At 39.7% G+C, this 72,089-nt stretch overlaps 3 protein-coding genes and 2 long non-coding RNA genes across 5 annotated transcripts; 1 reads left to right on the top strand and 4 right to left on the bottom strand.

Annotated features, from left to right (window-relative positions):
• Window positions 1-23,049: 23,049 nt before the first annotated feature.
• On the bottom strand, window positions 23,050-26,239 carry gcnt4a (glucosaminyl (N-acetyl) transferase 4a). Its single transcript, XM_030059156.1, has 3 exons — window positions 26,168-26,239; window positions 25,538-25,610; window positions 23,050-25,183 (listed from the first exon to the last, which is right to left on the bottom strand). The coding sequence occupies exon 3, from the start codon at window positions 25,180-25,182 to the stop codon at window positions 23,884-23,886; it is 1,299 nt and encodes a 432-aa protein (XP_029915016.1). The 5' UTR covers window position 25,183; window positions 25,538-25,610; window positions 26,168-26,239; the 3' UTR covers window positions 23,050-23,883.
• Window positions 26,240-26,849: 610 nt separating this feature from the next.
• LOC115364641 (uncharacterized) lies at window positions 26,850-28,701 on the bottom strand. The gene is made up of 3 exons (XR_003928705.1): window positions 28,571-28,701; window positions 27,428-27,545; window positions 26,850-27,147 (listed from the first exon to the last, which is right to left on the bottom strand). It is a non-coding gene; the product is annotated as an uncharacterized LOC115364641 (long non-coding RNA).
• Window positions 28,702-38,183: 9,482 nt separating this feature from the next.
• On the bottom strand, window positions 38,184-45,207 carry LOC115365905 (ankyrin repeat domain-containing protein 31-like). The gene is made up of 11 exons (XM_030061118.1): window positions 45,127-45,207; window positions 43,845-43,978; window positions 43,527-43,551; window positions 42,497-42,579; window positions 42,287-42,349; window positions 39,839-40,030; window positions 39,588-39,730; window positions 39,294-39,462; window positions 38,851-39,198; window positions 38,502-38,644; window positions 38,184-38,399 (listed from the first exon to the last, which is right to left on the bottom strand). Coding segments are annotated over exons 3-11 (1,359 nt in total). The 5' UTR covers window positions 43,529-43,551; window positions 43,845-43,978; window positions 45,127-45,207.
• Window positions 45,208-45,522: 315 nt separating this feature from the next.
• On the bottom strand, window positions 45,523-46,065 carry LOC115365205 (uncharacterized). The gene is made up of 4 exons (XR_003928754.1): window positions 46,016-46,065; window positions 45,802-45,836; window positions 45,659-45,684; window positions 45,523-45,569 (listed from the first exon to the last, which is right to left on the bottom strand). It is a non-coding gene; the product is annotated as an uncharacterized LOC115365205 (long non-coding RNA).
• A 4,530-nt stretch (window positions 46,066-50,595) lies between these two features.
• hmgcra (3-hydroxy-3-methylglutaryl-CoA reductase a) lies at window positions 50,596-65,347 on the top strand. Its single transcript, XM_030060075.1, has 19 exons — window positions 50,596-50,760; window positions 51,388-51,499; window positions 51,940-52,027; window positions 52,108-52,192; window positions 52,273-52,378; window positions 53,337-53,443; window positions 53,543-53,662; window positions 53,778-53,938; window positions 54,886-55,139; window positions 55,301-55,467; window positions 57,199-57,393; window positions 57,573-57,731; window positions 58,111-58,268; window positions 58,371-58,476; window positions 59,084-59,254; window positions 60,001-60,141; window positions 60,744-60,902; window positions 61,641-61,795; window positions 63,381-65,347. Exons 1-19 carry the CDS (start codon window positions 50,596-50,598, stop codon window positions 63,433-63,435), a joined length of 2,664 nt encoding a protein of 887 aa, XP_029915935.1. The 3' UTR covers window positions 63,436-65,347.
• The last annotated feature ends 6,742 nt before the right edge of the window (window positions 65,348-72,089 follow it).

Genomic DNA, 72,089 nt, shown 5'->3' with positions numbered 1-72,089 from the left:
TGGGCAAGATCCGGCCATTTGGTTAAGGTCAGACTTCTGATTGGGTGAGGCCTGTTTTAGTAAACGGGCAACAGGCCAACCAATTTTATGACTAAACACAGCGCCAGTGGGTGAGTCTTGCCCAGAAGTCCAGTGAGATCCATAAAAATCCTTTTAAAACATGCTATTGAAAAGTAATTTTTAACCCTTAATGCACGTACATACACACATAAACATATGCATATACACATCTGTTTATTACAGCACTGAACTATATATTGTTATCATATTGTTATCCAGATATGAACATGTGTGATATTTATATCTCAAAAGGCACCAATATGGATGATATCATGTTCAGGGTCAGGGTTAGTCTCAGACAGTGACTGCTCTGCTCTGATCAATAAAATACTTTAGGACGTAACTGCGTATTCTACATCCAGTTGGTGAAGCATTATCTCAAATTTCAATTTTTAATTTCAATCAATTTTTAATAGTTTATTTTAAGGCAGCCTAAGTCTGATTGGTCTGTTCTGATCAATCAAGTACCTCGTGAAGTAACTGCATTTTCTACATCCATTGAAGAACACTTACTTTTCAACATAGCTACATGTAAAATTTCAAATAAGTGAGTCCATAGTTATATTGTATATTGTATTGCTATCGAGATATTTGGCATAAATATTGAGGACAAATTTTGTCCATATGGTGCAGCCCTAGTTTATCATAGGATCCCCACAGCATCCGGCTAGTGCTCCTGCGGCTCATTGTTTCATTAAAATCAATTCCATACAGAATATTGCCTACTATAACCTTTCATGTCACATAATACAAACAAAATTACAACATATTGTATTACAAACAATAAAAAATCACAAGCACATGACACACCTTTATTAGTTATTATGTATACTCTTTTCACCAAGGAAAGGATCACATTTAGTGGTAGAATGATAGATAGATAGATAGATAGATAGATAGACAGACAGAGAGACAGACAGACAGACAGACAGATAGATACAGTAGATAGTGTTCAGGTCAATAAGATTTAGATAATACTCATGTCTTTTTCCACTTTGTGTCTTCCAAAATGTAACCCAGAGGGGTGCTGTTTCATTTCCTCCAGCAGGGGGCGATAAAACACTTTGACTATTATAGGGTAGCAATGACACGGTTTTCCCTTTGCTCAGCCAGTGCTGCTGTTGTGGCACCATTTGGAAAAGCAGTTATGACAATGTTATAATAACAAATACTCATAAATTCATCATATGTTAGAGACACTGAGTGACAGTTTCATAAGATCTTTGCAAAATCAACTATTCAAATTAAGTTATTAACCCTTTGAATACGATTAAGATTCATGTGAAAGACCTGAAAATAAGAAACATTTTCAAAACATTCAAAGAGCTGAAATTCAGTTTTGTTCTTGTATCAAGTGTGTATGTTGTTTCATGAATGCAGCTGTGCAGGGAGAAATTCTGCTTGTTTAAAGACAAAATGAAACTGGCCAGTCTCAGTATGATTTCACATCAAAGTTACTTCACAGGAAATTTAGGGTCCCAATCAAAAGCACAGTCAACTTTAAGCACAGTTAAACTCAGTCAAACACTGAGTTTGATAAAAGAAGTGAAGTCCAACAAGTCTTGGCCACTGCATCACTTTAGAAAATACCCTTTAAAAACTAAAGCTTGAGGAATAGTGCATTTAAATGTCCCTTTTTTGTTGCACTGAGACAGCATAATGCAAGGAGCAAGCAACTATTATTAGGAAATGTACAAAGTTTAGCTGCTATAATTTGTACTCAAGAGCCATAAGAAGGGCCCCGGCTGTTGAATGTAAACTCCATCCAGACAGCACCATCTCTTTTCTTCCTCTCAGTTTCCTTGGTGAATAAAAATCAGATACTTCTGATATTCTTGCATGTTCTTCTCCATCACTTTGCACCCTTAAGATCAAAGCAGTGAAATGCCACATAAGCGCTATTCATGCACCGCAAACCCACCGCTCCCAGCGATTTTGTACGTCCTCACATCAACTCCAGTGACTTGAGATCATCAGAGAACATCAGTGTCTCTTTTCTACCACTAGGTGGCATTATCCATTCAATAGACAAAGATCCTTTTGAAATGCATGTCTGAGTAGTGACTTACTGACATCCTGGAACACCAACTGTATTTGTACTATGTTTGTCCACATCTAATATAATTTTCGGTCAGACTTTCTTTGGACAGTCCCCCATAGATTAGTCCACTTCTCAAGGCCCTACACTGGCTCCCAGTAAGGCCAAGACTTGGTTTTAAAATGCTTTCTCTGTTGGCTATAAATCAATCAGTGGGTTAGGACTGGAATATATTTCTGAACTCTCCTGGAATGAGTTTGCTGACTGTTTCCAGGGTCAGAGCTAAACACGGAGAGACAGCATTCAATTATTTCTCTCCACAAAAATGGAATAAACTCTCAGGCAATACTTAGCATACCTTACACAATCAGAATTAGAAGCAGAAATACTTTATTCATCCCTGAGGGGAAACTGGAAAGTTACTCTGACCACTTTTACGGCTAGGCTTCCAACTCACCTACAACTGAGCCATTTCTCTCTCCCTGCATCCCCTTTTTTAAAATATTTTTATGTTGTCATGTTTTATGACTTTTGTTTGTGTTTTTTTTACTGCATTGAAAGCTGTTAAACCAGTAAACTTGCTTGCTTACTTGGTTTTCAACAGACTGTCAGTTAATAATTAAATTGATTATCAACAAAAGGTATAACAAAAAGGTTAAGGGTTAAAAATTACTTTTCAATAGCATGTTTTAAAAGGATTTTTATGGATCTCACTGGAGTTCTGGGCAAGACTCACCCACTGGCGCTGTGATTGGTCATAAAATTTGTTGGCCTGTTGCCCGTTTACTAAAACAGGCCTCACCCAATCAGAAGTCTGACCTTAACCCAATGGCCGGATCTTGCCCGTGACCTCTTTTTCAGTTCACGTTTCCGTCATTGTCCCACGTGTGTGTGTGTGTGTGTAAGATACTGTGTCATAACGAGCTGTGCTGCGATCACACTGCTGCACTAACCATGCACTTCACATGTGCATGTCATGCTTTGTCCCTCAACCCCGTTTTTCAACATTTCCTGTCACTTTCTCAAACATCAGCGTTTTTTTTTTTTTTTTGGTTGTAAAAGCAGAACAGTCACCTTGTCTTGTGTGTCAGTGTTGCAGAAGAATAGAGTTGGTGTCCAGTGGGAGAAGGTATGAGGATGGAAAGTGAACACGCACGCTGCGATCTCAGTGCAGGCTGCAGCTGCAGATCTACAAATGTTTCTCCGAGGCCGAGCTGCTCTGGAGGCAGAGATAATGTAATTGGTTGAGTTAAACCTTAATGGGCTCAGTCAAAGAGCCACAGTTCTTCTGGTGTTACACTGAAGCCCTGGGAAAATGGCACGAGGTCAGAGAGGAGGAACCTATTATGAAGTCTAGTGCTGTTGCTAAGAACTGAAAAATGCAATCTAGCCATGGTAACATATCCAGATATAGCTGGGTAGCCTAACTGAGCCTCTGAATTCCAGCTAGTCATGTTGGCTTGAGGCTGGGTTAACCAACTGTTTCCTGCTTGGCCCTACATGTAGAGGTACTGCAGCCCATTACATATTGTGAAATAAAGTTGTCAAAATGTAGTTTTAAATAGTTTTAATTGCTCAAAAAGCCCTCATTGGGTTGGATTATGTAGCTTATATGCTCCATTTTTAGCTGTAAAACATTGTCTTCCATCCAAGATGAAATGTAAGTGTATTATTATTCGTTAGACGTTGCATGTCATTTGTGGGAAATCCAGTCTGACCACATGCCATTCTTTCTAATCAAAGACTACATGTAGGCTCTTGCTCAACATCAGGTCTGTGACAAAACTCTTATGAGAACACAATTCATTCTACTTTCTGTGTGATGCTTTTTGTTTTTTGGTTGTTTGTTTTGGCATTTCATCAGCTGCTCCTGGTTTTAAAAAATTGTCTCTGTTGTCTGGTAGTAAAGGTTGCTGCTCCTGTTCTCCAGTTTCTGTCACTTTGACAGGGCATCATAGGCAATGGTGCTTTAGCAGGCCTGATGGATGTAGACATTGCACCCACATGGCATGATTTTAATTCAATTTCTGCCCTCGGTTACGGAGAAAAGGCTGCATTGATGTAGCCCTCTCACCTGCCTGCACGCTGGGACCCCACGGCGAGTCACAATTTGAAAACACCTGAGTCTAATGAGCTCGCCTGCTGACCGTCCACCATCATGAATGCTGTGGTCATGAATGACTGAAAAAAGAAGTCATTGCTATTTGTGTTTTATTTATAGTTTGACCAGTTCCTCCTTTGAGTTTCGTTTGAGAAACTGTGGTTTGCCAGAGAAGCTGTGGGTTTTTTTTTTTTTTTTTTTGTTTTGTTTTTGGCACAGCCTTTTGAGGTTTAACTGAGCTATTTTCTTTCCATAGAGCAGCTCTGGCCTGGTTTTACACCTAAAACTGTGAGCTACAATACCATGAGACATGAAGTGGGGGTGGTGAACATACCCAAACCCAGTTCTCCACATTTATCTCTGCAGAATATTGCGCACAACTTTTCTTTAGTCAGATAAAAAAAAAAAATGCTATAGCACAAATGAATTGTATATGTCATTATTCGAAACATGAAAGAGGTGAAAATTGTATCAGGATAGAGTTTTCTATGGGAAAAAAGCGATTAGTACATGGAGGTCACAGTTGGGGGTCCTGACTGCACTGAGAGAAGTTGGCCTGTCTTGTGCTCATGTGGGCGTGCTCTGCACCAATTTAGTTCGGTCTCATCTGCAGCCTGCAGATAGACCCACTTGTGAAAATCTGCAAACTCAAGGAAGTCGCAAATGTCCCGTGGTCCACAAACCTAACATGAGGCCATCCACAAATATGTAAATACTATTTTACATGCTTTTTGCTTGCTCTGAAACTGTTTACATTTCAAAAGACGGACCGCTGAAACGTCCGTGCAGAAAGTCTCAAGGGGCTTTAACGGCCCACAAGTTTACAGCAAACCAAACAGGATGACAATGCCTGACTAAATCTTCATAGCGGAGGAATAAACCCACCCCGAAACCCACAGATGGACCGGGGAGAGAACATGGAGGACATCTTGAGTGGGACAACAGAGACAGGACACATCACACAAACACTAGCTGCCTAAATCAAGATAACAAAAGCAACAACAGGCCTGTATCATGTTTATGATCAAATGAAATACATATCATCAGAGTGAAAATGCAATTTAAAAAAACACTCCAAGCATCAGGCTGTGCACAGTGTGTGGCCCAAGACTGAGCCCACTGCTAGGGCCCTCCAGACCCCTCGTTGCTTACAATGTGAGGGCCCCTACACTCCTTGCAGTTTAAAACATAAACTTGTCTTTAGTGTATATATTTTGCATATTTAGTCTGTATTAATTTTAATTTTTTAATTTTTATTTTTTTGTCTTTATTGATGATGCTGCTGTAACATGTGAATTTCCCAGTCTGGGATCGATAAAGTATACCTATCTATCTATCTATCTAGGTGGTGGAGAGTCCAAAAGAAAGTAACAGAGGCACAGTCACATTAACAACATTGCATTTAAGTAATACCTCTCACAAGCAACATTCTTTATCACTTGTTGCTGCCTGCCATGTGTGTCTTTCTGTCCAAGTGTTGTAAGCGGCAAATGACAAGCTTAAAGGGATAGATAAGGAAAGAAGAAGCTGGCCACTACATGACCTGCCAGCTGTCTTTTAGTACTCTGGAGAAAGTCGTTATTTTGTCCTCCAGCATGTGAACAAACGATAGCAAACTCAAGCAATCTACCGCTACTGCTCTTCTGGTGCAGAGTGATGGAGGAAGTGCAGAAGTTATCAGATCTTGATGAGGATAGGATGTTAATAACAGGATGTTGATGTCAGAAAACAAACTCTACTCTATGTATTAAAAATGCAGGGACTATGCACTTCTTCTTCTTCTGCTTCCTCCAAACAAAAAGGAAACATGAAGCGTATGTCTTCCTGCATGCCAGAGGAGTTTTCACAGGAAAGACCTGCCAGTGAAGAGTGTCTCCAACGGCAAAGTGAAACGCTCTCAGGAGCTGGAGGCCGCCAGCAGCGAGGAGCAGAAAACATGTTTGTGATGAAGAGATGATTTCTGTACATGTCACACACCGATGAAGGAACTGTTAACTGATGATCAGGATTTGGGTTCAGACTGGAATGAGGGTTAGGTTTTTCAGAATAAGGGTAAGCCATGAGAGGGCGCGGGTTTTGGTTAATCGATGGAAAGTCGTCACAGGTACTGTGCAGGCATGTGTGTTTATCTTTAACCCTTTGCATCCCAGCAGACCATGGGCAAGCTCAAACCCTGAAAGGGCCTGTTTACCATATGAACAAAATTCACTTCATGTCTTTTTTTTTGAATTTTTGAGGGGATTTTTTTTTTTTTTTGTACATTTTGCTATTTATTTGTTATTCTGTGGTCATTTTTAAGTAACTTTTTGCAAATTTCTAGTTAATTTTCAGGTAATTTCTAGCAAAGTTCCTCATGCCTCTTTCCCCATGTTTTGGAACCAGATCGATTGGATTTACTCAGGTTTCAAAGGGTTAAGGGCCCAAGAGGCAGTGTGATGGCGTGTTGCATCATGAACTTGTTTACAGCCTTTATCGCAACAATGTTTGATTCCCACCCTGAGAGATTTCCTCTCTCCGCCACAGCCTTCCCCGGCTCTATGAATCATATCCACATGTCAGAGTCAAAGTGATGCTGCTAGACAGGAAATACAGGAGAGCTGCCATTATATTAATGCCATAATGAAACTAGTTTTGGCAGCAAGTGTATCGTGTGTGTGTGTGTGCGTGTGTGTTTGTGTGTGCGTAGAGAGCATGCGGTTAGTCACTTCACTGCCTATCTTGAAGACCTGCGGGGAATGAGGAAATAACATCCGAGATGACTAGAAGTGAGAGAGAGGAGGGGACCAACTCCCAAACGTTACTTACAAAGCTGTCAGAGAAAAAGCCACACATGAGCATCTTTGAAGGACAACAATTTCTCCACATTTTACATTGCAGCAAACAATTCAAACTTTCCTCTCTCCAGTATTCCATCACTGTAATAAAGTCGCCCACATTAGCTTTCTAAAAGCAGCAGCACTGTTGTGCTTTGATGACTTGAGGCTGGGTGGAGAGAAATGTTCTCTCCGCCAGGGGAAATAGTCCCCGGGGTCATGTTTCTTTTACACAGCCAATTATCAGCTCTGTGGTTTATGAATGGCGACGACTAGCCACGGCAGTAGAACATTATAAGGTGGCTGTTTCAACCACACATTCACATTTGAAAATGAAGGGATATTGACTGATTGATTGATTATATGTTGTGAAATCTTTAGTATCCCTGCATGATTTGCAGAATGGTTTGTTGCGGTGTAAAATAAGCATAAACCGCAGTAAATGGGCCAAACATTTCGAATCACTGATCTAGTCCTTTAAACATGAAATGTTGCCTGTAATTCAGAATGATGCCTTTCACTGGAACTCTTGCTCTGACCTGACCAAGACGCCCAGCAGGATCAAAATATTGTTAATCCTATAAAGCCATTCATATCATATATGATACACATTTTCAATTCCATTTTTCGTTTTCAGTTTAATCAATACTTGACCAAAATACTGTTGTATACCTTTGAACACTTCCCCTGTTCACCCTGGACCATACCATTGGCACTTCAAGTACATATCATATATCATACACCAGAAAGGTCATGTAATAACATATTTTTTGATTTACTTTTTTATATATATATTTTGTTATAGGACTAAATAAAGGGTTCAATTTAAAAAAATTGGAATTTTCTGCCAATTCTTTCATAGTTCAGGCTTTATAGGTTTAAATTTGTATTCATGAAGCAAGTTGGGAGTTATCCTCTTCATGTTTTGAACCAAATGCTGCTGAAATGTCATTTTGATTTTGCACAGTTTCCTGTTAGATGGAGCACCCTGATTTTACTAGCCCATTATGAGCAGAGCCGCTGATCTGGGAGTTTCTCGTCGCTGAGCGGTCATATGACTCGGCTGGCTGATGCCGACTGTGCTGGACAGCGAGGAGCTGTCACCTCCAGTCCCCACAGTCTGGTTTTAGCCAGGCTGCCATAAGACAGGGCTTTTTCATAAATAAATACTGCACTCTGACAAGGTGGTCACTGCCTGTCAGCTGCCTGCCAAGTCACATCAAATCAGATTTATTTATAATGCCCTTTTAAGACACTGGCCTGTCACAAAGTGCTGATAACAAATTAAGGAAGTGGAGCTATAAGCAACACTTTGGAAAATGCAAAGCCGGCATGTTTTTAAGGAGTCTTCCACCTTGTGACTACAGAATTGATCTACTGTCAGCTTGTAGTGAGTGAACACATTAGTGACACATTGTGTGTTGAAGGCATGTAATGCTTTATGAATCAGTGTGTGAAGCATGTGAAGACGGGGGCATTTTGATTGCTGAGTTTTGAAGGAAGTTGGATTTTTGTAGTTTTCATGTTGAACATGTTTGGGCCTAGCAGTTAATGTTCCACTGGGTTAGAGCACTATGTCACTCTGTAGCTCATTGGCTGAAATAGCCTTTGCTTATCTTATATCTTATCTTTATTATCATTTTTCTGTGCTGTTGGCCCATGATCACACTTTCACCTGAGATAGGCTAAAAGTGGCACAACCCAGACTTTCCCCAGCTGTCTCCCTTTTAAAACAACTGGTGGTGTTTACCAGTATTTTAACCCTGAGTAAATTCAGTTCTTTCAAAAACAGAAGACAAGAAAAAAAAAGAGGAAAAAAGGGTTTAAAATTAGCAGGAAATTGGTTAACAGTTACAAGAAAATTAACAGAAATTACCAAGAAATTAAAAAAAAAAAAAAAAAAAAACACAACAGAAAATTTGCCAAATAACACCATAAAATTTGTAAAACCTATTAAAATCTAATAATTAATAAAAATTAAAAATAAAAATAAAAACGAGTACAACTATTTACAATTATTATGATTATTGTATACATATGTAATTAAAAGAAATTACAAGAAAATTCCGGCAAAAGAACTTAACAAAAGCTTTAAAATCACAAGTCCACCCATCCCTTGCAAAAATAAATAAATAAATAAATAAATAAAAATTTAAAAATAAAGATAAATAAAAATAATTTTAAAATATCAACTTGAAGTTTGTCAGGAGAATGAAATAAAAAAAACTTTCAAAATAAAATGTCGCCCACTGGCTACGGGGTTTCAACAGTTTCCAGTGTTCTGAACCTTTATAACGAAGTTGGGCATTAACATTGTGGAACATTGTAAGTGCTGGGTAGGCTAGTATGCTAACTAGCTAGCGGCACACATTGATCCTGCCTGATCAAAACGGTCAGTGTCACTGCATGGAGAGTGGCTCTCACCATGGCACTATGGACAGCTGGCACAGCTGGCACAAGTCCACAATCACAACCCACATGAATAAAATAGACATTTAGTACTGGAAAAAAGTGCCAGATTAGCAGTAATGGCTTTTCCCAGGAAACAGGATGTGGTGCGACAGGCCGTTGAGACATAATGGAAAAGCCCAAAAGAGTGACACACTAATCCACTGATGGTGAGCACAAATCAGCAGGACCATCCCACAGCACCATCCACCAGCCAGCCAGGCGAAATGCTACTTTGACTCTCCATCTAATATTACATTCACTCTAATCAAGTTCCAGTTCTCATGCCACATTCACTTGCACTCGGACACTGGATTTTCAGTCTTGTAAATTTCTGACCAGTGACAGCATTTACACTTTTTTTCTATGAGATTGCCCAAACTGGGGTGGCAAGGCTTATTTTTAGGTTGGCAGCTGCCACCCAAAGCTATCATGGTGGATCCGCCCCTGGCTGATGTGGAATGTGGAATTTTGTCTTGTAAAGATGGAAAGTGTGTTACGTGCCACCTTCCTCCTGTCCCTGTCTATGTGTGTTTTTCCTCTGTTTTGCCCTCCCCTTTGTGTTGTCTTTCTGCTTTGTAGGCTGGACGTGGCGGGCTCATCTCCCTCACCTGTCTCATCACATACCTGGTCTGCATCTTCCAGTTATTTCCACCACTCGACAGTGTATATAACCCCGGTTCAGACCTCCATTCTTCGCCAGTTTGTCGTTTGCCATGTGTGGTAACTACTCGGCTCTTGTGTTAGCATTAGCTATTTCTCCTGTTTCACATTTTTGTGACTTTTGGATTTCCCTGTTCCCTCAGATCCTGCTCCTCCTTGCCCTGCCTGCCACGTCCAGCCTCGCTGGTGGATCTCCAGTGTTTTTTGTTCCTGTTTTTTGTACCACCTAGTCCTATATTAAAGTGTGTTCTTTTCTAACCGCATTCCGCTTTGTGGGTCCAGTTTCTCCAGAGCGTCAAGCTTAACAAAGTGGAGCGTTTTCTTTGGGAGGTAAATGGCAAACTTCTGTACTGTATATTTGTTGTTCATCCAGATTAGATAGTTGGTTGGCATAAAAGATTAGCCGAGTGGTGAATGTCATGTGTCACTTACAAGGATACAAGGATACAAGGAAGTTTATTTGTCATTATACAACAGGTTGAATAATGAAATTTAAGTGTGGTTCCCTCTTGATTGATTAATTGATTGATTACTGTCACTTAGGTGTTGTGTGAATGTTACAAACTATAGGCAGTACCTGAATGCAACACAGTACATGGTGGATTTTACATTGAGATTAGATTGTAGTGAATGTAACCTGTGGTCTTGGTGGATAGTTCATGTAACATCTCACTCAGGCGCTGTGTTTGTGGATATAAAATCTTGATTAGAAGACCAGTGAATAGAGTCTGTGTGGTCCTCCCTGTCGCTCACTGGGTCGACACCTATGGCCCACCCGTCTGGCCAGGAGTGGGCTCTCCTCTCTATGTGCTCCTTCTCAAGATTTCTTCCATGTTTCCCCAGTCAGCTGGATTTTTGTTTGCCTGCTGCGAGGATGAAGTCAGGGGGCGTCGTCCTGTTTGTTGTAAACATGTGGGCATGTAAAGCCCTTTCACACTGTAAACAGTCATACTGAGCTCTAAATAAACATGAACATGAGGTCCCATTCCTCTCATTTTTTAAAATGATTTCATCAGCGATTGAAAGAGAACGACTGATCCAACCAGAATAAGCAAATTTTGACCTTTCAGCTCGGAAGAAATTTGAATAATCAGAAGTGAGTCGAGCTGGAGGCTCTGGATACAAACACTTTGTGCTGTTTGCTTGTTAGCAAAGGTTTCTATCTATCTATCTATCTATCTATCTATCTATCTATCTATCTATCACATCCAATGTTAAAACTATCAATCTAAAAACAAGCGGTGAGCACAACAAATAAATGCTCAGATCAACAAATAACATAATATTCATAAATATTCATGTCAAACAGTGTCAACGATCAAGTCAACAAAACAAGTCCACTTAAAACCTTTCACGTGTGAATTCTAGGGACTGGAAACACTAAAACATTTTTGGAGCAGCAAGTAATTTGACCTTTGATGAATGTAACCTGCCAAGAACATGTCATCTGCAAGGGCACATGGTCAGCATCAGGGAAAGCAAAGTGAATTTGACTGTCAGTGAGGAATAAAAAAACAGATTTAACCTACGTACAAAACTAAACTGGACAAAGGAGATACGTACAAACTGCATAACTACTTTGCAGCCCAAAGACAGGCAACAGTATTGTAATAAATATATCCGTACCATATTCACTTGGAGGTGCCCCATTTAGTTTGGGTTTGGTTTACATTCATTTGACATTTCTCACCAAAACACATTAAATGTGTCCTTGCAGCCTAATAAACATGTTGAATGCATTTCCAACCTCAAAATAAATTTGCAAAGCCTTATTTTGAAAGGTTTATTGTTTATCTTGTATGTAAAACCTTGCCCTCATGCTAAAGGCTGCAGGAAGAACATGTGATGTAAGGACCGTGGGGATCCCAGCATTAAACACACAATTTTGTGTTTACAGTAACAACCACAGTTTTGCACAGCAGTTTTCTGATCTGACTGCAATACCGGCACAGGCCACTGTGGCGCTACACCGTGGCACTGTTGTTGACTATCTGACCGTCCACGGCAGGCATTAAAAACTCTGATGACTTCCTGTGTGCGGCTCTGTGAGAGTGCCACTGTCAACTGAAGCTGTAAAAATAGCACACAACACCTGCGCCTGCAGTCAGAGGTATGGTGTGGGGAGGCGGAGGTGCGTGCATGTTTTTAGCACCAAAATTGCACTGTGCCACCAGATCTGAACTGACACTCTCCTGTATTGTCCTCCCCATGTAATTTGGCACAGGCAATGCCACTCCAGGCACTAATGGGCGTAGGCGGGGAAAAAAAAAAAATCTATTTGCACCCAAGGAAACGACCACTTAGCCTCCATAAAATCACTGATCCTCCAGACTGCTTTGTAAAGACTCAGTCAACACTTGCAGCTGTCAAACACCACATCTCACATCATGGCTCTGTTACAGCATATTAAAAACTTGTTGATACATTATGTGCACATTTTTTTCCCCCTATTTGCCTGCCTTTTACATAAGCCAAGCACATGCTAACAGCACGCTATGCTCATGAGTTAGTGCTGATTTGACCAAAAAAGCGCTTCCCTGCAGGACGGCCTCTTAACGAGAGGCACTGGGTGCTAAATCAAATCTCCTGAAGTCGCTGCAACTACACAAGACTACATTTAATGCAATAATGTAACAGTGAAAACACAATAGATAAAGAAATACAATAAATACACATAAAAAGCGATAATAAATGTGGAAATGTAGCGAGATCTGCAAATGTATGTTACTTATAAATACTTAATCACATTTGCAAATGTCTGCAGAGATCATGTATGATTCATTTCACTCCAAGTCAACATGCATTTGCAAATTAGCAGCAAGCTATTTGCTTTGGTGAGTCCAGACTTGTACTGAAACACATCAAAGGACCACATCACTCCTGTTTCAGCCTAAAAACCACAGGGTTTAAAGGGAAATGCTTTGCCATGGTTCTTTAATTACCCTATAAATAACCCTGACTTGACATTATCTACTTTTTACGATACCTGTATTGAGGAAGGAAAACACATCCTGTGTGTGTGTGTGTGTGTGTGTGTGTGTGTGTGTGTGTGTGTGTGTGTGTGTGACATGTGGAACGGTCTTTATGACATGCTGAATGGTCGCAGCTGTGATGTTGCACATGGACTTTGACCTAATGTAACCCAGCATCTTGGGTAGATGATTTGCTCCATTGAGTTACTATAAGCAAAGCATTGCATGTGATCTGTCCATCATGATTCAATAGGGCACCGCTCCTAAAGAAATCCTTGTGAGGACACCGATGTGATGGAGAGATTATACACCAGGTTCTAAGCACCATAATCAAGAGCATACAAATGAGTCATGTGATTTACTATTTTGCTTTCCATAAAGTTGTATGTGCAAGCTGTGCTCAGTGAAGCACTCCAGAACTCAGGTTTCAGAGAAAGCTAGTTTTATTGACTAAGCGGGTGTTGCAATACTCAAGAAAAAAAAAAAGAGCAATACACAACACTCCCAAGTAGAGTTTCCGAGAGAGCTTTCTTTGTTTGACTAAGTGGCTTTCGCAATACTAAAGAAAAAATATGTCCAATCATTTGATAGTCATCCACAGGTTTCCGGGTGGTTTACTGTACATGTCATACATGAGACTCACGCAATGCCACATCCAAGCTCAACTGCTAGTTTACACTGACTTAAGTACAGTGTCATGATATTGTTGTAAGTGTTTAACAGCAGATAAAACTGCATTTTTTATAGATAATGTTGTAAAAGCAACTCTTGTGTAGGTTTCTGAAGTTCAGCTGCCAAAGCTGACTAGGAAGCCAGGCAGCCAGGCAGCCAGGCAGCCAGGCAGCCAGGCATGACTGTATCACTGACGAGACGCGAGCAGCCTATCAACTAGAGAGCCGCAGATCTGAAAGCACGTCCTCATGAGCTACTTAATGAAAGTCACGTGTAATTGTAATGCTTCGTGCTCTTTAAAAGCACCAACTTCTCATACATAGTGACCGCAGGTCCGGCATCTAGTCTGCTAGTAAAGTCAGGCGGTTGCAATTTAATTCTCCCTCCATCATTTAATTACGTAAAACACACAGCAGTGACTTTCCTGCCTGGTAGCACAGAACGAAATTGTCAAAAATAAAATCACATTTGCAGTTCATTTTACAGATGTTGCAATTACTAGTCATGATTGTAGGCCAGACTGTAGGAATTATCCATTTTAAAGTGTAACTTTCATTTTCACTGAAAAAGCTGATAAAGTGATGAAGGCGTGATTTTTTTTCTGGGATCTGTACCAAACAAACATGTTTTCTGTCATGTATAAAATACAATTTATAGGCCAGGGCATCTCTGTAGTACCATAGTATTTTTTTTTTTTTTTTTTTTTTTTTTTTTGGAATGATATTTTATCACATATTTCACCATGATCAAAAAATTACAGCTCTTGTGATTTGGATATTGCACTTGGCCATATTGTGATTTTGATAATATTTCGATGAAGTGTTCAGTCCTACTGCCTGCCAGTCATCTTACATTGAGTTTTGCAGTGCCCACAGCGCTCACTTGTTTTGATTGGAGGTGTTTACGTCGCAGAGGGAGAGGGCAGCCTTAAGAATAACTGTTCTGCTGCCCCTATCAACTCTAACAGGGGTGCAGCCTCCAAATTAGCACCTGAGTGCTAAACGGCTGCGAGGACGGGCGTGCACAGGCTGAGGACCTGCTCTCAGCTCCCTGTGGCTGCAGCTCAACCAGGCAGACTGAGCAGACCGAGCGATGAGGGAATACACTTATGCATTTAAGTAATACTGTATGGCATTATTATATGCACAAATATCTGTTTTACTACTCTCTATCATTGAGTAATGTAACACTAAAGAAAAATCAAAATGTAAACTAAATGACAACTAAATTATATTTAAATTAGAACACAATAAAATATCACTACTGCTACTGCTACTAATAATAATAATTTAAAAATAACAATAATTTAAAAATAATAATAAATAAAATCAATAAATGATAAATTATTAATAAAACTCTTTAAATAAAATAACATACAATTTAAAAAAAAAAAAAAAAATATTATTTATGTACTATTTCTTCATATAACTGTAAAAATTTACCTGAAAATAACTTAAATTTAAGATAAGTCATCTAACTCAAAAATGATATAGAGCTAAATTATAATGTAAACTAATCACAGAAATGTGAATTAACTTATGGTCACATATGTACAGAAACTCAACTTTATTAGCAGAAAATCCAAGGAAAAATATGTGACAGTGGCGCCGACATGGTTTGATTGACAGGTGATCTCTGGGAGGTGCAGTGCAGGAACAGCACAGCAGTAAGTGCTTTGCACCAGAGTCGAAGACAAAAAATAAAAACAAGTGAACAAAGCAAGTATCGTGAGGGTTTCCACTTCAAATAAGAGTGGAAAACCTACACTGTGCTAAATTTGTGTGTGCGCAATGCACGCCACCTGAAAAGATACATATCTCAGAATAAATCAGTGACTAAAAACAAAACTTGAGAAGGAAGCTGGTCAACATCCTGTCAGTGGGCTCCTTCAAATATAGGAACAAAAGTGCTGACCGTCCTAGTGACATAATGAAAGTATTTCATTTGCTTCCTGCACGCTGCTGTATGAGTGTAGAGCAGCTAAACTCGAGCAAGAAGTGTGAGGAAAGTCTGCACACACTCCCTGTTATTCTAAGCACTTACCTCATGGTGTGAGGTGTTGGTTGGAACTAGCGGCCGTCTACACAGACAAGGCTTCCATTATGCCAAGAGGCCTCCACTCCACAGCCAGTTTGTTTTCAATAGTTATTCATTATAAAGCTGGCTTTTCATGCTAATAAAAACATGAGATCTGCATCACTTAGGCCTGAGCAACAAGCGATTGCCTTGCACTGAGTAAGCGAAAGAAACAGAGGCAAAAGCAAAGTCATGCCGTCCTTGGCTGCACTAGTCATTTTCTCTACCATAACACAGGGCTTACTGCTGCTGGACAAGGCCTCATATTTAAATGAAGCAGATGGAGCAGGATGCTGCTTAGTATTCATTTTGGTAAGCTAACAGTTGCCTGTATTGTTCTATCATGCTTTCCCGAAAGGTTGTTTGTTCAACTGGTGAAATGCAAATATCTGTACAAGTATGTATTTGCATTAAGGTGAGAGCAGCGCAGCGATGGGAAATGCAAGGCAGAGAACGACAGAGACAGAGATCGAGCAAGTGAGATTAGTGAGAATAGACATGTTGCCCTGGCACGCCTTATCACAAACTAATCCTTGCTAACCTTTGACCATTTGCTCACAGGTGCAGAGTGTGAGTTATTTACCATCTTCCCAGCCCCACCCATCCTTGTTTTCTCGATCCTGCAGGTGTCCAAGTCCGGGAAGAGAAACATTAATCCAGCCTGTTCGCCAAACACTGCTCCTGGTCGGTCAGGATATGAGGCTTCATCAGCGAAGGGTTGGTGACAGCAGGCAGGACTTTTTCAGAACATGAGGGAGACCCTTGACTGGGCTTCACCTCCACCACTGATGGTTAAGTTCATAGATACAACAGCGCACTAAGGCCACTGTAGGGAGGAAAAACATGACGGAGCCAGGCAAGCTGGTTATATATACTGTTACAATATATATTAGTCCAGTAATTTTAGGCCAAAATTGGGGTCAACCGAGGACAAATTGCAAGAGAAGCAAACTCAACTGATTTTGGATCCTCAGTTTGTCCTGAGTGAGGGAAAAAAGTCCCAAGAAATCCCATTGGTGGAAAGTTTTGAAAATCACCTATTTATGACCACATATTACCAAAAAACACTTTTAACACACAGGGGAAAGGGGTTCAAAATTTTACTTTCAGATATCACTATAAAAATTCACAAGATGATTACACACACAAAGACAAGAAAAAAAGTCAATTACAAGTTCTTTGAATTATTCTGTTTACACATGCATATCACACATTATCTGATTTGATATGCGCTAATAAGGAATATAAGGAATAAATGCCAGAAGAGACATTTAAACAGTGAATTAAAAAGTTACTATATATAAAGTAACCTTGAATTAAAAGGTTACTATATAACAGTAAATTAAAAAGTTACTATATATATAGTAACCTTTTAATTCACTGTGATCTCTTGGGACTTTTTTCCCCTCACTCAGGACAAACTGAGGATACAAAATCAGTTGAGTTTGTTTCTCTTGCAATTTGTCCTAGGTTTTTTCATAAAATGACTGGACTATATAGCCAGCTTGTGTTCTTAAGACTGACCATATGTACGTTCAGTGAGAAATCTTCAAATTGAAAACATCAGTTGGCTGTTGTTTGGATGTTGTAGCTCCACGTCATGCCTCCCTCATTACACGTTCTTTGCAGGATTAATGTGCCAGGCCGTTTCATCTAACTGCATCCTGCTCAGAAATACGGACAAATGTTGACTGTTTATTACACATCGGTCCAATCATAGTCTACATACACACCGATAGCACACAATAGCCAAGATATCTTCAACTTGAAGTCAACAAGAACTGCCGCAAATAACAATAATAAGGAACTGGACTGAATAAAACACGTATTCATTCTTTAGACATATTGAAGCCTTTAGCAATACCAAAGCACACGAGCTGACTCCCTCCTTACCACTGCATGATACTGAAACCCATGTGATAGCAATCAAATGACAGGAATGCGCCAATTAAAGATATCTGAAAAGTTTCATCTGTAGCAATTACAGTATAGGTTCCAAAGGAGTGGTATCTTAAAGGACCATGCATGCCATTTGAAAAGTGGTTTGTTACATCGCAACAAACCACTTTTAGGAAAACGAATGTGGACGACTTTATTATGGTGATGGAAAACCGGTGCGAATAAAGTTTGAAGTCTCTGAAAGTTCATTTTCATATCACAGTGGGATGAATGGAAACCAGTGGCTGGATAAAAGGGAGGAAGATGACATCAGAGTTACTGCGACTGCTTGCTTTGGGAAAAGATGAACAGAAACATCAAGTATATGCATTTTCTAGATATTATGTTAAACATGCAGAATCACTGCTATGGTCCTGTAGGTACATGTGTCAAAGGGCAGAGAGGTTCCTATTAACACTGTACACCCGCATGTGAAGAGCTCTGTCACAGCTCTTCCATACAGCATGGGTTCACTGCTCCTTTCAAAAAGCACAAAAAACGGACGCAACTCTGCATTTTGGGACAGACTTTAATTAAGGGATGGTGCTGGAAAGACTCGAAGGCCCAAGTCCAGCAGGGATGTTTGCCCACCGGTGCCATACCCACTAGCGACTCTGGCAAGCACGAATAACACCAGCTATGCACTAGTTTACAAGTAAATAGTTGTTTTGAATAGGCTTTAAAACTAATTTGTGGAGAGCTTAGGGTAAATTAGCCATACACGACATAAACATATAGGTTAAGTAGGTACATCTGAAAATAAGATGAGTGAGAGGTAATGAACAGTGCCTCTCTTGCGTTGTAGGCACCGTCACGAGGAAGATTTCAGGTTTGTGTTCCCAGGTCTGTGTTGCTATGCTGAAGAACCTCTTAGGAAAATGAATGCTTTCCAGAAAGACAGACCCAGCATGCCTGCTTGTGGTAAGTCAGGGTTCGGCAAAGGGAAGGCAGGCCGTGGCTTTGTTTGGTATCTGAATCATGTTACTGTCCAAAGCTGACCAGCAGGCCAGGTTGGGCCCACTGGGATTTCATCCACTGTTTCCATCTGTCATTAACAATCTTGGGAAGGGTAAAGAATAATGAATGCATTTCTAGGGCAAGGAGCCTCTTTCATTTCATCTCTTTCATTTTTTTTTTTTTTTTTTTAAGTGCACAAAGCGCAATGCTGGCAAACAAATTCTCTAATATGTCCAGGGGGATCAACGGGACTTGGACAGTCAAGTTTCTTTAAAGAATCATAAATCCACAGACCCAGGAGATGACACAGCACCTCTGCTGAGGAAGCGGTCCTAATGAGTCAGGGAGAGAGAGAGAGAGAGAGAGCGAGAGAGAGAGAGAGAGAAAGAACCAGCTCAGCTTGGGGCCTGTCCAAAATACCAAGCCAGAGAGAAAGAATGATGCTTATTGTTCATTGTATACCTGCAGATAGACAGACATGCAGGAGGGAGCAGAGGTTCCGTATTCAAATTTCACCTGTCCTCGACAACCCCTCTGCACTGTAGAACAGCCATGAATTGAGGTTATTGTCAGGAGCAAACTAATATATAAAAGGAGGACAGACAGTGAGGCCACTGGTGGCTACCCACTCCTCTTGTCCACTTCAGTGATATCTGATAGAGGACAAAAAAATCAAAATAAAAACTTTTAATTTTGTGCCATGAATCATTTGCTAGTCATAACTTCAAGCTCATAATGCAGTAACACATGTCCACCATCAGCGGGTACAAAACTGTGCCAGGCGCCTCACCCGGGGTGAGACAGCATGAGGGACCCGCTGCACACTGTGGACACGGAGCTTCTTGAGCTTTTCAGGGAAATATTCCATGTGCAGTGAATCTTCTTTGAAGATGTGTTAGGGCCACTGTAGGGGAAAGGAAAAAAAAAAAAAAAAAACAGAGCCGGCAGAGGGGGGATAATATTCCAAGAAAAAATTCTGAGTTTCTGAGATTTAAGTTGTAAATTTGCAAGAAAAAAACAAACAAACAAACCTATAATCTATAAGATTAAAGTGATAAATTAATGAGAAAAAAGTCACAAATTTTTGAGGAAAAAGAACTTGAAAATTCTGAGTTCATAAAGTCACAAATTTATGAGAAATAAAACTGGGAAAATAGTTTTCTTATGCTATGGGATTCAGTAAGAAGGAAATCCTGGTGGTTTGAGCCCAGAATCACAATCTTCTCATCAGCATCTGGACTTTAAAGAGACGTTGCTGTGACTTGGGCTGATTCAGAAGAAAACAATGTTGTGATTCTGGGCTCAAATCAGCAGGATTTCCTTGTCACTGAACCCCATGGCTATCCAAACACCAACCTTGCAAAGCCAAGCCATGTGCTGCCTATATAGTGTAAGACATATAGTTTCTTCTTATGCTTATATAAGAAATAGAAGAAAAAACATTTTTCCGAGCTTCTGCAAATTTGTTACTTAATAGTGAGTTAGTGTTAGTGAGTTAGTGAGTTTTTTCTTGTGAATTTACGACTTTAATATTGGAAACGCTGAGTTTTTTTCTCAGAATATTACCCTCCTCTCCCCCGGCTCTGTAATCTATTCCCTCCCTGCTGAGGCACTTATACGCCGTCATACTGAAGCTCTGACTGGCATGTTTAACATTTCACATCACACCAGCCCAAAAACAAGTAGGACTTAGCTAGTTCACCCAACACTGCAGCTAATATTTTAGTTAAATGGATCCTGAATAATGTTTTATATTTTTATTTGTTCTTGTACATCTTGTTGTACACTGCAAAAACGCAAAATCTTACCAAGATTATTTGTCTTATTTCAAGTCAAAAATGTCTTATTTCTAGTCAAAATATCTCATTACACTTAAAATAAGACATGATCACCTCAGAAGTAAATTGTTTTTAGACAGTTTTCACTTGTTTCAAGTGAAAATTTACTTGAAACAAGAGACAATTGACTAGTAATAAGACATTTTTGACTTGAAATAAGACAAATAATCTTGGTAAGATTTTGAGTTTTTGCAGTGTAAACATGCACCAGATTGCTTTAGGATGCATTTGTTCTAAAAACCAGTGGGAAACCAGTAATCAGGGTGTACGCAAAGACATGCACATGAATCAACATGATGCAATTACATCAAATATTGATATTATTTTCCTCACTGAAATGAGAAGCAAGCAGACTGGACTTTAAATTACATCCATACTTAACATAATTGCATCACTGTTCACTCTCTGGCCATTCCAGCCTTAATGAATGCAGCTTCAAGCCCTGTTGCTTCCTGCTGCTGACACTCCACCGAGCGTGAACAACAGGTGACAGAGCTGAGCATTTAAGTCAACTGAATGTGTCAGGGTTGTCAGGATATGGCAGGGTTTAATTAACTGACAGTAAAGCTAACACAGCTTATCTGAACAGTACTTCTGCAATTCCAGGCTGCAAATAAACGTTATAGCACCAAAACTCAAAACCTGATCAGATATTAGATGCTTTATTATTAATAGAAGTGAAAGGGGAATTCAGGGAGCAGTCTGATCAGAGGGAAAAGTTCATCTTAGTTATAGCAGCGGAACTGCGAGGCTCAGCTGGGATAATTCACATGAGCAGTTTATCTAGCTTGACTCCAATTTGTCATACCCGGCTTTCAGTCCAGTGCAATGTCAGTGGCAGCTGGAATCTAAGATGAGAAGCTGGTGATCTGAAAGTTTAACATAGAGCTTATCTGAGGGTTTTCAAGCAAATAAGCCAATTGTGTTGTTGATTATTCATTTTGTATTTTACTGCTGTGCCATATGTGCAGCTGCACAGCGATGAGGTGTGCTTTCACCACAGAATGTTTTTTTTTTTTTGGGGTATCCCACTTTTTTTTTGCATCTTTTACTGTCACAACATTTAAATTTTAAACTGAATTCCCTCTGCCTTGTGCTTCTGACAGTTTGAACATTTTACCTTTTCTCTTACTGTACCTGGTATGGTCGATCTTGGTTGATGTAAAGCATGCACTCATTTCCAACCCAAACTTATCAAACAGCGGTGAAAAATAGCAACCACTGCTGATTAATTTATTCATTATTCAATTATTATTTAACTAAGAAGGCCACACTGAGATACAACATGTCTTTTACAATTCCAAGTTCACCAAGAAAAGCAGCATCAATGATGGACACACAACTAGCGTAAAATATAACACAACTAAAAGTCAGGTGAAACAGCAGTGATCATTTAAGAATTATTTGACCCACTTGCATGGAGGTGTTTAAATAAGTGCTGTTTGATTCTCAATTTCAATTTTCAGTTGGATCTCAGTTTCACATCAGAGATCCCAATTCCCACTGATATTGCATTGGACTGATAAGGTGGTGTACCAAATTAGCTTCCAAGTTGCTTAAGCTGTTCATGTAGACTTACTCACCTAGACGTTGCAATTGCAGCTCTAGTGTTGATTCAAACTTTTCTCCCCCTTTGATTTCAGTACCCCCTGAGGAGTTGTGATGAGAGATATTTTACCACTTAAATATGGCTGTTATTTCTGTTTTAAGCACACACACTTCATCTTGGGGTTGGTTGGACAGTTAGCCATTTGACACTTTTAACATCACCCTACTTAAAGTTGGAAAGGTAACACCTGATTTAAGGTTTTTACTGAGTGCCTGCCAGTCAAGCAGCCAGAAACCCAAGCTGTTGCAATGCAATGTTCCCGCACCTGCCACAGCAATTATTTATTTGTTATGTCTTACTTTTGCATGGATAACCCGATCAGATTTCAGCCGGTGTCAGCCTTGCTCAGTTCCAGGCTTTAGGCTGTATGTAGTGGACATTAAGGGCAGTCAGAGGCTGGTTAGTCCTGCTCTCTGGTGTGCCATAATGGATCCAGAGCTGAGAGTCAGCACAGAGGCAACCTGAGTTATAGTGGCTCGTCAGTTTCCACCTCCCCACAACCATTTGATATATATTAGTCCTGCCGAGTCATCAGCATTAGGAGCCAAGCCTGCAGTCAGCCATAGAGGGGATTAAAATGTCACTTTGTATCACAAAAGTGCAGTTAGAAGCAGCAGAGGACTGTAGAAAACTAGAGAGTTGCACCTGCTCTGAAAAACATTATGGCTCACTTTTACATGACTAAGCAGAGCTGCCAGTCCTGCCTACTCAATTATCATTTGTATATGATCTATTACACTTTATTGTGCTTTAAAGAAGTAGCATCTCATGTTCAAAGGGGATCCTGATACCTCTATTAAGTCTAATTGCTGGGTTAATGGACTGGGCAGACTACAAGAAGTCAGCTGTTAGTGTGATAAAGTGTATTTGGCTGATACTGACAGGTAACACCTGATGTCATACCAGTGGGTCAAGCAACGTATGAGAAACACTTTGGATGATCCTTTTATTAAGAAATAAATAAAGCATGAAAAATCACAACCTTCCATATTAACTCGCTCTTCCTCACATTAAGGGTTTTCTTCACCACCAAAATGACAACCTACATTGGGAGAGCCCTCCAGTCACAGAACAGGAGTCTTTGGTACTTCATATCTCCATAGCAGAATAGCTGTCTCTAACTCTCTGCCTCTTGAATAGTATTCAAGGACTATAACAACATATACACAGTATATGGGTGAGAATTCAAGTGTCACTTCTCTGTAGGATGACATTTCCTGAAACCAGTTGGTATCAAACCACTAGTTTGATAGGACTGCAGCACACAACATTGCATATGGTATGTTTTCTACCGCAATTATTATTACTGTTGTTTTTGTTGTTGTTTGTAGTAGTAGTAGCAGTTGCAGTAGTATGAATTTGTTTTTGTATTGATCTTCCTGGAGTACCGAGGACAACCTTTGTCCCTAAGCCACAATTAGACAAATACACCAGGCTATTTTATAGAGTTTAACCTGTTATTATTAATAATTATAATTATCATTATAATTATAGAGAGAAACACTATTTTCATTTTTTTCTGGTATTTGTCAAATGCGCTCTGAATTTCAGAAAGGCAATGATTTGGGTAGGTGGATCAATGCAGAAAGGCCATTTGTCTGTAGAACAAGTGCAGCATCCTGGTGCAGCAACTTCTCAACTTTGTCTAACAACAAAATAAGTGCAGAAACTACTCCCTGTCTCAGTCACATCCCCTCTTCATTTCAGCAGCTTGTCTGCTCTGTGCAGACGTTTTTCCCTCAGCTTCTCCTCCAAGCACTTAATCAGGATTGGGTCCACTTTCGGGTCAAATTTGTTAGCAAACCAGTGGCCATAGTTCAGGAGCCAGCGGAGCTCAGCACTTCCATAGATACAGACACTGCGCATGTGTGTGCCTGTGCAGGCTGGGTAGAGGGATCCCTCTAGATAGTTCCATTTGACCAGTCGTGTCTTACTCTTCAGATCTGTCACATCAGGGTCTGACCTGGGAATGTGGCCTGGCACCCCAGGGACTCGGACCAGGGTGGCCCAGAAGTGTTCATCTGGTGAGTATGTGTCAGCAGACCATGCTAGAAAGTCCCTGGCCACCTGGCTAGTGGTTACATAACTCACAAAGTCCCATGACAGGACAAAGTAAGCACTCCCAATGAACATCTCAATTCCATGAGGAGCCACATCCTTGGCCCGTGTGGTTTTGACAGGCAGCCTGTGATACTCATAAGGCACGTTCTTCAGCTCATGCTGGAAACTGAAGCGCTGTTTCTTTAGTTCACTGGGGCGGCTGGACTCCAGCATGTTACTGCCATTCAGCTGCTTAAGCTCTAACACCAGCTCATAGTTTGACCTGAGGGGGAAATCCTGGCCACACAGATTGATGACATACTTCCACTTGACCTCTGACTTCATTAGGTCAGAGAGGCAGTTGAGGTCCGCATTGAGCCTGGTGATATGGGCATACTCCACAGACTCCAGTTTGGACGCAATGAACAGATTTGGGATACACTGAGCCAAGTTCTTTATGGCCGTTATAAATGCTGGAGAAGACTTCTGGTCATAGTGAACGCAATAGATGTTGTGAGGTGCGTAGATAGCGTGAAGAATACGCTCCACCATGGGCGCATTCTTATGCACCACCAGGGAGTAAGCCAGCGGGAAGTGTCGCTCCTCCTCTGACACGGGAACGTCATTGTATGCCCTTGTTTTGATATACCTCTGACAGTCCGAAGTCAAAGAAACAATGCTATCATCATCCAAGTCCACAATGACTTTCCGTCGGATCTCAAGAGCCTTCCCTATCTCCACAGGGTCAAGCTGGTAAACAGCAGTACAGTTAATGTCATAGCTGTTGCTCTGGATTCTGTAAGAGCTGGCAGTGATCCCATAGGGCTCGATGTAGAAAGTGTTCCTCACTGTCACTTTAATGTAGACCAATTTGAGCAGACACACCACCAGCAGTGACAGAGAAAACAGGAAGCACCTGTGTCTCAACCTATGTAAGGGGGCGCATCTTATTTTCATTCTGCAGAGGATGAAAATAGGAAAAAATGACAGTGAGCATTCAAGTTACATCATAAAGCTACAAAGGGTAACTATAACTCTGATAATTAGTTGAAGCCTATGCTACCAAAATTTGCACATAAAGTTTTTAGGTGGTAATTATCAAACACTATGGGTTTTGTTTGTTTGTTTGTTTGTTTAAGATTGACAAGACACTGATAATGTGTTAGTGGAAATTGCACAATATACAAAATATTTATTAATAACTTGGCAAATGATCTTTTTTTTTTATAATGACCAGAAAACTTTGATATTTCTTTTTGTTATTATTGTGTTTATGGTTAAATCATGTAAAACTGTTGACTAGTTCACTCACCTTGCTCTCTAAAGTTGTGTTTGAGCGTCTCTCATATGCTACCCAAACCGTCTCCGCTGTTCCATTAGGGAGCCTTGAAAAGAGAAATACTTTTCAGAGAGGGAGAAAAACAAATTTCTCTGATCCCAGACTATATCGGCCTGCCAAACACGCTGGAATGCGCATAATACAGCAAAATATACAGGTTAGTGTGTAGGCTACTATATTTCTTCAGCCCCACCTGACTAAAACCGCTGAACACGAGGAGCCAACGGTGATTACTTACAGGAGTTGTTTCACTTGGGAAAAGAAACTCCACAGCGGATCCTACACTGCATTACACACACACACACACACACACACACACACACACACACACACACACACACACACACACACACACACACACACACACACACACACACACACACACACACTCGTGAAGCCTTAATTCTAATAAGTCGTCCAAGTGACCAATCCCTGTTTCGCCTCGCCAAAACTTTGCTCCAGAACGATCACAAGACTCAGGCATAAAGCTATAATAAAGCAGTTTTCCAGGAAATACCAACTGTAAAACCGCTCGCTGTAATGTCATGTACACTCTAGTTTCGGTAACGGTCAGGAAAGAAGGCGAATGAAAAAAAAACTTACCACATGCGTAAAGAAAGAGTGCTGAGGCAGTGAGGAGCAGTCATGAGTCAGTCCGCTGTGTCCGGAGCGTCTCCGTGGACTGGAGCGACCAGCGGCCGTGGCAAAGGAGTGGCAGGGCGGACACAGGCAGCGCAGCAGTCCGCCCACTGCCCGCTCACCAATACACATCCACATCCTGCAGCCTGCTTACAAGTCACTAACCATTAACTAAGTCCAAGACAAGGGGAAGGTTCAAGGCAAAGCTGCACACAACTTTTAAGAAGGAATAATATCTATTGATCTATCGGTCTGACTGTCAATTAAGTGTGTTTGTGTTCCATGAGAACTATTTTTATTAGTAGTGTTAACACTGGAACAACAAATGAAAAGGAAACAAACACTGAAATATGAGCACACTGAATTCATGTAGGATGTAGTGGTGGGTAAACCCACTCACACAAACTCATTTCACACACCTTTGTATTTACAGAATAGAGTTTGCCCTCCTTGTTTTTAGGCTGATGTAAGTTCTTGCAATATGAAATCTGTTGTGCACATTGGAGGAAAGAAACAGAGGTATCTTATATGAGAACACTTTTAAGTGGTGTCTTTTAACCTTATGATGCAGACGCCCTGGAGGGGAATGTTTAGCTACCACCAGGAGTAATTTTAACATTTCAGCAACAACAACAATCGTGGAATGTTCAGAACAAATGAAAAAACAAACAAACAAACAAACAAACAAAAAAAAAAAAACAGAATGAGAATACATTGTTTAAATGATGCTCGTCCATGAAGATTCTGACATGAGACAAACAGTAGCAGAAACATGCAAGCTCATTATAATATGCTTTTTCAATGTCCCCAGTCTTCAGACTCCCAAGAGTCACTCTGCAAGAACATCTCCCAATAGAAGTCCATTATATCATTTGGCAGGAACTCCTCATCACCAGTCAAATGGATTGTCTTGATTTGCATTAGATGATTAAGGCTTGCTGACACTGTAATAACAGAAAAGAATAGATATACTTCACATATAAAGTTACATTTCTCTCTGTAAATGTAAAGGCTATTTTATTGTAACTGTTTGCAACAGTGTTCACAGCAACTCCAGGTGGGAGACATATGAGGAAGATGATTAATTATTGACATAGAAAAAGCCACGCTCCAGTGCCTGCACTCTTTATCTTCTGCAGTTGCTCAGAAGGCAGTGACAAAGCCAGCATTTGGAGAGAGCTGAGACGGTAGGGTTAGGCATGTCAGTAGATGTTAATAACAGACCTTTGCTAGGAGGTTCCTGAAAAGAGCTGGTGCTGCAGGGTTGGAGCGGCTCCTCAACACCCGCTTCAGCCTCCACGTTCAATAAGTAATAAGACAAAGGCTTTTGTCTGAACATCACCTGGTAATATAATGGGAGGAGTTGATTGAAAACAACATCTAACAATAACACCAAAACAAGTCTGTTATCATGATTTCTTGCTGATAGAGCATGAGAATGACTGATGGAATTGGCACACATGCGATCATACTGTTTCTGTACAGCAACCTGGCAAAAGGATGCCTTCATTGACACCAGTGAGAGTGGAAATACAAACTGGTTTTGATGAGTGGGATATCCGACACCTGAGAGCCTACCATGTGCCTGTTAGCGGTGCTTTAAGCTCATCAGCCACATGTCAGGCTGTGGGAGTCGCCTCTCCAGCACTTAGCTATTTTTAATTTTCTCAATGAGATGTAGGAGGGTCTCTGTGCTGGTCCATGGCTCTACAGTGCACACTCAATAATTCATGGGCCATTGCTGTGCCTTGCCCTGCCTGTGCTGACTCCCACTGGCAGGCAGGAAACAGCATGGACTCTTTTTTTAAACTTCTTCTGCATCAACACATAACTATACTCTCAGTTCAGGAAGTTCTCTGTACAACAGTCAGTGAAAGACTGCTCTGCCACAGTTATTCATCCTGGATGAAAAACTACTGTCAAAATAGAGGGCCTGGACAGTGGACAGATGTTTCTTTTCTTTTCTTTTCTTTTCTGTGTTCAATCTGTGTCCAAGCAAATGACAGCCCTAAATAATGGGCTACACCATAGCAAAAGCTCTCATTCCATGGCAGAGCTTGTGGGTGGGTGGTTTCTTTCCTACTAACCTGCCAACAATGAACTAAGATTGCAGAGGCAGCTTTCAGTATCACTGTATTACATCACATATTATACTGTGCTGTTTGCCTTGGTGGGCTGGGTTGAGCTATGTAACCAAAACACTGTAGTATGAACCAATGCTTAAGTCCCAGACACCAGAGTTTAATTTAGTGAGGTACTGAGTCAGTGAGCAAGAAAGGCAGAAAAAAAAATTGCCCAGACTTCCATATTTCCACATAATGGATTGAGTGTTTTCAATAAAGAGGCTCAGACAGAGCAGGGTCCAACCTTGTCCCAGGCGTAAGATGAGCTGACAGGGATGTTGTTCCCAACAATAGACTCCAGCCAGTGCTCCAGGGCCAGGTACAATTTGCCTTTACTGTCCTTTACTGACCCATTGGCAAGCACATTAGCCTGGTGCCAATAACCCTGTAGGTGTAAAACAAACACTTAACCTTCAAAATTCAGTTGTTACATTTTCTTTGCTTGACAGCACTGCTGCCAAGTACCTACATGTGACTGTCTATGTTGAAATGTGCATTTTTGGATAAACTGTGGTTCTATGGTTAAATGGCAAGCTCTGAAATCTGCAGCAGTAACCCCTGGTGGCCTGCACTGAGATAGCACACTATGATGCTACAATCAATAAACATGTACAAACATCATGTATATTTCTTTGTATAGAGAAGTCTTTTTTATAGTTATTTTCAAAGGTAATGTATTACTGCAATAATGGATTGTGCTTTTTGTGATTTTTTTCCATTAATTTTTGCATGAAAAATGGAGTCATCTTTGTATCATATACCTGATAGGTTCAAGATCAGATTTATTTAGAGCCCAAATAACAAAAGGGCTTTACGGGCCCACACGTTTCCAACAAATAAAACAGGATGACACCCCCTGACTTAACCCACATAATGGGAAAAAATCCCCCCAAACCCCACAGATGAAATAAGGAAAATAGAAGAAATCTTGATAAAGACCACAGAAAGGAGACCCCTTTCTGTCCAGACAGGTACACACTGGGTGCTGACCCAGTGGGCAAATGAAACATGCTAAGTGTCACAAAAAGAAAACCCTTTGGACTGGCTTCTTGTGTTCCTGTTCCTTGCAATAACTGTAGTCAAGGCAGTGCAAATGTGTTTGGGATTTTGTGTATTGTGTGCATATTTGGTCAAGTATCTCAAAATCAATTAAATGTTTTTTTCTTTTCCTGCAATAAATACATGGTATCACTTGCCATGTGGTTGGATTTACACGACTGCAAACCCTTTTTTCTCTTAAAAAAAAAAAAAAAGGTTTCTGAATATCTATCTATATGTATGTATATCTATATCTATCTATCTATCTATCTATATCTATATATATATATATGTGTGTGTGTGTGTGTGTGTGTGTGTGTGTGTGTATATATATACCCCATGACACTTTGTCATTATGGGGTACTGAATGTAGATTAATGAGAAAAAAAAACATGAATTTAAAAGATTGTAGCATCAGGCTGCAACACAACAAAAGTAAAAATGTGAAGGGGGTCTGAATACTTTCTGAATGCACTGTGTGTGTGTGTGTGTGTGTGTGAGTGTGTGAGTGTGTGTGTGTGTGAGCTAAAGGTCCATTGCATTGGCCCACTACAGCTCTGGCTCACCTTCCAAAGCAGCTGGAGAACACTTCCAGGTGATATGATTCCTTTATGTATTAGCTTAGCCAGATCTCTGGTCTTCTCCACAGCTGATGTCTGCATCACTGCATTATTTCCTTTCACCTTTCTGCCTTTCATAGTGTTTTGTGGTTGTTGCACACTGCTGCCCCTGCTATCTCTCTGGTTTATCACAGCAGTTTGTGTGGGAACCTTGTTGCGCTGCTTTGGTAAAGAAGCTCGACTCTTGGGCACCATGAGGACCCTGGTGTTAGTTTGAGGTATTGGTTTTAGCAGGCTGGCCTGAATGACTGGCCTGCAGCTTTCCATCCTGTCCTGTGTGCTTTGAGTACCTTGCTTGTTGCCATCTGGAAAACTCTTGTGGTCTTGTCTATCTTGAGAGGAAGCTGGGGTGGAGAATGTAGTGGTACAGGAGTTTGGCTGCTGTCCCCTCAGTGAGCTACAGTGAGAGCTGGGAGGCAAAGTGGAGGCTTTGGCCTTTGTATTTAGGCACAGTTCTGCCAAGTCAGTTTGCCTCTGGAGAGCTACCAGTAGCTTCCTCTGATGTGAAGCAAGGGAGATGACTTGATATTTCAACACACCTTGCTGGAATGAGTCAGACATAACCCTGGGCCAAGAATCAAACAATATTGCTGTAATTTGGATAAGTGGAGTGCTGGGAAAAAAAGACTGCCCCAGAACAGGGGTGTCTGTCAGAAACAGGCACATCTTCATTGAGGTTGTAAGGTTGGTACGAAGACAACAACTCCTTAAATGCACAACGCTCACTTTATTTTAAAAAACTGGCACTATTTGTCTTTTTCAAAGTTTACAGAAGGCGTCCAGTATTTTAGTCTCCTATGGCAACAGTCTTAACTATGTCATCTTTTCATAGGTTGAGAATTGTGGTTGCCACCTATTCTTGGCAGTTGCTGTCTTATTAACAAGTTGGAACATTTATGCAGTGTTGCAGGGCAATCTTTTTAGGTACACTGCAACAACTTTCAACACAACATAAATAAATTAACTTAAACTTTTCCATTTGACACTTCAAATGAGAACCAGCCCTGGGAAGTCCCTAGGTAAATCAATCAATTGCCTCAGCAACTGTAATAGTGTAATCAGTAATTGTGAGGGCAACACTTTGCTCAAGAAACATAATCAGCTATGACATTTACAAAAATCAGATGGAAATCTTTGAAAACGTTCAATTGTTTGTTTAAAGATGTATTATTTCTAATCATTTGCTGCATTACCAAACAAGACACAAGTGTAATACTATGTTTTGAAAACAAAACCAGTGTCTTTTGCACACCGACTCACAAAGCCTGGCTCACTTGTAAATAAGCATGTTAGAAGAGCAAGAGGAAAACTTCCTGGACTGACCGGTGTTTGCAGGTAAGACTATCCTTTTCTGCCCGTTGCTTGGCAAGCACCTTGTTCAGCACACTCTGGATTTGTACTAGTGCCACCTTAAACTTTCCTATGAAATAAAAGCAATCACTACTGTGAATCATGGAAAATTAAATCTGATTAACTGTTATATAAATCATATCAATCATATTTCATATTTCTGCAGTCAAAAAGGCAGCAATAGTCTTATCAGCTAATTCTCAGGTATTCTCAAGTGTGCCTCCCATGTTAAAAAGCATGCATTATGATTCCCTGGTAAAAATTTGAGCATTTATTGCATCTATCAGTGAGAGAGGACTGCCTGGAACTGCCCTACCTGCATCCTCTAAGTTTGTCAGTGGCCAGGCTGACATTTCTGCCTGCTTCCTCCCTATGTCCTCCAAAGCCACAATTGTGGCCCCTAAGGGATTTGGCTACAAGAAGAAAATTGACCAGAGTATTAGTGATTAAAAACAAGTGATTAGCTTGCTAAATTAAAAAAAAAAAAAAAATTAAACAATACTCCACTGCTTAAAATGATTACTGTATTGGATATTACACAAATTGTCAATTCAACTGTCAACATGCTGCTGTAATAAGCAAGAAAAGGACTCTGGCTGCATAAGATGTTCAGACTTGTGCCATAAATAGTTAAAATGAGATGTTTTCTGGCTGTGTAAATCCAGCCTGAGTTTACACTAATGCACACGGGAGTCTTGAGATATTCTAAGTCTAAAGGGCTCTCACAGTATCAGTGGTGTTTTTCAGCCTAGGCTGAATGTCACTAGGCTTTCTGGCTCTCGCTCTGTCACTTGATTCTCCAGGTTGCCCCTTCACCCTGTCATTGTGGCTGGGACTGAAGCTGGCCTTACAGGAGAGGCGGTCGTGGCAGCGGGGCTCTGACGAGGTGTCACCTGGAAGAATCCTGCACTTAGATCTGAGCTACAAACACAACTGTGTCTTAAAACTGCTGTGTAAGTTTTCATTTCCCTCCAAATCAATATGGTCTCAAAGTGTCAGCTGCTCTTCAAACGTTAGCCTGAGACTTAAGCTTTCATCTGTTTTAAAATCATCACCTTTTCTGATTGTCAGAATATGAGACATACTGTAACATTCACTCTAAAGCTCAGAACAGACCTGTTTCTAAATTTCAGTATGACTATACAGCAAATATCTCTAAAAGCAAATGTCAAACAGATAATCACTGAAAAAATCATGAGGGTGGAGGTCAGTTGTAGTCACTGCTGCTCACGTTTATCAAAAACTCCCTGGAAAGTTAAGAGAAGCTCTTTGATGTTTCCCTCTTCTGCCATGTCAATCACGCTGAGACCAGCATTCCTCTCTTTGGGGTATGCACCATGTTGGAGAAGGAGCTTCACTAGCTGTACCACACAAGTACAAATTTCAGTACAATCATGTAAAATCTGACATTTTGTTAGGAGTGTGTATTGTTGAGGAAATTTTCAAAAAAAGTTTCATTCTCCAAACTGTTTTTGGAGCACCTCATAGTGGCCAGCAGAAATGGCATCATGTAGAGGTGTGCGGCCCCCAATGCCTCTGGGATTAACATCAGCTCCATTCTGTAGCAGCTCCTCAACCACAGCCTTATTACCAACCGCACAAGCCTCATGGAGAGCTGTCCAGCCTGACAATTACAGTCAACTGTCGTTTGTAATGAACTTGTACAAAAGGACATAAATGAAACAGTGACAGTTCATAACTGAAAGTTTGTAATTGTTGGTAATAACTACTATAAGTAAAAAGTTGCATGGCTTTCAATAGTTCAGGGATGAATTGCAAATGGATGAAACTGCCTAAACCAGTGGTTCTCAAACTTTTGGTGCCAAGGACCCCAAATTGATACACAACAAGCCCAGGACCTGAATTTGATAACATGTAGTCTCAGGAATCCCAATCTGGTAAGAGTTAGTTATTCTGTCTATAACTGTCTGTTCTGTAGATGGCAGATTAATAGTGAAGAGAGTGAAACCTATGAACAGAATAGTCATTCTTACACATTCTCTCATTGGGCTTATGGTGGGCTAATGTCTAGATGATGAAATTGTCTTGACCCCCACCCCCAGAATGCCCTCAAGCTGCTACAAACCTGCATTATCTTCAAGGTTGACATTCAACCCAGCCTGAATAAGGGCTTTGACTACCTCCACATCTCCTTTTCTGCATGCGAAATGAAGACGAGTCTCTCCCACTGCATTTCTCTTGTGAAGATATCTCTTGTTGAGGAGTTTTATATCTTGTGGGACACTTACTGTTTCAAAGATTGATAAAAGTAAGATAAGTAAACGGAACCAGATAAATGAATATAACATATAAGCAATGAATTGCATGAAATGAAATGAATTGAAAAGCACCCACAAATACACAGTATGTCATGTTCCTTATCATTACCTGAGTTAGATGCAATATCTGCACACCTTGTCGAAGACTGGGGACGACTTGATATCCGTGAATTGAGTGGTTTCTGTGGCTGTTTCCTTAAGTTGATTTTATTCTTCTGCTCTAAACTTCTAAGTTGTGAATCCAAATCTTTTACGTTCATCTCCTCATTTACCCGTCTACTTTGGCAGTCATGCACCTTGCCATTCCTCTCATGTTTTTCATTACAGCCCTCAGTCACATCCAAAACTGTATCTCGGTCCCCTTGGATGTGGGTGTCTAAACCTTCAGAAAATATGATCTGTTTTTGCCCCTGATCTCCCACAGAACAAAAGGTGGTCTCGGAGAGTGTCTCAGCTGTTTTAGACAAATGATGACTTTCTAAAGGGCATAGGTCTAAAATCATGGTACAGTCTGAGTCAGCTGAGCAAAGAGTCTCCTCAGCTTTATCTTCTTTCACATTAGAGGTTACTGAAGTTGCTGTATCTATGCACATCAGTGAGTCTTCCTCATGCTCAGTCTCAACTCCTGGGCTAATGGTTACTGAAGGATGCATGATGGGGACAATCCCCTGTGTTTCTGTACATAGTGATCCAGCGGTTAATGTGTCACTGTTGGTTCCAGAATAATTCCCCAAAGTCCCCTGCAGTGCATGAGGATCTTCATAGACATTGCTACCATGCAAAGATGTCTGTTCATTTGAACTGTCATAAAGACCAGGCATGGCTGATTTTGATGTGCCATTCACTGCCTTGGTAACCTCTGAGTGACTGGATTTTGCAGCTGTGATGTCGTTTCTCACAAGGGCAATGTGCAGGCCGGGCTCTCCAACAAGCAGAGAGGGTGAGGGTGAGGGTGAGGTTGATGCTGCTTCCAATGATTGAGGCAACTTTGTCTTAACAAAAGCATTACAGTGTGTAGCTGGATCTGCATGGGTTTTAAGTAATGAAACACTGCAGTCCTCTATATTCTCTGTAAGAGTGCTGTTTGTGTTGTGATCAGTCAGGGGAAGGAAGCAAATTTCACATTCATTCCTATGATCAGCACCATATATAGGGACAGATTTTTTTTGATGTTCAGCAATACGGCAGCCATCAATGGGGGTGTCATTTTTGGCTGTTAATTCAGTTCCAGTCTTAGGTTGACACACTGTGTTTTGAAGAGTCTTGCCTCTCTCTGGTACTACAAAACAGAAAGGAATCACATGTTTGGAGAATTTCCACAACACGGTTTTGATAATAATCATTTTCTGCTGGATTTAAATCTTAATTTATTATGAACTTTTTTAATTTGTGTGTACGTAGAGCTGTCTACCGCATCTGTACCTTCTTGATCTTTGCAGTGTGAGGATTTCAGATGTTCCTCTTCTTCTCTCCAATCTACCGATGGGATATAGTTTCTCTGACATTCCGATGCTGACTCTTGACAGTTTGAAGCCACAGTTGTTGGCTGGACTCGTGCAAGAGCTGCATCCAAGTCAAATGACTCACTCTGCAAAAGCAGCTCAATAATACCTGTTGTCTTTCTGCTGCTGCTTTTCAGAACTTTAGTGGGAATAGACTTTTCTGTCATCGGCGTTTGATGAGGCCTTTTCAAAGCTGATGTTAACCCCGAGCCATCCACCTGTAGTGATGCATCTGTTGTTTTGTCATCTGTGACTTTGACAGACAATGTTGGCTGAGAGCTCTGGCTTACACTAGAATTACAACTTAGGTGGCACCCATGCTACAAAACAATAAATAATGTGAAAATGATGTCAGATGCAGTGCATTATTATATTAGTCTCTTCACCTGCTGCAACTGCTGACACTGGAGCCACTAGACCTACCTTATGGTCTACGAGAGAATGCTGGGAGGAAGGTAAATCCTTGGAATGGGTGAACTGGCTGTATGTATGATCAATTTGCACTTTTTCTCTCATCACCTTCATACCTGAAAAAAATGAAAACAAAAAAGAAATAACATGACTAAAGGTTTGTTATGATATGCAGTGGGGGAATTATTGAAATATATTGAGACAAGTAATTTTTAGTATTCTGCTTTATAAAATGTACAACATAACTGACAGCACGTTGACTTGGGGTCAATTTCTATGTCCACAGTTACTGAATAAATGTATTGTAAACACAAAAAGCCACTTGCAAAATGTGGGAACTCTTTATTAAAGCTCTTTGTTATAATGTAAATTTTTAAATTCATCAGTCCAAACTGGACATCAGTGTTAATACTAGAGATAATGTACAACAGTTTCATAAACTAAAGTTAAGATTTATTTTAACAAATAATAATAAAAATGACATTTTTTTTTTTTTAAACAAATGTGGAAATTAGATACTTCTCAAATATATGTTGGAAATAATGGATGAACTGTGAATATGAGTAGCCAATCTTAACAGCAGAACATCAAACAAACAAACAAACAAACAAACAAATAAATAAATAAATCCAAGCAAACATGCCATAAATTCAGAATTATTAAGCATGTGCCAACATGTAGTAAAATCTTAAAAACAGCAAAAATAAGAAAGTTCTAACAGAGAGTTTTTTCATTACTGTGCATCACATGTTCATATTTTTACTTGGAGTGAAACTTTACATCTTCCTTTATGTGCTCAATAAGCACAATACTATTTGTAACCTATTTCAAACTCATTAAATCTTTTCAAACACACATGAATGTCAGAAAATGAAAGAAAATCTGAAATTCTTCTTAACAATTATTGATAAGTTAATTTTCTTAAGGATATGAATATCTGGCAGCACCAGTGTCTGCAAACAAAGGTCACAAGTATGTAAACAGCTTTAAACTAGTTCAGTAGGGAAGGTATACATAAAGGTTTCTTCCATATGGAATGCCGTGCTGCCTGAGGTTGGGTTAAAGTCCTGTGTGGGTTTACAAGCCCAGTTCAGCGCATCATCTGAAATGTCATCGGAACTGTCCACAGTTTGGTCGTTGCCAATGTCTTCTCCTTTAGAAATATGTTGAAAATGGTGGGAATACAGTGGCGTTGAACACAAGTGAATGTCCAGGCTTGGATGTGGAGAAGGAAGCTGGTAGTCAGGTGGAGTACACTGACCAGAGATAATGGGATGCAGAGGTGATGGCAGCAGAGGATGGGGAGAGGGAGGAAAAGGAGGATTGATCCTCACTGGGGAATAGGGAAAGGTGAAAGCAACATTCAGTCTTATATCTTCCTTGGTTCTGATTTTGAATAGTCCAGTACATAACAAGGTATATCTATGCTCTTTATAACTTAAACAATGAAATTTGAAAAAAAAAAAAAAAAAAAAAGGAAAAGAAAGAAAAAAGCAGAACATAGCATCACAGCTTGGAAAGCAAACAGCAGACAAATTATATGTGCATCAAATACCAAGAATTTTACAGTCCATATAAGAAAATGATTTGTACAGGGCTTTTGAATTCCAATGACTTAATGATTACTTGTCCAGCTACTGAGATATATGGCTTTAAAAACTCACTTTCTGGCTCATTCTCAAACAAATCCTACCTGAAGTCACTGGCATTTTCAACTTCTCAATGATGCTACAAGCAAGTAACTCAGAATCACAACACATTTTTTGCTCTGAACCAAAAACAGCAATAAAAAAGCCATATTATTATGCCAGTGTCATTTCTGTGGGATCGCTGCTCTAATTAGCATGCTTACTCATTTTATTATGAAAATGTGACATTTTTGTCAATTACAGGACACTGTAAAATGTGTGAGAAACCTGTCCATATTGCTGCAACTCTGTGGTTGTCAAAAGAGAGTAATGTCATAAATGACTTAATAACTTTTTAAAAAAGCTGATCATACTAAAACACTACACTCAGTGTGGATTTTAAGACTACAAAAATTACAAGGATACAAGGAAGTTTATTGGTCATTATACAACAGGTTGTGTAATGAAATTATAATGTGCAATTACACTTGTTTATTATATTTTTTCAATCATACTCTTAATTTTTATAAAACCAACAGTATTGAAGTTGTAAATACCTTTAGGTGATGTATTTGATTTCTTCTGGGTCACCTGGACAATCATATCACTTGAGCAGATGGTTTTAGATGCAGGGCTTATAGGACCTGCGTCGGTGTCATCAGATCCAGGTTCTCCCCTTAGGTTACTCCCAGCACCGTTTGGCGGGTTTATCAAGAGGTCTTCTGCCTAAGATGGAAATCACTCCATGAGATCGATTAGACAAGACCACACAACTACAAAGTGTTGAATTAGAGCTAGTTTGCCTTATTGCTGCATTGTCAAACATTTAATTGAAAATGCTAAAGTATGAAAAGAGGTTGTTCTTTATTGAATAAGTAAAGTTTCAATTCATATGTACAATTTGAAGTCTGATATGGTTATTAATATGCACTCACTCTTTCTTGTACTGTGACACAAGGCGGCATATCACTGTCTCGGGACTTCAAATCTGTAAATCCCCCCGCCCCCCAAAAAACAGGAAAATTAGCTTTATTGTAAACATGTTGTCTCTAAGGTCAAAAGGCCAATACAAGCATTAAAACACTGGGAAATGTTGAGACCTAGTAGTTCCTCTCTTTTGTTTATAGGAATATTTTCCTCCATTAGTTTTTGTAAAAATGGTTCTGTGGTAATACTGAAGGCTGTTTTTCCATCTACATCCTTTAAGAGGGGGTCTGCACCATGCTTCAGGAGTACCTCAGCAATCTGAAACAAAAAAAGGCATCATTGTCCTGACCCAAAGAATCTTCTGATTTAGCATACACATATAGTTCGAAACTGGAATATATCAGGAGCAGTGACACCAACCATCATATGGCCATGTCTGATGGCATCATGTAGAGGTGTGACACCATTATGTGCTGTGGCATTGACCAGTGCTCCAGTCTTTATCAGATCCACACTGACTTCGCAGAAACCATGGACTACAGCTTCATGGAGAGGCGTCCATCCTGAACGGCAAAACCTGTCACTGCCCATTCTCATTATGATTAAACTCACTAAAAGCAACACATCAATATGTGCTGCCAACTAGCATTCATATATGTTCTCCAAGTAGGCTTTTATTATTCACACAGAACTGATAAATTAATTATTTTTAACCATTCCTGTAATAATTGACATGATATACTTCAAAAGTCAGTTTTCCAAGCATTACCTGCATTGTCAGCAATGTTGACCTCAGCCCCAACTTTCAAAATTTGGCGGACCATGTGAGTGTTTCCTTCTTTAGCAGCCATGTGGAGCAAAGTCTGTCCGAAGCAATTTTTTCTAAAGACATTGGTCACAGATAAAATCCTGCCTTTATAAGTCTCTCTACTATTGATTGATTCTTTCATCCCTGGCTGGTTTTGACTGTTGTCTTCCAGGGCATTGCTTTGGTAGCTTTGGTAGTTTGCTTGGTAGCTTGACTGTGCAGCCCTGGTCCTCTTGGCAATGCAAACCAGGCTCTGGGATTGACTGCTTTGTAACATTTCAGCGTTGGAGAAACGCTGTGGTCTTGGTGCTATAACAGATAAAACAAATGTGATATATATTATACCTGACTCCAGAAAAATAGTCAAGGGTTCAAAAGTACCAAACAAATAGTTAGAGTCTGACCTGATAGTTCTTCCCCTTTGTTGCCTGATACTGCCATCCTGTTGCTTTCAGTAATATTTTTCAACATTAGTCGTTGTAGAGAGGGCTCTTTGTTGATGTTATAAGGTGTTTCTCCATTTTTGTTCCCCAGCAGTGGATTTGCACCATGTTTCAAGAGTACTTCAGCAATCTGAGGGTCACATAAAACTTACATATGGTTTATCCATAATTAACAAAATCCAAATGAGGATTTCAGGGTGAAAGTAGAAATGACTGAGCCATTCATTCTGCCGGCTGATACTGTAAATTGCCGACCTTCATATGACCATTTGCGATAGCATCATGTAGAGGTGTGTCTCCATTGTTTGCTGTGGCATTGACCTGAGCTCCAGACTTAATCAGATCCACAATGACTTCATAGAAACCATGAATTACAGCTTCATGGAGAGCAGTCAATCCTGAAAGCAAAATATACTAATCCACTCTCAATTTAATGTATATAAATTATTATAAATTGTTTCAACAATACAGACATCAGTTATGACTGGCCCGCTCTCATGCCTTACCTGCATTGTCAGCCATCTTGACATTAGGTTTCAGTTTGAGGATGTCCCGGACCATCTGAGTATCTCCCGCTATCACAGTCCTATGGAGCATATTCTCTCCAAAACGATTCCTTCGATGGACTTGACTCAGTGATAGAGTCTTGCCATTGTAGGCCACCACTGTAAGGGGCTTTCTAATTTCTTTGCCTCCTACTGATAACCAAATCAGAGGATCATATCGGAGACAAGAACACAGCAAAAAAATATCTATTTACTTACTGGTAGGTAAATGAGCAATGACACCTTGGGCCCTATCTTACACAAGGATACAAGGATACAAGGAAGTTTATTGGTCATTATACAACAGGTTGTATAACTGTACACCTGGCACAAAGCAGCACCAAACATGACGCAAGTGTCTTTGCTAGTTTCCAACCAGTGCAGTTGTCATTTTCCTGTCCAGTGCCCATGTTGTGTCAATAGCAAATGTACATATGCCCATCTGAACACCCATGGGTGTGTTGGTCTTGAAATGAGGTGTGGTCAGGCATGAGTATTGCTATCTTGGGCCAGTTGAAAGTGATTGCACAACTGACCAACAAAAACCAGGTCTGAAGTCATTGGTGCAGTTTTCTCTGTTTTTTTAAGGCACATTATCAAAATAAGATAGTAATGCGTGTCCACTCTGCTTGTTCAACACACAGGGATGCCTGCTTCACCTCAGGGATCTTTGATAGAATCCTTCTATTGCCGTAGATGATGACAGATCTGCTTGTGCATAAAGTGACAGTGCACAAACAGATTTGTTGCCTCTGCAGAGAACCAGGCAAAGGCACCATGATAATCCACAAAGGTGCAAGCACACATGACTTTTAAAGGGAATGGGACATGGCACTCCCAGTCGGTATACTGCATGTTATGCCCAAAACACACCCATGATCAATTAAGAGACTAAGTACAGCCCTTTTGAACCATGCGCCTGGTGGAATGACCCTTTTTTCACTGTTAAAATAGCAAAAGAGGACTTGGACACCCTCAATGCACTTGCACCATGCTCTTCACATTGTCTGCTTAGATTGTTGAACAAATGGGTACAAATGGTTTGGCCAAGATAAGGGACTCTATCCCTTATCCCAAACCATTTTAGTGGGGCGGCTTAGCTCAATATATCACAACAATCGTTCATTTCGTGATAAAAGCATAAACTTTGGTAGATGTATTGGTGGATATATTTCAAACAAATCTGGATATTGGGCCATCACAAAATCGCCCCCTAGTGGCCATATCAGGCATTTGATTTATTAAAATGAATAAAAATATTAAAATGATTCATTAAAATATTTGAAAAATGTAAATACCCATTAAAATAAGAAAAAAATACAGTTATACACACTCAGTTTCTCAAACACTTTCTGCCCCAACACCACAACCACCACTGCAAGCCAGCTAGCCAACGAGCTAGCATATGCTTCCTGCGACAAGCAGTGCAGTGGACAGTCCATCAAGGTAGGCCTAAACATTTTATTTCAACTGTAATAATTATGAATAAAATATGTTAATTTTTGGATGTATACATTTTGAACATCATAGATAACGGCTAAAGAGAAAAAGAATTATTGTGGGGAACAGTGGAGAGGTAAATTTTCAAGCTAGCAAAACTAGGTAGTTAAGCTAGGTAGTTAGCTTGGAACATGTAGCTAGCTTGGAATGTAACAAGTATGTAGCAAAGCTGAGTGTGGGAGAGTAAGACACGGTAAAATGATGCATTGTAAAATATAGACATTTCAACAAAATTACATTTTGATGAATAGTAGGGGTGTAAGAAAATATTAATATTCTTTGAAATGCTGTACTGATAATGCTAAAAAAAAAAAAAAAAGCCATGTCGTTAGTGACAGCAAACAAGCCATATTTATTATACTGTAGTTTTGTGACTGTTTTAGCTAAAAACAAAAAAAACACTTCCTGAAAGCAAGAAACTTAATTTACTTTCATTATGCTATTTTAGAACTTAAATGTCTCCTTTACCCATGTGGTTCTTTTTTATTTATTTATTTTATCACTCCATCACTGGTACACACCCCAGGACAAGGATTTTGCCCTTGCAGAATTTTTAAATGCAAGATTCGTAGACTGTGAAGGGGAATGTGAGAGCTTATTAAAGTTTGTTCTGTTCTGTTACATTGTAATAAAGCTTTTTCCCACTTTAAAATGTCTCTAAATTATATTTGTGTGCTGAAAACATGAAACAGCAGCCGTAGGGTAGGCAAAGCATTCCATGCCAGTAACCACTGGCAGCCAGTTTTGAAAATGGCTGCCACAGTCATGAGAATAAAAATTTCCAGTGGCCCAATATCCAGATTCATTCACTATTTGTATCAAGGGAATGAAAAATAATAATAAAAAAAAAAAAAAAAGAAAATGATGCCAACTGCAACCAGTATACTCCATCTTTTGGAGAAGACTTACGTTTGCTGGACTTAGCAGGTTGTTTCTGATGTTTCTCTGTGTGTGTTATCCTGTTACAAGCAACTGCTTACAAACAAAAAATAAACACCATCACTCTGATAATCTTTGCTCTCTTGAGTGTGATTTTAGTTAAACTGGTATACTGTGTTTAAAGACTAAATTTTACAGTGCAAAGAAAAGTTGCATGAAATAAAAGAAGACTATGCAAACCTTTGTTAGAATTCTTCTGTGCTTGGGGTAGAGTCATTTTCCAAGTATGACTGCAGCTGGGCTTCATATCATCTTGAATGCTCCTGTAATACATGTATATTTATCTACAGTACTCCTAATATAACATACTTACAAACCCTTGGAAATCGAGTTTGTTCAAATGGATAAAATTTGTGAGCACTGACATGTATTAGTTATGATGGCCCTGAAGTTCAAAACACAACATTTTCTGAAATGTTTTTAGTTTTGTTTCTTTGTGTCTCAAATAACTCATTTTCAGTTTTTTTCCTGAAATGTTGCGTTATGCACTTCAGGTGCACTGGTAGTTCTACCCTACATCCTGTAGTGCTGTAGTGTTTTATTATTCAGTCTATTTACTCTTGCTTACAGGCCCACTCAAGAGCCAGACAAAACCTGAACCACTCCGACATAGTGCAAATCACTATCTGTGTAGAGAAAGGATTTCTCCTCGGAAAGGTCTACAGCACTGGATGTTAAGAAAAGCAAATGCAAAACCCTCCATGAGGTGACTCTAGGTTAAAACACTACACCATAAAGACAAGTAAAGAGGACAATTATTTCTATCATCCTTGTGTTCAGACCCCCCTCTTACCCCCTGCTCAAAACTTCTAAATTCAGGAGGACCAGCTGCTACAAAAATGTAATGCAACAGTACTGATGAACTTTTCATCAGACTCATCGTTTTCTTGTTTAACTCACTCAATAAATCTAAAAACATCAGAAAAAATGGTGTTGTTTTTAAGAGGAGATTCATTGGTACCCATAAATCTGCCTTACACTACCTGTGACCTTGTCCACCCACCGTGGTTTACATATCATAAGGTGGACTGCTAGAGAAATGTTTTCATGGCAAAAGTAATAGAAACAGGAAAACTGAACATGCTGTGAGTACAATGGACATTTGTAATATACTGAAACTATGTTAATGTTGGTCAGGATGCCACTTGCTTATGTACTTTAGCCAATCATGTACATGGAACCTTTCAGTCATTTCCCTCAATATACTTACATGGGTCCTGTGTGCTTGCAGCTTCCTGTAACAGACAAATAATATATAGGATTTTAAACCTAACAAATTCTTTATCACCAGCAGTAATTTGACAAGTCTCAGCGCAACATTACATAAGCACTTGATGGTTAATGTTGTGCTCCATCCAGTCCTATATGTTACAGAGATTGGTTACAGGTCTCTCACTTCCCACTTGAGTTTGAACATATTGGTCTACTGTTTCTTAGTAAATATAGCTTGTGATGGTCTGATAGGCAGAGCGTTAGGGTAAGGGTCTGTCGCCTCTGTATTGACCATAGTTCAGTTTGTTGCTCCTACCTTTCAGTGTATCTGCTCTGTTGCTGGTGATACAGGTTTCCTTCCTGTACTGTGTCTGACTGCTGTATCTCAGTGTCACTGCTGATCCAGTCTCCTCTACATCAGCTTTCACTTTTCCCAATGTGCTTGTGGAACTGTGAAGTATAAACGCAGGGTTTTATCTTTTCACTGTAGGCTTAACATGAGACAGTGAAACACTAGGTTTAAGGATCATACCAGTGATTCTGAATGTTTAGTGTAATATTTACAAAATGTATGTACCTCTAGTTGGTCCTAATCTTTTCCCAAAACAAGCAGTCATGTTTTAAAACTCCAATATAAATGTATCCTCCCTTTTACCCAGCCACTGGTCTCTATTCACTCAACTATGATATGAAAATGAACTTTCAGAGTCTTCACATTTTTTTCACACCAGTATTCCATCACCATAATAAAGTCATCCACATTCATTTTCCTAAAACGCAAAAGCACTGTTGTGTTTCGATGAACTGAAATGGGGAGGAGTGAAATGGTCTCTCTGTCAGAAAATAGTTCCTGGGGAAACGTTGCTTTACATAGCCAATTATAGATTCTGCACTTTATGAATGTTGATGATTTTGGTCTCTGCAAAAGCAGAACATGTGGGTGAAGGTTGGTGTTTCAACCAAAAATTCAAATCTGAAAATTGAGGGACTGGAGGGATTTTGATTTTGATACTCAATTTTCCCTCGGGGATCAATCAAGTATTCTGATTCTGACTGTATGCTGTGAAATCTTTAGCATCCTTGCATGATTTACAAAATGATTTGCTGAAATTTTAATTGTGGGTAAAATACAGAAAATGGGCCAAACATTCAAAATTACTGGTATGGTTTTTAAGGACCTGTTTCTTGTTGTTCCTAGTTAGGTTGCTCATATTGGCTTTATATGTATTTTATTCTTTATATGTATTTTATTTTACATATACAGTGCATTCAGAAAGCATTCAGATCCCCTTCAGTTTTTTTTCATTTTTGTTATGTTGCATTCTGATGCTACAATTGTTTAAATTCATTTTTTCTCTCATTAATCTACCCTCAGTACCCTATCATGACAAAGTGAAAAGAGAATTTTAGAATTTTTTGCAAATTTATTAAAAAGGAAAGGCTGCAACATAACAAAAGTGAAGGTCTAAGTACTTTCTGAATGCACTGTGCTAGCCTATATCTTTTTCCTAACAACTATTGCCTTCAAATTTCTTTAGTCATTGAAAGCAACTCCTAAATACAGATATTTTTTCAGGGCAACCATTACAACCACACACCTAGCCTCACTGGTCACTGTCCCTTTCTTGGTATTCTCATGCACCCCTGTTGTGTTGCTTGGTAGCAATCCCTGCGATTTATAGCTGCTTCTTATCTGTAACTGCTCCTGGGCTCTGGCTCGTTTCACTCGAATCTCCTCCCCAGCATCACGCTGACATGGGCTTTCTGAGTTCATAGGAAGTGAACATTTAAATTTACATGCAAAGCAGAGGAAATACTACCAATTGATTATATCTATATTACTGATGGGTCTTTTTATACTTGAAAAGTAGAATAGTTGAGCTAAGTGGTGTTTTTAAACAATACCCACTAGATGGCAGCACATACTCAAAAAAGTTTGCAATCAACCCTCACACTTTAGGTGGGCACATGAAATGAAACAAAACTCAGCATACCATCATCCTCTCCTGGGGAACAAGTGACAGCTTCATGTGTGATTGATCTGTGATAAAATAAAAAGGATGTCATACTGCAAATGTGGTACATTCTGCTGGATATTATGTTATGGTACATGTTGTTACGATGATGTACCTTGATGAAACCCCAGGTTCTCTGTTCTGCAGACAAAAGTATATAGTTCCTTAATGCTTTGTAAATTACAGTTGATAATAATTTCAACAGTTCATAATCATTTTAAACCAGGGAGCTGTGCGAGAAATTGATAAAATAATTACCTTGTTTGGTGTGAGAGCTATTAATGGAGAAAGCACTGGAAAAGAGAATAATTTTGTTAGTTCCCTCTCTTCTCCCTCTGTTAAGGGCCTTCACTTCAAAGCAACTGTACTATAGTGTTTGTAACATATGCTACCACCATACTGCAGTCGCTCACTGATTTTGACTGAACAGGCGCTGTGTAAAAGCAGACAGGCAATGCTTGAACAAATTTACCATCCTCACTGGGGTCAGTTGGCCATTTGCATGTCTCAAGAGGGAATGGGGACTCCAAAACATTGGCAAGCATTAATCTAGATGAAACACAAAGAGAGCAAAAAACAAACAAACAAACAAACTTTTATGTCATTGCAAATCTGAACCAAGGAAAGCCTAGTCTCCTAATTAATTTATGTCCAAAGATAGTACAGTAATTATAGGGTAATACCTTGTTCCATATGATATTTACAAAACAACTAATTATAAAATACCTACATGGCTTGCTGGATGACCTCGAGCATTTGGCTTTTCTGAGGGCTGTATGGCTATGACACACTACACAGGCCTATACTCTTAAGATAAATTTATTCAAACGATGAATTCAGTGCTAACAAGCTATTTTGGAAAACATGAAAAAGTAAAACATGAAAAATGTAAAGGGCATAAAAACACTATTAAAATGACACTTTATCTTTCTATGCAAACTGAAAATCATTGGATCTAACAGTCACAGTTGCTCCAAACGTCATTTTTTTTTTTTTTTTTTTTTTTAAAGGTAAATAGGGGTTGGCTGGTAGTTAGTGCCACCAGAAAGTATTTACACCCCTTCACTTTTTCTACATTTTGTTCCGTTACAGACTTCTTCTAAAACAAATTTAAGTATAGTTTTCTTGAAAAAAAAAAAAAAATCGAAATATGACAAGCCCATAATGACAAAGTGACAACATGCTTACATTTTTGTAAATTTATTAAAAATGTAAACATTTAAACATAATATGTGCATAAGTATTCACACCATTTGCTATGACGCTCAAATTTGAGCTCAGGTGCCTCTAATTTCCCCTGATAATCCTTGAGAAGCTTTTTCGTGTAGATTTTTTTAAAAAGAAAACTATTCTCAAATCGGTTTTAGAATAAGTAACAAAATGTGAAAAAAAAAACAAAGGGGTGTGAATACTTTCTGGTAGCACTGTACCAAATAACGTCCGGATAGCAATTTAGCTAGCTTGGCGATATCGTCAAACCGCAACTAAAGACAAGTCTAACTTCACTGTGGAGCTGGGTTGCACATAAAGGTAATATTAATCTCCACCAACAACTTTCCTAGTTTAAATTGTTGTTGTCTATATTTTATATTTTTGCGTGAAAACAGCCTGACATCTCCTGACTTGCTGTTAAACACAACTGACATAACATTTTCAGTACGTTACCTTGAGCTGCTCTCCAAATGTTAAGAAAGCAGAACTGTATATTAAAAAGGTTCATTTGGCCTACAAATTAATGTTAACCACAGCTTTTCTTTTATAAAGGCCAATTCACCTTACAGGCCTTTATAAAAGAAAAGCTGTGGAAAGCAGAACTGGTCGTTAAATAAATCACAGCAGCCTGGCAACTAACGTAACACCAGTAAAACTGTAGGCTTTACTCAACAGGTTAGCTACACTGGGGCTGAATTAACACATTGGTAATCTAAAATTGATAAATGCTCCGCTGAAATAGGAAACTTGATTAAATCAGCTTCTTGTTCTCTGATATTACGATATTACCTGTCAAAATATAGCCGAGCATTGTCACTTTGTCCACCCTGTCCCTCTTCCTCCGAGTCGACGACCAGTGAGTCCATGTCAGGCTCTCGAGGCAGACATGACCAGAAAAGCCGCGCGCTATTGTTTAATAACGATTAATATCAGTGTCATGCAAAAATGGCGCCAAGCATAACTGCATTTCACTTTTCTCCGCTAAAGACCCAACATGAATTCCCCAGTGATTCTGGATTTGAATAACATTATGAAACATGATAGTTACTAGCTTCTCTTCATATACTGACACCTGTTGTGGGTCTATAAAGTACAGGTATTATGAAGCAGCGTCCCTGTCCTATTCCTGTCCTGTTCTCAGTCTTAGCAGCAAGGTTTTCTCTGAGATTAGGTCAATCACCATAGAGCAGCTCATTCCCTGAGCTTTATGATCAGGCTGAGAGATGTAATGTACATCCAAAAAAAAAAAAAAAAAAAAAAAAAAGTTATTAATAAATTTCCATTACGTTTGTATGACTTACTAATTAAATTGTGTTTCTAAAATATTAAGGCCTATATTTGTTACCCTCCCACACACGCTCATACACAAATTAAGAAAAAAAAAAAAAAAGATTTTTCATCTTAGTATGTTTGCTAGAACAAGCGCACTAATTTTCACCTTTAAGGTCCGTTATTGCACCCCACCCTTTTCACTGTTTACATTTTTACTACCTATATTTTTTTAAATCACTCTTTGTGAAAAACTGTAGGATATCTATCTATCTATCTATCTATCTATCTATCCACACAATTATATATACGCATAGATATATATGTATGTGTGGGGGGGTATTAGGGTTAGATAGATAGAACTATCGACGTTTGAACGTGGCTGAGCCAATACCAAGCTCCTGCAAAATGCCTCATGGCTCGTCAGAGACTACCCCCTTATGCTTTTATTTAGAGCACCATGGACCTAAGTAGGCTTTCAACCATAGTGGTGAGATAACGCGTCCTCACTCTGGCCCCGCCCCCTCACCACTGTCGCCTAGGAAACGAGGCATGGCGACAGCGCTCGCAGAGCAGGTGAGCGCCGTGATTGGCTGAAGTGTCGGATCATGTAGTAGCGTGCTATCGCTCCACTAGGTTGCAGTCTGACAAGCCGCTGTCAGTCAGACCGTGTGCGCTGTGCCGCAGGCTGCTGGGTCCCAGACCAAGGCGAAACCTCAGTCGTGCTCCCTGTTCCTGTCACCGGCTCTGGGTTAGTGAATTCATTCCGTTTGGCATGCTTTTAATCGAGACGCGTGCGGCTGTTGTGTGTGTGTGTGTGTGTGTGTGTGTGTGTGTGTGTGTGTGTGTGTGTGTGTGTGTGTGTGTGTGTGTGTGTGTGTGTGAAAGATTCTGCAAGGTGTGTCATGTTTGGTAGATATCACATCGGATGGGAAATGATCATTATGAGGCGTACAGTATTATGCTTTAGAAAAAATCAGTTAGATTTTCAGGAATGACTTATCAGAAGATCCTAATCCCTTACAAATTAGTCTGATGCTGCCTATTCTAATATAGGCAATGCTGTTATCTCATTTAGACTTATTTCTGATCAAATGTGTTACCTGTTATGCAATAAAGTGTTTATTTAGACTCATTATTTATTTTATACAGTGTAAAGTTACAGGGGCAGTGTTAATAAACCTTGCTCTAAATGTGCCTGTTTGGCCATCTTGACTAATTTTCATTTGCAGTCTCCGGGCAGGTGTAGTGACAGGGCACATCAAATACATTAAAACTGGAACAACAATATAGCAGAGCACACTAGATCCCTGGGCCCCTCCCAGGATTGGTTTGCTCATCCTTCTCTTGTCTCTAAATTACATCAGAGGCAGGCAAATAGACAAACCTGTTCACGAAGTTTAGTCTGTCCTAAGACTTAGAAAAAAAGCAACTGTAAATGCTCAGAGAGGCTGCAGCCTTCACATCCTACAGGCTAAAATTTGCTTAACTAGGCCTGTATCTTTGCCAGTCCTAGAGGCTGTCTGCCTGTATTATGCTCCTGTTATCTTCAATCTGATTTTATTGATTTGGGTTGATGCTTGGCTTGTCTACTGCAAGACTATGTGATTCATTTAAGCATATTTGCTACATGTGACAAATATGTTAGAAAGCCCTGTGGTTATCTCACATGATGACAAAAGTGTGCATTGATAGGTCAAAGTGACTAATGTGACTAGTAGCCTATAATACATTAATATCTCCTGCTGGATAGATACCAGTAATATAGAACAGTGGTTTTCAAAGTGTATTTTGGGAGCCCCCAGGGGGCATTGAGGGGCTTTTAAAGGCTCCTCAGCAAAATGAGGAATGGGTTAATTTCTCTTTATTTTAATTCACTGGAAATTGTTTACAATGCACAAAATGTATGAGGGATTTTTTTTTTCTTTCTGGTTTAGTCTCATCACGATTTGATTTGACAGCATTTAAGTATGATATCTGAATAATCTAACCCTTTGAAACCTGCACAAATGTACTTGCTCTGCTTCTTATTCACAGTCAGATTGTGGGTCCAGAGCATGAAAAAGTTTGGAAATTCCTGCTGTAGAAAGTAAATTATGAAACTGAGACTTGGGACTTTTATGAGTAAAACAATGAAATGGGTTCCACAATAATTACTCCAGTATTCTGCATGGTGGTAGAAATGAATCGAAGTCTTTAATTAGGCCCATGTAATAGCCCATTAAAGATAAATAAATAATCTTCTGCAAGAATCTTTTTTTTCTTAGATTTGTGATTTTTTTTCTCTTATCATTATCACCACCTGAGGATCATAGTTCACCAGTCTTTTTATTTCCCATTACTTAACTAGTTCAGAGGCCCAGCATCAGTCTTTCCCATATCATCATCACTATACCTAATGGAGAAAGGTTAATGATGTCTTTGCTCATGTGAGAGCATCAAATTATATATTTGTTATTAGACAAATTTCCCTTTGGCGACAATAAATTAGGTTATTTCATCCTATCAGTCTCTCATCTCCCCCAGTAAATACTTCATCTGTTCTGTGTCACTTGGCAGGTCTGTGGCGCCATGCTGACGCGTCTGTTCCGTATGCATGGCCTCCTGGTGGCCTCCCACCCATGGGAGGTGATCGTTGGCACCGTCACCCTCACCATCTGTATGATGTCCATGAACATGTTCACCGGCAATGACCAGATCTGTGGCTGGAACTTTGACTGCCCCAAAACAGAGGAGGTGAGAGAGGACGAGAGATGGATAGATACAGTGTCTGGATGGATGTTGGTTGATTTAAAACTTTATAGCTTTGTACCAAAGTATGCCAAAAGAAAGAGAGAGGAAAATGATCTAACATTTTTGAGAAGTAGAAGCGTTTCTTCTTAATGGAGCACTCGCTGGGTGGTCTTCTGGAGCAGTTCCACTCTTACAGCTGCACACTAGGCAATAATTTTATAAAAATCCTGCAACCTCATCAAGCTAAATCACAAAGAGGAGCTGCAACAAAGAAGAGCATCCCATCCCAACTAACTGAGAGTGCAAGTTTGCCCTATTAGCCTTGATTCTGTGAAGACGTGCTACTCTGCTGCAGCTTATTTAATCATTTATGCTGATAAAATGGGTTTATTTTGACCTAGAAATTCTTGTATAATGCAGGACAGTCAAAAATGAGGAATGAGATGATGAAGTGTACATTTATACAAGATTTAGCTTGGAAAATGTGTTCATTTCACTAAGTTAAGTATTACCAACCTGCAGTGGGGAAAAAGCCTCATGGGTAAAGACTTTATAATAGCAAAACACTTGGGAACTTGGTGGTTAAATCTGCACACCAATCTGTAAATTTGCACATCTCACCCTTTACAGCAAATTCTGAGCAGCGATATCATCATCCTGACCATCACACGCTGCATCGCCATTGTCTACATTTACTTCCAGTTCCAGAACCTGCGACAGCTCGGATCTAAGTATATTCTAGGTGAGCATGGCCGATGGACACTCACAGAATAATGCCTTTAACTCTGATTTTCCCTTGTATTTCCCCTTAAGTAGCTTCAAAGTTAGTTCAAAACTTTTGTATTGTATGACAGTATCACATACATATTCTGCTGATGTTTCATTGAAGCTCCATCATACTTGTATTGAGTAAAATATTCAAAGCCAAGATGCCATCATTTTATGGGTGCAGAATCTCATCACATCCAAAAAATCTACAGTCTTCTGTCTTGTGCATCATTTTAGACACTTTTCCCTGAAATTCAGCAGAGCATTATTGTTGTCTTTGAAAACTTTGATATCTCTACTAGAATTTCAAATCGATTTCTGTGGTTTTGAGCAAATCTGCCATGGGTTGAAGAGATAAGATAAGAGTTAAGATAACATATTTCAGTCTAATGTGTCTCCTCTATACCTTTGCAGGTATTGCTGGCCTTTTCACCATATTCTCCAGCTTCGTATTCAGCACAGTGGTTATTCACTTTCTTGACAAAGAGCTCACTGGCCTCAAGTAAGTACACTCTTCAGCATTACCGTCTTCTGCCTCTGTTAAAGACAAAAATTGTTAACCCCCCCCTTTGTGTCCCACAGTGAGGCTTTGCCCTTCTTCCTGCTCCTCATCGACCTCTCCAAAGCATGTGCTCTCGCTAAGTTCGCCTTGAGCTCCAACTCTCAGGTACGAAAATACCTCCTTATTCATTTGCATGAGTGAAAAGTGCATAGTTCAAATGGAATACTGCTGCTTGTGTCTGTCAGGATGAAGTGAGGGACAACATTGCTCGTGGCATGGCAGTTCTAGGACCTACCTTCACTCTGGATGCTGTTGTGGAGTGCTTAGTGATCGGGGTGGGAACCATGTCAGGTAATCTCAGCATTTGGAGCTCTATTTATTTTGCCTCTTTGTATGAGATCTGACTTACAGATTCACTGAGTTTGTGTTACAAGGGCATTCTTTGCATTTTATGATGTCTCAGCGCAATTATTTTTGTCAAATTTCTGCCAGGGTTATGTTACCACCCAATATTGTTTGTTTGTTTTTAGGATAACTCAAAAAGTTTTTTGAAAGGTTAGTTATGTGCCAGTGTTGGGTCAATTAACTTTTGGAGCTGATTGGTTAAAAGAGGGCGTGATGGCGGGCATCACAGATCACAAAAAGGCATATAACTTCTGAGGGGCCTGTCATATTTCATTTGATTCATCCAAAAAAAAAAAAAAAAATCGTTTGCCACAACAAAGATGGGTGGAGCAGGATATGTGTCAAAGTTCACCAAGATTAAACTTTTGTTCAGAGTGAGGAGACAAAATGTCTCCCCAGACAGATACAAATACTTTTTTTCCCCACCGTTACATGGATTTGAATTGAAGTTACTGGAACACGAAAGACTAAGGTGACTTCACCTTAACATGGCAAAATTTTGTGGAAAGCATGGACAAGAAAGAGCTGATTACAACGATTGGCCAAAATGGGCCATGGCAGTGGAAGGCAAGATGCATAACTTCCAAATGAATTCACGTGACATGACATGACTATGTGGGAAGCATGGTAAGAATAATATAAATGAAATGATAAAAGTTTGGTCAAGCATGTGATGTGGAAATGGATGATCTTAAGGACTGCACAGTGTTGGTGGAGATATGCGCTCTACTGAGTACTATCTGTCTTGTTCACTAAGTAATGCAAGCAAATCAAGTTGTGATGTTGTGATTCATCAGTTAAACTAATATACCAATATTAGTTTAACTGATGAATAGTACAGCAAACAAGTGAAGAAAAGAAAGTAAAGTAAATGAATGAAGTTTTGCCTCCCTGTATCTTTCAGGTGTCCGCCAGTTGGAGATCATGTGCTGTTTTGGCTGTATGTCTGTCCTAGCCAACTACTTTGTCTTCATGACCTTCTTCCCTGCATGTGTCTCACTGGTGCTGGAGGTAAGATGGTGATGGCAATGATGTGGATGGTGTATGTGTGTCTGGGTGTGTTAGTGGATGCAGTCCTGATGTGTTTGAATGTGTTTCATGTGTGTCAAGCTGTCCAGAGAGAGTCAAGAGGGCCATCCTATCTGGCAGCTGAGCCACTTCTCCAGAGTGATGGAGGAAGAGGAGGACAACAAACCGAACCCCGTTACCCAGCGAGTCAAGATGATCATGGTAGGATCTCTCTCTTTTTTTCTTTTCTTTTTTTTTTTTTTTTAATAGCGTTTTTGCATTTCTTCCATTTGGTTTCGTTCCATTATGTTTCATAGTATGTTGGCTCTTCTTTTAGTCCCTGGGTCTGGTTATGGTTCACGCACACAGCCGGTGGATCGCTGAGCCCTTGTCCATCAACACCACAGTGGATGTCTCCCAGGTTGACATGGGCCTGGACCACCACTCCCCTAGGAGAATTGACCCAGAGCAGCCTCTGTGGCAGTTCTACCTGGCCAGGTCAGCAGATACTTCTTTGGGCTTTTTTCCAGTAAAGGGATGATAAACATGTATTGTATTACACTGCATCATATTTCAGTGATTGCAGTGCATCTGCGGGCATTGAATGGTTAGCTGTATTTCTTATCAGCTCGTGCATTTTGGCTCCAAGGTTAAAGGCCTATGCAAATACATGACACAAAAACAAAATATAAGGTAATAAGGTTTTTCAACACCAAATTTTCAGTGTTCTAAGAAAATGTTTGGATACTTTTTGTCTGTGTAGGTTTTCAATCATCCAGGTCATGGTTTTCCATATAGAGTTGAGTTGAGGTCAACTGGACAGTTTGTAGATTCTTGAAGATTCTTGACTTGGACTCAGCACTATGTGGTTTCATTCTTTTTGTTCTTCTTGTTTGTAGCTGTTATGGCTTTTATCATATAGTTTCTCTGAGACCAAGAATATCAACAACCTGATGTCCATCCTGAATGCTGGTTCCGGACACAGGACTCCAAAAGCTAATAAGATTGGTCGATGAGTTTTCTTTCAGCCTCCACAAAACAAAAAGAAACAAAGAAATTGTCCTGGTTTCCAAAAAAAGTGTGATATGTTGGGCTTGGTGTATAGGTGTTCATACAGATGCATTGTTTTACAATCATGTTAAGCATGTTTTTTGCCTAAAATTTGAACTTGATGTGAGCTGGCTGTAAGGCTGCCTTCTTTGGTTTAGAATATATTTTTAAAGAAAATGTAAATAGAGTCTTTTGCTTTTGCTCTTTTGACAACACTTTAGACATTTATGACTGGGCCGATGGTATCCTCCACTATTTCAACAAATCATGTCAAAGTGCCCTTGAGCAAGGCTCTGAACCCCCAACTGGTGGGGCTGCTCAGTGGAACTGGAATTTCCACAGTTGATTAATAACAAAAATCTCTCATGCCTTTTATTTTCCCTTTTCTGCTGCAGGATGATAACAATGGACGTAGAGCAGGTGATCTGTCTGGGCTTGGCCCTGCTGCTGGCCATCAAGTACATATTCTTTGAGCAGGTTGAGATGGAGTCCACGCTGTCACTGAAGAACCCCATCACCATGTCCTCCCCTGCTCTAGCCCACCGACGCCCCCCTGAGGCTTGCTGCAGGAAGGAGCCGCTGGCCCCTCGACCGTTGACACCGGCCCAGAATGTGGCTGCCCCGGTCCCGCTGATCAAGGAAGGGAGAGGTTAGTTCAAGCCGTGGTGATGAATTCCAGTCAGTCTCATCTTGTTGGCGCTTGCTGTTTAATTTTCTGTATTCTTTGTGAAGCACTTAATTTGTTTTGAAAGCTGCTATATAAATAAAAAATTATGATTGCCATTCTGTTGCACCTTCTTCACTTCCCAGATGAGGTGATCCGACCCCTGCCTACACCAGCCGCTGAACCCCAGCCAAAGGGCATCTTTGTGGTGGGGGAGGAAGCGGAACAGCTCAAGCCTCAGCCCACGCAGAGCAAGCTCCCCACCCAGCCCAGAGAGCTGGACAGATGTGTGGCCATCCTCAAAAATCCAGAGGTAAGATACACACATATACACAAAATTCTCTTTTCACAGTTAATATTGATACTGGCATTCTTTCAAATGGCAGAACTGATTCATCAGTCTCCTCAGCCCACTTTCCAGAGCCCTCAGCTGTCTGTGCTGTCCGGCATCATTTCCCAGCAGCTGACTGCTGCAGGGTCTTGGGGCAGTTGTGTAATTTGAATAGGCTGTAATGGGATTAGTCACTTTACTCTTTCCTTGAGGTTGAACCAATTAGAGCATGACACTAATAGAAAAGTCACCTGTGCTGAATCCACAGGCTCTGTATGGCCTGACATTTACTCAGCTCATCCTGACACAACTCATAAGCGCAGACATACACTTATCGACCATATGGAAATCTTTTTGTTTTGTTTGTTTTGTTTTGTTTTGTTTTTCTGTTTTGACCTTCTGCCCACAATGGAAACCGCATTTTTGGTCACCAAAAACTTTTGCAGAATGTTGTCAAGTACGATGGCACCATTGTCATGGCAATTGTAGGGAAGAACAAATTATAGTGTCGGTAGAGGGGGGAATATTAAAAAAAAAAAAAACCCTCAGAATTTCCAAGATTAAAGTCATAACTTTATGAGAAAAAACTCACACATTTATGAGAAAAAATGTCCTTGTTAATAAATCTGATAGTATAACTATTTTTCTGAGTTTTTTTTATATAGAAGTTATATGCCCTATAATCTCAGAAATTTTGTGAGTTTTTGTCACATAGGTTTGTGAGTTTTTTTCTCTTATGTTCTCTTATGGCTAACATGCTGTCGTTGTCAAGAGTGGAAGTGTTCAAAAACACTGGTTTGCTTTTGTGGCATCGACGGTGAAAACGACATATCAACAGTTTGAAAACTCTGATGTCACTTGCTGAGCACGTCTTTGCACATGCTCACCACAGGGACGCTGACCACACACAGGTGCCACTTGAGCCATGCATTTTCAACAACTTCACAACCTTTCACAACACATGATCACAATCACAATCCCTCAGTTTTCAAATATGAATTTTTGGTTGAAACAGCCACCTTATCATGTTCTGCTTCTGCAGCTAACATCCTCCATAAACCACACAACTCATAACTGGCTGTGTAAAGCAAACATTTCCCCGGGGACTATCTTCTGACAGAGAGACCGTTTCACTCCATCCAATTTCAAGTCATCAAATCACAACAGTGCTGCTGCTTTTGGGAAAACTAATGTGGAGGACTTTATTGCAGTGATGGAATATTGGTGTGAAGAAAGTTTGACACAGTGGAATGAGTGGAAACCAATGGCTGGATGAAAGAGAGGAAAAATGATATCAGAGTTCCATAATACATCTGCTTGCTTTGGGAAAAGCTTTGGAGCAACTTGAAGGGTGAAATGTGAAGTTTATACATTTTGTAGATATTACAGTAAACATGCAGAATCACTGGTTTGGTCTGTTATGGCAAAGTAGAGGCAGAGTAAGGCAAGTTTTATTGCAGGTTTTACAGAGTCTTTTTACACCACAGTGGAATGATTTCTCTGGTTAGATATCTGATATTTAAGTAATAAAAAACAATCACTATCTATGGTCTGGTAGGAACCTCCATGGTGTCAGGGGTGGACGACACTGACCAGCTGATATCCGGCACACTGCTCTAATCATACTGCACAGGATTTATTTGTGTATCCATGCATTCGTTCATGACTACATTTTAATCTGTGTCAGTAACTCAGTGCATGTTGCTCTTGCAGTTGGGTGCTGGTTTCCTGAGCGACGCTGAGGTGATGATGCTGGTCAACTCCAAGCACATCCCTGCCTATAAGCTGGAGGCCATGATGGAGAGACCAGAGAGAGGAGTAGCCATACGGAGACAGATGATATCTGCCAAGCTGCCCTCCCCCTCTGCACTCTCCTCGCTGCCATACACTGACTACGACTACTCCAAGGTGAGAGAACACAAATACTAATTACTAACTAATTAATTAACTGTAGGATTTTGTTGAATTGTTAATCTTATGGAGATTATGGAATTTGTTCCTCTATATGAAATGTTTAGTGACTATAATGAAATAACTCATCATCAACAACATCATTTGACTTAGTACAATTTGTTTTTTTTTTCCAGGTAATGGGAACCTGCTGTGAGAATGTGATTGGCTACATGCCGGTGCCGGTGGGCGTGGCTGGACCGCTGCATTTGGACGGGAAGCAATTCCAGGTTCCCATGGCGACCACGGAGGGATGCCTGGTGGCAAGCACCAACCGCGGTTGTCGAGCAATCGCTGTGAGTGGCAGATATGCTGTGTGACACAGATGCTGATAGTGTCTTCTAGGGTGTGGGCGAGAGGTGGACAAAATATTATTTAATATCAAGTCTTTCAGTCTTTCTTATTTGGTCTTCGTCACTTCAAAGTGAAATCATTTGTCCACTTCTGGTATATTTTACGTTCAAATTCAAATTCTCCTGCAGTGCTGTTTTCTATGTGATTCAGCAGTATGTGTTAAAAACTTTTCAATATTGCCATTAAATTTGGTTACATTGTTCATTTTGGGTAGTGGATGATACTTATAGTGGGTAGTAATGGATGATACCATCTACATCAGAAATAATTGCTTGTTGTATAATGCATATGCTAATTGTACAATGCATATGCTTTGTGTAGTTGAGTGGTGGTGCCAGCAGTCGTATTCTGGCCGATGGCATGACAAGAGGTCCTGTTGTGAGGCTGCCCTCGGCGTGTCAGGCTGCGGAGGTCAAGGCCTGGCTGGAGAGCACTGATGGTTTCCAGGCTATTAAGGAGGTCTTTGACAACACCAGCAGGTAAAGGCATTAAAACCCAGTCAGAGACTGGGTACACAAACCCAGTGTGTTCCCAGTTGTTTTCTTTGTGTGAGAGGCTAAATCTGTCATTGGTATTTGCAGGTTTGCTCGCCTTCAGAAGTTGCTGATCGCTCTGGCTGGTAGAAACCTCTATATCCGCTTCCATTCCAGGACGGGAGATGCCATGGGGATGAACATGATCTCTAAGGTGACTTTTCTGTGTGTGCTGTGTTGTATTTCTTTCCTGGTGAGATCCAGTTTTGAGTTTTCGCAAAGTTTCAACCGATCATGGAATTTATGCAAAGTCACTGAATTTTGGAAAGTTTATTCCAAACAAGGAAAGTCAGGGAATTTAAGAAAATCTTGGGACAAGTCATGGTATATCATGGAATTCTGTCTGCCTCAATGTAAACAAAAATCAGTGACAAGCCATTCACTTAATGTAATCTTTATTTTTTGCTATGGTTATCTTATTTTCATTTTCCCAACCAAACAAGACACCTGAGTCTATAGTATTTTGGTCATTAAAAAATATCTTACATTTATATTTGTTTCAGTCATGGAAAGTAATGGAATTAAGGAAATTTTACATTTGACATAGAATGCAAAGCCTGTTTGAGGACATTATGGGTGGTTCTCTCTGGGGAATTAGTGAAGTCAGTGTAGTCAATCCTTTGTGTTGCCTCAAAGGATATTGGACAAATACATCAGAGATCATCTTAGCTCTCACCAACTATCACCCAGCCCTTCTTGAATGGCAGTCCAAGACATTTATCCCTGGTGCATCTCATGCATGGTGTCTGTTCTGCATGCAGGGCACGGAGCAGGCTCTCTCCAGGCTCCAGCAGCAGTTCCCAGAGCTGCAGGTCGTGGCTGTCAGTGGAAACTACTGCACTGACAAGAAACCAGCCGCCATCAACTGGATCGAGGGCAGGGGCAAGTCCGCTGTCTGTGAAGCCACCATCCCTGCTAACGTAGTCAGAGAGGTAAGAAGAGCTACAACAGGGAATACCGTTGTCATTGTTACATATTCTGATATTCTGATCTTTAGCGGGGCTTTTGGGTCCATTTAACAATTATAAGGTAAAATTATGCTAATAGAACTAACTGTGGGTCTTTTCTTGGCTTGATCACATTTTTAGCAATATTTTAGATATAAATAGAGGCATATCAGGTATCCTTATAGCAGGGTTTGAAGAAGAAGCCCTTTTTTATTAGTGGTACACATACTATTTGATTTAATGTATTTTTATTTTAGCTTTATTTGATAGTCACAGCAGAGGGAGACAGGAAAGGCAGGGGAGAAAGAGGGGATGATATGCAGCAAATAGCCTGAGGTTGGATTTGAACCCAGGATGCTGCCATCAGGGCTCAGTCTTAGTACATGGTACACACTCTTATCCAGTGAGCTACTGGGGCTCCCCGATTTAATGTATTTTTAACTTGATATATTTATTTTTTATTAATGAAATGCACTGAATGTTTGAACCTGACAAAATGTGTTCCATGCCTGTATGGGGTTCTCGACAGTTTCCTATCCTATTATATAAAAAACAAAATTCAGTAGATGATCAGTCAGCCTTAACTCTGGAAGTCATATCAGCTGGGGCATGATTGCAGATGGTAAGTGTTAGACAAGATGGACAGTACCGGACAGACATTTAGACACAGGATTAAACGTACAATGCACATTCAAGTTGGCAGCGGTTTAAATGTTCTCCTTGCCCTGCAGGTTTTGAAGACGACGACTGAAGCTTTGGTAGCAGTGAACATCAACAAGAACCTGGTGGGCTCAGCCATGGCCGGCAGCATCGGAGGGTACAACGCACATGCAGCCAACCTGGTGGCAGCAATCTACATCGCCTGTGGACAGGTGCTGCTAGTTAATGGCAAATGCTCACATTGGACATCAGTTTCTTTTAGTCTTTTCGTGGACTATTGATCAACATTATTGTAAATGTCAGAGTTATGAGTTAAATTTAATATTGTAGTAGTGTAGTTTTGCTGTTGCATTATAAATCACTCAAACCACATCTGGCTCCATCCGAGGTCCACTTAAGAAACGGCTGTGCATGAATGATGTTTAAATATATAGCAAAGAGGCAAAAGGAAGAGACGCCTTAGCTTTTAAAGGGATAGTTCACCCATTTTGAAAAATGTATAATTACACTCTCCCCCAGCTGTTGTGTAGGACAGTAGTGGTGCTCTTTTCCTCTCATTGTTACTGAGTGCTGGATACTGGCTGGATGCTCCAAATGCTAACTGTTAGCCTCCTGCCATTCAGGTAGACTTCCCCCCGGCTAATATTCATAAAAACGAATACATGTTGGGATACGCTCAAGAACCCCACTGCCCTGAAAAGGAACGCACGGGTAGAAAATAATGAATGTGTGAATTAATCTATGGAATGATATGTGTGTGTGTGTGTGTGTGTGTGTGTGTGTGTGTGTGTGTGTGTGTGCATGTGTCCTCCAGGATCCAGCGCAGTCAGTAGGCAGCAGTAACTGCATCACCCTGATGGAGGCATCAGGGCCGACAGGGGAGGACCTGTACATCAGCTGCACCATGCCTTCCATAGAGCTTGGCACCGTTGGGGGGGGCACCAATCTGCCCCCACAGCAAGCCTGCCTCCAGGTATGCACACACACACACACACACACACACACACACGTACGTACACACAGAAAAGGCTAGGCATCACAGATAAACACAATTAAAAATTCTTCCATCCCATCAGACCGATTTTTTTTCGTGAATGTGAACACAAAACAACCCCTTTTTGCATTTCAACTTTTGTTTTTGAATCAACATATTCAGATTAACTAATGTCAAAAAATTGGCCTATCACTTCTACCATCAGTAGATAAAGTTAGCACGCATGTTCCCATCAATAGATAACTAATTTCATTCAAAAATATTTTTGACAAAATATTTTGAAAATGTTATGTATAAGGTAACCAAAACATTTTCAATTCCAGTTGCTGATTTACTTTTTTTTTCAGTATGCTGAATATAATTGGTGGCTGATCAGTTGGTGCAATCCTACAATGACCTCCTGCTTCTTAGGAAGGAGCAGGTCAAATTTGGTGACCTTCCCTACAAATTATGTTGGAAAAATAGCAGTTTTAGAAACTTTTTTTTTTCAGACTGCGCTTGGTATGCTTGAGCCAATTAGTATAAAAACGTATAAGTTAACTCAATGTAGTTTTTGATGGGAGTTTTGTATATTTTATGAAATTTCAGAAGCCAAATGCTGTATCTCAGAACAAACCAATCGAGCCAAAGTCACAATTTTTACCTGTGCTGCCTGACCTTACTCCCACATCCCTCTGATTGCGGGGGGGTTAATTCAATGTCCATGTGTGCTGCCAGATGCTCGGTGTGCAGGGAGCCAGTCAGGACTGTCCAGGGGAAAACGCTCGACAGCTGGCCAGGGTGGTCTGTGCTACGGTGCTGGCCGGCGAGCTGTCACTGATGGCTGCTCTGGCTGCTGGCCACCTGGTCAAGAGCCACATGACACACAACAGGTACGACTGGGCCACTTTAAATTAAGGACTACACAAGTCCATTTTCTAATGGTCATCTACTCAGTGCACAGTCTTAACTAATATTTGAATGATCAGTGCAGATAAAGTGGAGTACAGGGGGTGCCGCAGTGGCTCACCTGGTAGATTCAGTATAGGTTTTAATATACACAGCTACTGCAACATGACCATGACAGAACAGCTCCAGCTCAATTACCTAAAGATAGGGAACAAATGCATCTCGTAGGAACTCAAATGTGCTATTTGTGCTGTCATTGGCATAGTTAGCATTATAGTGTGTTCAGACCAAAGGTGAATTTGTGTCCATTTGTGTCTTTGCATCGACTTTCTGTAGAATTGTGAAAATGTGTGGAAAATTTGGCCTGAACACACAGTTACAGACTAAAGTATAAGGTGCCAACAATGAAGAAATCATGTGCCATGGCAACTCTGAAAATGCTAACGCCACTTTTCATGTTAAGTCTTTACTTTGGTCGGTAACTTAATTACATTAAAGCCAGCCACTAAAGAAGAGACAGTGAGAATTTGGTCAGCGGCATTTTACATAGTCCCTGACAGGGCATTAACAGGGTTTCAGACTAGCCACAGAAACTGGAACAATCTAGTGCTGGAACAACAGCAATCATTGTAATGTGATATATGTGTATATGTAATAACTGTCTGTAATAAAAAACAATTAAATGACAGCTTGGGGGTATTAAGTTAAGGATTTGGGCCAGTTGGAGTGCCCTTGTCAGGCCTTTCAGCAAGGCTCTTGCACCCGACCACGTGGAGCCTCCAGTGATACACGTTAGAGTGCAGATCGGGCCACATATTTTTGTGCCGATCCCAAACATAATTTCTAAATTTTTGTCCGAACCCGGCCCGATGTGATGATGGCACCACGTGTTGGTTTAGATATCACTAACGTGATCCAGATTTTTCCCCACTCTTGGTGGAGGGAAGGGCTGTGTTGTAATGGCAAGTGTTGTGATTGTAAGACATATTGGATTAGATAACTTAGCATCACAAATCAATATCAGCTTGACAGATTTCTTGCCAAATATTGTGTGTATCAACACATTCATGTTTTTCCCAGTGGTCCTAAAAAGTTGCTAAATTTTTGGTTTAAAGATCAAAATATTTCAGTGAAAATGAAAAAGTCATTCTAATATCTGCAAACTGATATTAAAATATTTGATTTTATGAGCTGCTCCGTACTTTTAAATAATAACACTTAATTACACTTAATTTCTCTATTATTTGATATTTTCAGACTTGGTAATATTTACAACCACTGTGGATTTCAGGTACAGCTGGCAGCAGTGGTGTAGTCTATGTGATACGCAGGTATACGCCGTATACCCACTAGAAAAGGTCCTGAATTTCCGTATAACCACTTAAAAATGCGCAAAGATACGTATCAGTATGTTTTTTTGACATAACGTTCACTTTCCCGTCCATGAAGTCGCCTTCTCTGTGTTATGAAGCGGGCTTCATAACACAGAATAAACTAGACTACACCACTGGCTGGCAGGAAAATGTTTTTTTTTTTTTTTCAATTACTAAGCTCATGTTTACTTTACAGATCCAAGGTGAACTTGCAAGAAGCTCCAGGAACATGCACCAAGAAAGCCTCCTGAGATCTGTCTCTCCTGTAGTGGGCCTATGTCACTGGGAGGACCACCAAACACATTAAAAGAACAATATAAAAGGGATTTTATCATTCATCATGGAAAACAGACCTCATTCATTACCTATTCCAAGTGCTTTCAAAGAGACTGAAGAGTATCTTTCTACCAATCAGTATGCTGGAAATGAAGTGGATCCATAATATTAGTACGTCTGATAAATCAATCAGACCATTCCATGGGAGTATCCTCACTTTTTTTTTTTTGTATTTTATGGAGTTGACTCATGAGCGCGTAATTATTGACTTGCATATTTTTTCCACAGTCCAGAATGTTATTAGTTCATTGGGAAACAGACATTTCTAACTAAAAAGAATAATTTTGTTGAAAACACACACTTTTTCCATTCATGTTTGAATGCTTTTTCTTGCCAAATGGAGCATTCCAAACAGAGGAATACTCAAACCCAAATAGTGAATGTTTCATCGTCGAATGTGCATGGCTGCACGTGGAAATTTAAGAAAAATGCTCAGCATGGAAGATATATATTTTGAATACCAGTCATTGAAGTGATTATGCATTTTTTTTTCATAAAGGTGCTTTCTGAGGCTAAAAAGCTTAACTTGCAGACCATGTTTATCTCCTATACAGTATGTGTGAGGCAACACAGAGAAGATGAGTAAGGAAACAAGGATGAGTAAGTTTGGTCTCAAGTGTCTGCACTGACAAAGGTGCAACATTTATCATGTTAACAACAATAAATCATTGCCACATGAATTCTGAGACGTCAGTATAATTACTGTAAACAGATGACACCATCAGTGAGAAGACTGGCAGCTTCTGCATTGTGTTTTGCATCAGATCAGATTTGGAGGGCAATCTGCTGGATTGCTTTATGGCACAAGGTAGGACGACAGTGCTAAAACAGAGTTAAAACTTTTTTTTTTTAAATTGGCAACAGTTATGGAATTGTTTGCCGTGGTCATTTGGCTGGTACAAAATAAAATAGCGGTTGTGGTTAGTTGCTACAGTAACAACACATGTAAGTTGGGCCGTGATGTGTGTCACGCAGTTCAACGGCCACAGTTCTTAGCAACGGCAATGACGCACTTAAAAATGGCCACCACTCCGACCGTCCTGCCATGTTGATTTGACTAATAAAGTCCATTCTGCTCTGATTCAAGTTCTGTGGTTTATCCTTTCTAGGGAGTAGGAGGCAGGACGGAGCAACAGGGTTTATGGCAAATGTGTTCTTTATTTATAAGTCAGGTGTAGGAAATCAGAGTTAGTAACTGCATCATTTACAACCCCGTGTGGTTGAGCCACACCAAGTCAGACAAAACATGGAAGCCACCACATTTGGAATTATGCTTGCTCTGTCCTAGCACTGAAAACTAACAGTTCACTGTTGGAGCATCACACCACTGCTGTTGCTGTTGTAGAAGTACATCTGTTCTTTGGAGTAGCCCTGTTGATTTGTATCAGATCTTTTGGGAACTTGGGATGTAGAAACCTGGCCTAAGGTCTCAACTAAGACTTCCAAGTTGAGAGGGTTGTTTTTCCTTTTTTTTCCCTAGTGGGAGGTTTGGAAAATTCTGTGTTATAATCACACACAACATACTAAGACCAGTGGCATGATAACGGTTACTACCTGTCTGACCATGAGCTCATTACAAGCTACTTGACAATGATGTGTTCATGGTTAAAATGATACATGTGGCATCTTTCAGTGGCTGCATGCAAATTGTTATTGTGTAACTGATCTCATGGATCATTGCAAATAAGGTATGGAAAAAACATTCTGTAATTTGTGGTAGGAGTCTCTTACTACTGTACAAGGGGGTGGCATATATGTAAGTAAAAGTATGAACACTGAAACTGAATTTTGAATATATTTTGTAATAAATACAAAAGAACTTTTCAATTAATGGTTGTACTGTAGTGACTGACTGAAGCTGTTTTGTCGTGAGTTGCATGCAAAGTGAAATATAGAATTTTAAATAATTTCACAAAAACTATTTTGTAGACAGTAGACATTAGACCGCTGGCCTTGACTCAGAAGAACTGGTGTGACGTTGCTTTGGTTCATGGGTCACTGACAGATCATTGATAAGGCACACGTGGATACAGGCCACACAGTCCTGCCAAACTAACCGAAGCCTTCAAGTCTCAAAAGGTTTGATTAAAGTTAGCAGATGTTTTATGAAAGGAATCACAATAACAACACAACAATAATAGTAATAATAGAGAACAGGGTTAGTGGCACCATGTGGATCACTACCCACAGTTGGCCTTCCAGATGCTTCATTTGTTTCTTTGTGTCCTTTTTTTGTGTAGGATTTCAGAACTTGAATCAGCTCTGTTTAACCAGAAATAAGGTGGTTTTGACATTTTTTTTTTTCAAGATTATTTATTTATTTTCATTTTGTTTTCTTTCTTTGTGTATTTATCTTATTTCGGTATTTTATTTGACATTATTTTATATACTACCTTTATTTTATTTTATTTTATTTTATTTTTCTTTATTTTGTTTCATTTTATTTCATTGTTTTAAGCAGGTCCTAAATTCAGTTCTGGCCAGCATTAAAAAGGTCTTAAAAAGACTTGAATTTGGCTCTCGGAAACCCTGGTGGATCCAGGCATGCAGGCTGGGTTAGTGAAGATTACACTCATAAACGAACAGCCGCTGTCAGTCAGTGAAAGTTTCACTTCAAATAAGATTACAGAGCCTTTAACTTTCTCTCCTTGACCCTAAATCCTGTATTGGGGCCAGTGGATTTCCACAGGAGAGGTTTTGTTAGAAATCCTCCACTGATCTCTCAATGCATCAGCCTCACCAGAGGAGCGGCCAGCCAATCAGACGTGGGCTCAGCACATCTCACCAGGCCTGAGTTGACTGATTGGCTTATCCCTGGTAGGACGGCTTAGGGCAGGTTCATGAATAATATCAGCTGTTAGCTGCTCTGACGTCTGGCACTCAGCTACAGATCAGCACCACAAGGTTTAGCACAACCATCCCTACTCTTTTTATGACAGGGACCCAAGAGAATCCAGATGAAACTCAAAACCACGTACTTTTTATTATTAATTTTTATACTTGCCGTCATCTGAATGGGCCAAGCTAGTGTCAACCAAGAATAACATGATGGGTGTTTTGATTCACCCTGTCAGGGTTTCATTTGCAATAATAATGAGCTCCCTTTATAGCCTGCATATCCTGCCTATTACTTGGTTTCTTACCAAAGACATTAATCATTAAAGAAAAAAAAAACATGATTTAAAATAAGTTTATCACAAGGAAAGTGATTAAAAGCTTGGTTCTTGTAGTGGTAGAGTTCAGGGTTGGGTTGTTTTGGTAATATGTACATTTGCAGCAATGTGTAAGGCCTTTGTTTCAAGGTCTGTATGGCAATAAAGACACCAATACTGATTTAAACTAATATTACAAGCTATAGTAATGTACAAAAAAATCAGTTCAATCATGAGTGTAGCTGGCAAAATTAATCATGGTTTGCTATGGCAATGTATGTATATATGTATGTATGTATTTATTTAATCAGGGAAAAGATGGGTGGGTGGGTGGGTGAAATAAAATCCAGTTAGTAAAACAAGTCAAGTTTTTAATACCTATAGCTTTGTGTCCCCTGTATATCCTGTATTATCCTACGCTATCGATTTTTCATGCAAGTTCAAGAGCTATTGGGTGTAATAACAACTTTTTGGAGCTCCTAATAACTTTTTCAGAGCGCCATCATCATCAGATGTAATAGAACTAGGGAACTGATCTCTGTATTTAATTATGCGTTCATTTTTCAGTGCACAGCTCTGGTGCATAATGCAGTGTTCATGGTTTTCTGTACTGAAATAACTGATTTTGTGTCTTGACTCTTTTTGGTATACTGTATGTACTATTAATGTTATTAGGCTCTTTTGATATAGGGGTTAATGTTGAATGCTGTCCAACTGTTGGTGGACACACCCACTTACTTTGTCCCCTTTAAAACACCTGTGTGTACCACTGTGTTTAATACTGTTTTTCTACAGTATTGCTACAAATGATTCATATTTACTATGAAAATACCTTAGAAAAACATTCAAGGAGTGCCATAATCAAAGCCTGGTAGTGCCACTGTTAAGAGTATAGTAATCATATCTAGTTATCATAAAGTAACATGATAAAAGTGTGGTTACGACATAAAGCCAGAGGAAACCATGGTGATGGTTTCCATGGTTTCATCCCTGGCTAAGCAGTGTTGTTCAGGGTCAGCAGCTCTTTGAATATATTAAAAGTAATAGCATGATTGTTTGATTTTTTTCTTTTTCTTTCTTTTTTTTTTTTTAGAAAAAAAAAAAAACCCAAAAAATAAAATACTATAGTTGTAGTTATTTGCTGTGCTTGAGTTTGTTAAAATGGCCACTCAGTGGCCATTTTTTCAGCTCCACCTGTCCAATCTAATGCAGTTCAGGTCAGCAGCTCTGCCATAAATTCTACCTTTTAATAAAGTTTATCATGTTCAGTTTGTGTTGACATTGTGGAGAATGTGTACATTTAATTCTGTGTTTATGATTGAGGTTGTAGTTTGCAGAGGTCTTGTACTGGACTACATTATATGTAGTGGTGACTGAACTAAAAGCAGCAAAAGTACTATCTGAACTGCTTAACTAACCAGACACCAGTGATGAGACTGGAGGACATGAGGCGAGCTGATTGGCTGAGCAGGGCAGGACTAATGAGCCTAAAGTCAGGACAGGTGTGGAGGAGCAAATTGACCGCTGTGGCTGCCGAGCCCTGCTCTCCACGTCCATGTGTTTTTTTCAGTAATATGTCCCCTTTGAAATACTTTTTCAGTCAACTGCCCCCTGACCACTGCCAAAATAGAAAGCTGGCAGGAAAAAAGCTTCTACACGCAGAGGCTCAGCCCAGCTCCATCAGTGTGTGAAACAACAACCTGATACTGAGCAGATTTTGTTGTTTCTGTTTTTGCTTCTTTTTCATTTCTGTCTCCTTGCTCTCACCTGTATTGCTGATGCATTTTGGAAACCCCGGAGGGAATACTGAATATAAAATGTGGTTTATCAAACATTACATGTACATTTTTATTGGACTTACTATGGCATAGGCTAATTATTTTAGAAAATATACAGCTGTTTTTCAAATGAACATCTAAAAAAATCTCATACACCCCCCCTGCAGTACTCCAACATACCCCTATGTGTACCCCCATTTGAGAACCACTGAGATAGAGAGTTGAAGAGCAGGTGAGGGGCCACATTCCAAGTTTAAAATTTATTGTATGTCAAGTTTCTGTACCAATGCTTTTTTTTTTTTTTTTTCAAAACACTTTCAGTTACAGCACGATACTTTTCCATTTCAAAATCTAATAGTTTTTGCCATTTTGTGATTTCTGAGTTTTAAATTTTCAATTGTGTATTAAAATCTGAATCTTTAAAAATGTAAAAGGAGGGTAATTTTTTAAGCCAAATAATTTCATGTATATTATGTTAAGCCAAAATAATAACCAAAGTAATTATATAAGTTTCATCTGCTGAAAAATTGGGATTATTGAGCCAGCATGAAACTTGACTGTAGTATTTTCAGCTGAGCCCCGCCCACACAGCATGCACAGGAGTATCCTACCAACCCAACTCATATCTCACACTGCCACCTACAGGACAGTCGGTGCATAGCACAGCACTGGTGTGAAACAAACACCAGTATATTCAGCAAGAGGATTGGATTCAATTTTAAAGCATGATTTAAGTCTGAGGGCCAGATCTGGGCCCCAGAGCAGGGCACAAAAGCAAACTACTGAAACACAGGCAGGAACCAGAACCACACAGTCCAAGGCAGAGATCAAGACACTATTAACAGTATTTAGTGGTTTTGTCCTAGGCAGAACACTCGCCAGGTGAGCACTGGTCAACTGGCAGGGCCACGTCCAAGAACTAAACTGTTCTCCATAGAGCTTCTTCCACCTCTACAGGGAGTTGGAGAAAAAGTGATTTAAAAAAAGTGAGAAAAGTTCTCATAGATACTACTGTAGTTTTTCTATTTCAGAATTTTTGATTTGATGCTGTTTTCATTTTTTGTTTTTTGTTGTCGCCTCTCTGATCATTTCATTTTTGTATTCATTGTAGGGTCAGAGTTATTTGACTTTATTTACTGACCTTTACATTTGATTTGTTTTGGTGTTGTTGATGCAGTGTAACTCGAATTAGTGATTGTTTTTATTGTCACTGTCTTTGCGTGGGACCCCAGGGTGATTAGTAACCACTTTGTGGAAGTTAATGTGAATCTGAATAAAGAACTCAGAATAAAACACAATGATGATGATGCTGACCTGTTCAGAGGTTAAGGGGTAAACTAATCTAGGACTAATCAAACTCTCTTAACATGCAGTGACCTGAAACACCATGGTCAGGTTTCTGTCACAGCTGACAGCAGCCTGGAGTTGACAGGCCTAAATAATAAATATATCATAAAAATCTTGCTTTATTTCAATTGACTTTATAAACTCTCAGCTCTATGAATGCTTTCTCCCCTCATATTTCTTATCATTTCTCTCATTTGCTGGGTTTACTCTCTTCTATATTTATTCTTATTCTATTTCTTGTTATTCTCATCTGAATTGCATGTTTGATGCTGTAAAAATATGAATAAATAAAAATAAAATTGATTAAATTAATTCAGAAATAACAATAGGGCCCGTCTCCCCTGGAGGGCTCGGGCCCTAATAATATAAAAACACAGTCTGCTTCCAAAGACAAGGGTGTAATGCCTCAGGTGGATATTTCCTTCACTGGCCGGTAACCAGCCGAGCTGCAGCCACACACTCGACTTTTGTAGGAGAACGGCGACATCTAGTGTTTGTTGGTGGTTAGGCTGCTGGGTGCGTGCGCATGTGTGTGCAAAATGGAAAGTGCAGCCACATTTGGTGAGACTATCCTGTTACTTGTGACAACCAATTTTGATTTAGTTTGGTCTTCAGACAAAAACAGAGCGCATTTTACTCATTTTGGTCTAGTTTTTACTGATAAAAAAAAGATGATTTTAGTTAATGCAAACAAAAGGTTTAATGTAATTTTACTAAATCACTTCCCCCATTTTTTCCTCCACACAGACTGGTCTGCATTCCTCAGTCCATTTTCTTGATTTTGTATCTGGCTTTTGCTTTTATACTGTAATATCAAAAGTTACGTTTGCCCATTTATCTGTTTGCTTCCAGACTGAGGTCAGCAGCTGTGTTTTCATTCACCTCTTTCACCTAGACCATCATTACGTCATCATAGTTTTCATCTCGTTTTCATTCTGGAAATTGTGATGCTGACCAATACTTTTAGTCATCTTTTCAGTCACCAAAATGAACAATGTACATATAACACAGGCTATATACAGACTGTATAATACAGGCTATCTATATTCTATCTTTTTTGTGACTGTGACCATCCTTAAAGTTTTTGGCCAGACATTTAAAGTGATGTCACCTTTATACTGAAGAAAAAAAAAAAAAAAATCCTTATACAATTTTGTTCTATTCTGACAAACTATATAAGGTAAAGACTATAACTAATTTACTGATATTATTAGCCAAGTATTTCGTCCACAAACGTAAATTTCAAAAAGTAAAAGTCGTGCACGGTGTTTTTAAAAATGACTTGCAAACATTTTTGGGTAAAAACCGCTAGAAAACGTGAACAGACTGAGCCACTCCGGCCCACCAGGTGGCGATGCTGAGCTCGACTGAGACTTGAGTTACGTCAGATGTTGGACTCCGGAACCAGACCAAAGCGATGGTCCTTCTCAAAATAAAAGCGCTAACATCAATCACTCCTGCAAAACAGTGATTGATGTTTAGGTCGCTGAACTAGATGAAAATGTTTCCTGTGAGACGGTTGACACCTTATTGCCTTGAGGGGCTTCCAGGGCGAGGAGTCATTTAATTTCACTGTAAGTAATGTTCAATGTTAGGGGCCCTGCAAGCATTTAAATTAAAGATCTTTGATCCAGAATCACTGATTTGACCGTTTAATTATAATAAATACAGCATTCTGGTCATTAAAAACAACAACAACAACAAAAAAAAAACCATTAGTTTTTATATCTTAACATTTTATGGTCATTTTCTTGTCAATTCTGTATTATTTTCTTCATCCTAATTTTCGGATAATTTCTTGCTCATTTACTGGATACTGAATTTGCTGGGGGTGAAATTAGTATAAAAAATACATACATGCATACATACATACATACATGCATACATACATTTAAATAAAAAAAAAAATACCAGAACATAAAAAAGAAAAACATACCAAAAAGTACCATATATATGGCAACATATTTTAATATTTGCAAAAAAGTATAAAAGAATTATAGAAAAAATTATAGAAAACACATCTTATTCGTATTAAACTGCTATATTTAAGATCAACGATGTGGGTTCAAAGAAAACCTCCTGTTATAAGAGTTCCTGTAGCGCTAAATAACTTCAACAAAGTTTGAACCCGTGATCTGACACACACACACACACGCACACACACACACACACACACACACACACACACACACACAGACACACAGACACACACACACACACACACACACACATACATATATACATATATACATACATACATATATATAAATTATATAGACACACACATGTGTG

The sequence above is a fragment of the Myripristis murdjan genome, chromosome 9 (genome assembly GCF_902150065.1).
Source record: "Myripristis murdjan chromosome 9, fMyrMur1.1, whole genome shotgun sequence".
In the NCBI taxonomy this organism is placed as follows: Eukaryota; Metazoa; Chordata; class Actinopteri; order Holocentriformes; family Holocentridae; genus Myripristis; species Myripristis murdjan.
The sequence above is the reverse complement of the archived record's forward strand: the minus strand, read 5'-3'. Positions and strand labels throughout refer to the sequence as shown.

Bases quoted from the DNA above. Each gene is read 5' to 3' on its own strand.
- LOC115365905 (XM_030061118.1), bottom strand. The intron at 38,645-38,850 runs GTAATGCTTGGA...TTTGCCGTTCAG, and splicing joins CAACATTGCTGACAATGCAG to GATGGACGCCTCTCCATGAA. The intron at 38,400-38,501 runs GTTGGTGTCACT...TTTTTGTTTCAG, and splicing joins TCAGACATGGCCATATGATG to ATTGCTGAGGTACTCCTGAA.
- hmgcra (XM_030060075.1), top strand. From the start codon at position 50,596: ATGCTGACGCGTCTGTTCCGTATGCATGGCCTCCTGGTGGCCTCCCAC. The intron at 51,500-51,939 runs GTGAGCATGGCC...ATACCTTTGCAG, and splicing joins CGGATCTAAGTATATTCTAG to GTATTGCTGGCCTTTTCACC. The intron at 57,732-58,110 runs GTGAGTGGCAGA...TGCTTTGTGTAG, and splicing joins GCGGTTGTCGAGCAATCGCT to TTGAGTGGTGGTGCCAGCAG.
- gcnt4a (XM_030059156.1), bottom strand. From the start codon at position 25,182: ATGAAAATAAGATGCGCCCCCTTACATAGGTTGAGACACAGGTGCTTC.